The sequence below is a fragment of the Phoca vitulina genome, unplaced genomic scaffold (genome assembly GCF_004348235.1).
Source record: "Phoca vitulina isolate PV1807 unplaced genomic scaffold, GSC_HSeal_1.0 scaffold37, whole genome shotgun sequence".
NCBI classification, from domain to species: Eukaryota; Metazoa; Chordata; class Mammalia; order Carnivora; family Phocidae; genus Phoca; species Phoca vitulina.
In genome coordinates, this window is record NW_022589740.1 from 2,796,688 (window position 1) to 2,868,776 (window position 72,089).

The following is a 72,089-nucleotide window of genomic DNA, read 5'->3' on the forward strand; positions in this document are numbered from 1 at the left end:
AGCTCAGACATGAATGAGGGAGGCAGGTGCTCAGTCTCCAGGTCAGGTGTGTGGACACACACTTGCCTCTTTGTCTGCTTGTCTCAGGAAGGGGGGGTGGTGGCTCTTTCCGTGAAATCATTCAGGGAAAGAAATCTCACCAGCAGAATATCTGATTATTACTTAAAGTGAGCGGAAAAGTGAATAAGCGTGGCTGAAAAATTCTTCTGACAGGGCCTGTCCCTTGCTGTTCTACCTCCTTCATTCCCTGCCTGCCCAGGAGAAGCAAGCCTCCCTTGGGTCGAGTGCAATCACCTCAGACCTTCTGGCAGTTGCAGTAGGAGGCCCTAAGGGAATGGAGCACCTTTGCCATGGGGCTGGCCCTTCTGTAGATTCGATGAGAGTTGCTTAAAATACGGTGGGCTAGTGTGTTTCTCCTTTCTCCTTTCCTTTCTTGTATTTGGTGATCTCTCAGAACAGTCAAAATGGAGGATACTTGGACAAGGCTAAAGGAAACCCCCAAATAAGAATTTTCTCTCCTTTAGTGGCCAAAAAGGAGATCAGTTCATTGAGCCAGAAATGAATCAAATGGAGAATGATTCCAAGGTTACCCACAACTGCAGGGAAAAAGAAGTTTTAAGAATTCAGAGAAGCACCAGAACAAGACACACATCAAATGAAGAGTCTTTGAAGAATTCTTGGGTTTCTTGGCTACAACTTAAGCTGCAGTGTTAATTTTTATTATTTAAAAATTTTACAGACAAGGGGGGGTGCCTGGGTGGCTCAGTCAGTTAAGCATCCGACTCTTGATTTCGGCTCAGGTCATGATCTCAGGGTCATGGATCAAGCTCCAGGTCAGGCTCTGTGCTCAGTGTGGTGTCTGCTTAAAATCCTCTCTCTCCCTCTCCCTCTGCCCCCCACCCCACTCTCTCTCTCTCTCTCTAAGACAAATAGCTAAAATCTAAAAAGTGGAATCATATACTATGTAACATTTTGAGAATGCACTCAGTGTAATGTCCTCAAGCTTTATCAAATATGTGATTAATGATCACAATGTGATTACAATGATTTATCAAGAGAGCTGCTATAAACATTTGTGTACAGGTTTTGTGTCACGGCTTTCACTTGCCCAGACTGAATACACAGAATTGGGAATTGATGGGTCAAATAGTGTGTGTATGTACTTAACTTCTTGAACGTGCCAAGCTATTTTCCAGAGCGGCTGTGTCATTTTACATTCCCACCAACAATATGTGAGATTTTCAGTTACCCTGTATGCTTGCCAGACATTTGCAAAGATTTAAGCCACTCTAATAGATGGGAACTTGTATCTCATTGTAATTTAATTTGCATTTCCCAAATATCTCAGAGATTTGCCCATGAGTTGCAGGTAGTCACATTTTCTCTTTTTCTTCACTGTTGTTTCTCATGTGAATATATCATACTTATAAAAATGTTTCCTACTTTTGATGGATGTCTGGATTGTTTCTAGTGTTTGGCTATTATGAAAGAATTTGCTGTGAACATTTGCGTCCAGGTTTTGTCTCCATACCTGGATATTTATACTGTGTTCCAAGAGACGGCACTGCTGGATCACAAGCTGTGCGTATGCTCGGCCTCAGAAGATTCTGCTAAAGAGTGTGCCTAAGTAGTCTTATTTACACTCCCACTAGCGATCTGTGAAACTTCCCATTCTTCCATATCTTCGCCAACTCTTGGCACGTTTTGTCTTTCTAATTTTAGCCATTTTGGTGGTTTTGTAGTAGTATCCCACTGGTTTTGATTTGCCTTTCTCTGAGTATAAAGTTGGTATTGTGTTGCCTACATTTTTCCATTGACTCGAGACACACACACACGCACGCACACGAATGCACACATGCACACGCGCGCGCACACACGCACATATGCACGCGCGCGCACGCACACACGCACGTGCACACTCAGACACGCGCATGCACACACATGCACAAGCACGCACACATGCGCACGCGCACGCACACACGCACACATGCACACGCGCGCACATGCACGCACGCACACACGCACACACACACATAATTTGTATTACATATAAAATGCATATAACTCATACAGGTGCATATAGATCATAGATTGCATCACACATCAGATATGAGACCTTCAACAGTCACAGCAGTTACTAATCTCTCCCACTGTGAGGCTTCCCTCTTCGCTCTCTTGCTGGTGTCTTAGGATGAGTGGCCATTCTTAATTTTAACATGGCCATTTTTTCCTTTATAATTGGTACTTTTTGTGTCTTAATTCGGGAAACTCTGCCTACCTTGTTTGTCATAATAATTTCATGATTTTTCTTTTAAATATTTCGTTGTTTTACATTTCACATTTGGATTCATAATCTGTATGAATTTTAGAATTTACTAACAGTGTGAGGACCTTGACACACTAACTCCATTTAGCCCCCTTCTGCCTCTCCTGGACCATCATTTATTTTACTTACACATGTATTTTTTTTTTTTAAGATTTTATTTATTTATTTGAGAGAGAGAAAGCATGAGAGGGGGGAGGGTCAGAGGGAGAAGCAGACTCCCTGCCAAGCAGGGAGCCCGATGCGGGACTCGATCCTGGGACTCCAGGATCATGACCTGAGCTGAAGGCAGTCCCTTAACCAACTGAGCCACCCAGGTGCCCTTACACATGTATTTTAAAGCTATATTAGTTTTCCCATTTAAATAGTTGGTGTTTACGTAGATTTATCCACATATTAACCTTTCTGCTTTTCTTCTTTCCTGCATTAATTACCATATTCCCATCTGTAATTCTTTCCCTTATGACTCAAAACTTCCCTTTAGCATTTCTTTCAGTGTGGATCTGTGGAAATACATTCTTTGATTTTTTGTTTGTTTGTGTGAAACATCTTAACCACCTTCGATTCGTTCCCCGTTTTACTGAGAAACAACTGTCGAAGCCTCAGGTGTAGAGCACGAGGAGCTGACTTACAGGTGGGGTGAAATGATGAATGATGACCACAGTCAGTCTAGTTAACACCCGTCACCTCAGACGGACGGAAGGTGTTTCTTCCTTGTGATGACAAGTCTTGGGATCTGCTCTCTTCATAACTTTCACATTACCATCCAGCAGTGCTGGCCACAATCACCACGCTCTACGCTGACCCCCAGTAGAACCACCTCCATATTGGAAGGCTATCCCATACTGGGTATAGAATTATCAACTGGCAGTTATTTTCACTAAGCACTTCAAAGATGCTGTTCCATTATTTATTTTCTCAATTTCGTAATCTTTGTGAAAAATCTTACCATTACTCCTTTGAAAGTCAAATGTCATTTCCCCCCTCTTTGTCAGTAATTTAATCAATGGTGTGGAAATGCTGAATTCCTGGATTTTTATCCTGGTATTGTGGTTATGCAGGACGTGTCCTGACTTTTTTTTTTTTGTGAAGATTATGAATTTTAGAGACAGAGAGGGAGCACATGAGTGAGCAGAGGGGCCGAGGGAGATGGAGAGAGAATCTTGAAGCAGACTCCCCATGAGCACAAAGCCCAACATGGGGCTCGATCCCATGACCTGAGCCTAAACCAGGAGTTGGCCACTTAATTGACAGCCATCCAGGCGCCCCAGAGATGTCTTTATTCTTTAGTATTTAGTGTCTGCACCTTATTTTCAAATGGTTCAGAAAAAACATGTACATATTACATATACAGAGAGAGAGAGAGATAGAGCAAATGGGGCAAAATGTTTAAAACGGTAAATTTGATAAAGAATTTATAGGAGCTCTTTTTCTATTCTTATACTTTTCTGCAAGTTTGAAACTATGTCAAAATTAAAGGTTACTAAGAGAAAATCTCACAGTAAAACAAAACACTTATAAAGAAACTTACGATTCCTATTATCCTGTCTATACACACATATTCATATATGTACATCTTCATACATATGGACCTCTATCTGGATATACATCTTCATATACATATGTATCTGAACATTCGTAATTCAAAGGCTGTGTCGAACAGTCCGGTATCACTATGTCATCTCCTGAGTGCCCTCCTGCTTTCTCCCACCTACCACCCAGGGAAGGATGAGCTCCTTCCCCCGAGGCTGGACCGTAACACATGGCGCCCGTCCAGTCTGCACGGCCGAGCCGTCAGGGTAACTGCTGCTTGGGCAGGAGGTGGCCTCGGAACCCCCAGAGAGCATCAGTTGGCCTGCAGCCAGAGCCTCCTTTGGGCTGTTGGAGGGCCAGCAACTAGGCTTTCCTGGTCTGGCAAGATCTCCAGGAGGGAAACCCTGGGAGTGTTCACATCACTATGAGCAAAGAGAGAACTCCCTCCTCCCGCAAGATGAAAGGTTAGAGGCCCCTGCGGAATGCCTCAGGAAGGTACGTGGGCCCACGGCTGTAGTTCTTTCCCTGTTAATTCACCAACTATAACCTACGCACACTTTCTTTTATATCTAATTAATAGTGTCTGTACTCAGCTGAGAATCAGGGCTTCGGTTTTAAAATGTGTATTTCTCTTTTTAAGATACATTTCTATTTGCTTCTCTTACAAATTGCAACAGGAAATGGTGCTCGGAAATGCGGGTAACCCTAGGTTTAAAATACATCATGAAATTAACGAATTTGGAAATTAACCGAATTTATAATTCCTAAACATTCTTCAGTTCATCTTCCTGAGTCATCAAGTCTAAGGTTTTGAATGAGGATTAAAATTAATTACAATTTCTGTAAGCTAACTGTTTTTTGGGCTGTATTTAACAATACACAGTAGAAGGTGTGTGCCCAAGAGCTGCAACAATTCGAGCAAAAAAAGTGTGTTGCTTTATATAACAAAGTACAACATAAATATATGTGAGCACGATGGTTCTTGTGATGAGTGGATAAATGCAGGAAATAAATAAATATGCAGATGTCATGATTTACTGCCTCAGGATACAAAAAAAAAAAAAAAAAGAAGGTGCGTGCCCAAAATGTTCAGGCATCAGAAGATCAGAAGATATACATATATATGTCTATATCTTGGATGCTTCTAATAACAATGCCCATCATATGTGCATTAATACCCCATTTCATGGTTTCAGTTCAGAGATGTTTTGTACTACATCTAGGCTCTAACTCCTTGGAGCTAGACCCAACGGGTGCTCAGGACCACGTGGCCTAATGCCTTACAATTTTTGCTGCTATGTTTCTTCCCTGCACAGATCTTGGTTTGTGTCTGAATTGTCTAACCTCTTTTAATTGTGATTTGTTCATGGGCACTTATTTCCTTTTATTTCCCATAAGAATTTGGTCATATGTTGTGCCTGGTTTGCTTCTCTGATTATTAACGCACAGGAAAGAAGTATTTTTTTCTCCTAAAAGCCTTTCATATCATGTATCCCGTGTTAAGTATATTTGAGATGCAGCCTTGTTTTAACAAGTTCCAATATAGTTACATGTAATATAAAAGCATCGTCGTTGAGCCCAACGAAGTCTCTCTAGATCAGATTTGAAGAAATAAATTCTCCAAGCACATCAAGTTCAGTGATACTTGATCAGAATCTGTGACATTTCCTCTATGGTAAGGATACAAAATGCTCTTGTTCTCATTAGCAATAAAAATATTCAAAATTGCGTAGCTGGTTTCTATAGGGCACATCTTCTCCAAGGGCCTCGAGGAAGGCACCTGTTTTCCCGGTGGGCATTGGCTGGCGTCCAGAAGAAGCAGTGATCTGTGGGGATTGCCAGCTTCCTGGAAATCACGGGGCGTGGGAGATGCTGAGAGCAGGCTGCACTCTGCCTGTGTCTGCTCCACTCCAGCCCCAGCGCTGGAATGACCTGGGGCGTCAGAGGCAGATGATTACTCACTGACAGTATTTTAGACTTAACTGTAAGTGACTAGTTAGGCTGCCTCTCTTCTTTGGTCCTTTCTCTCCTTCTTTCCTGAAGTCAGATTTTGTTTTGCACCAGCGAGCGTCCTGGAGGAATTTCAGAAAAGTGTGTGTGTGGTAAACCTTCTCTCTCTGCATGCGCAAACGAGTCTTTCGTTTCTTTCACACCCGGGTTGTCATGTGCCAGCCTCACTACTTGCTGTGGGGTGACGGGGCGATCCTTCTGGGAAGAGAGGCCTAATGCCGTGACATTATTCAGTGGTGTGCACCGTACATACTGCTCGGCGGCCGCCTGGTCCACAGATGGGCGGACTGTAGAATTTCAATGCCTATGCCAATATTTAAGTTAATCTCTAAGAATAAAATGTCTGGGATCGTGCCCTTTCTTAATCAGGTCTGTAAAACTGTCTTTGCCTTGAAAGAAGGAATGGTTTCTCCAACCAGATGCACGATCTGAGTCCAGGAAGTAGGCTGCTCCGGCCCAGTGCGTCTTAAGTTGATGGGGCCACTGCACTTCCTGGGAGCCTTGTCAAAATCCAGGGCTCTACGTTTGCATTGGTAGCATCACCAGGTTTTTACTGTTTTTCGCTGGTAGTAAAAAAAATTCTTTAGGACTCCTTCAGTAGTCTTATGTTATGATTTACTGTCATGTGTCTTGGCTTCTACCCTTATTTATGCTGATTTTCTTTTTCCACGTTAGCATTTCATAACTTTTACTTCCTACATTCTAGCATCAGGGATGAAAAGGATAGTCAGGGCTTGACCTTAGAAATAACCAAAGAAGTGGAGTCTTGAAGAAATTCCCACTCGGTTACAGGAGCAAGGGTGGGTGTCATTCACAGACCACAAGTCTCACGGGGTGGAAAAGACAGAAGCTGGAAACCATGATGATGAAGTTGCTGAACTATGTCAATATATACAGGCCTCAACCCACAAAGAGCCTTTTCCTAAGAAATCTGCCCGGCTCTTTGCCAGCGGTGGTGGGGGGTGGAGGTGGGGGGACAGCTATCACGGTGTAAGTATAAAAATGAGACTGTTCATATGACTCTTTAATACTGTGTCCAAACTTAATAAAAAGTAATGGATTTTAACAAGCAATTTTCCTGTTCACTATTCAAGAAAAGTAAAAGTCCTGAGCACCTCCTAAATTTTTCTGGATGTGATTTAAAACAGCGTAAATAGAAGACAAATGAAAGCCTACTTAACTGGTTTTGTAGAAGATGCCAGGGCGATGGAGCGATTTGATCCACGGGGCGTGTCGGCCATGCTTCAGCTGGAGTCGGCTCTGGACAGAGAGCGAGCTTTCGGACAGGCGCTCCCACAGGCTGCTCCCCGCACTGCACACTGGTGAGCCCGACTGCGCCATTCTCAGAACGACACAGAGTCTGGTTGCGAAGTATTCATGGTGCGGTGACATGTTCAGTCTCTTCCTATGACATGGAGTTCAGTTTTCAAAAAAAAAAAAAAGATTTCTTCTATGAAATGAAAAGTTATGAAACGTTTGAAAACAATTAGGTACTTTTACCATATGTACTTTCAACAGGCATTCATTGAATCCGGCATGTCCATAAAATGCTATCAATGCTTCTGAAAACTGATACATTTGTGAATGAGGTTTCTGTTGTTTTTTCCTTCTTATTTGTCAAAGTTCCTGATTCCCAAGCACCCAAATCCTCTTGTAAGCAATACCCTGTGTATGTAGAAGAACACCTGTTAATGAAAATAGATTGAGGGAAACTAAAAATTGTTGCCTATTTCCCATAGATCTTTAATTTCTGAAGGGTCCACTGATGTTGGTTTCCACGTATTTTTAATTATAGCTTATAATTTATCTTGTGTACTGCAATATGTGTATGTTTTAAAAGGTGCCTCTCTCCATTCTGGTTAGTGGAGAATTTTGTTCCCTTCTGCTGGTTACTAGAGAATTTTGTTCTCTTCTTAACACAAACATAGGGCAAATAAAACCCCAACAAGATGAATGACAATACAATAATTATACAAATAGACAATAATCGTAGCTAATGATACATCAGTGTAGGTGAGATGGTGTTAACAGTGCAGGGTAAAAGGAAAAAAAAAATCCCAAATTCAACCCAGTGTAAAAATACAAATATGACATCTGTTTCCTACATAAACATGCTCTAAAAGCATCACTGAATGAGATGGGAAGAAAGACCAGCCTCTGAGGGCCACTTTTGTGCCTAAACCCTTCTGCACTTGACTGTAGTCCTCAACGTCTGGATCAACTTCAGTGCAAGAAGGTGAATTACTGAAAGCCACAAGCTTCATATGTTACAAATGATTCAGTTATAAGAAGACCAGTATCCTTTATTTAAAGGAGAAAAGGAAAATACATTTCTCAGTATGAGAATGAGACAGTGTACAGAACTATCAATAACATCTGTTATTGGTATTTATTTATTTATTTCAGAATAAATGTGGTATTTCAACTTATGCCCAAGGCATCTCAATTCATACCTTTGCTCAAAAGCAGGCATGTGAATCAGATGGAAAATAGTGTGTGTATATATATATATATATTCATTTTTTGTTCCATTATATATATACATTCATTATTCATTATTTACTCCATTATTTTGGTTCCCTATTAAACAACCCTGATGCAATTGTCAAATCTCTTTTATTTGTAATGTTTTTAAACACAAAATTGGACTGACTGAGGATCCTTACTGAATTATCCCCACACTCCAGTTATATAGGAGCCAATTATAGGTCAGTCTCTAGCACTTAGCGCTTAATGACATCTTCCCTTCTTTCTGCCTCTTTTAGTAAAATGAAAGCCAAAGAGAAGTACCAATCCGATGTGTGGTTAGAAATTGAACACCTGAATGAGGGTGAGGAGCTCAGATCTAAAAGGGTATGGGGCTAGTTGTTGCCTAGGTCAGGACCTATTGCCCTCCACTCCCATGGGTCCCTGTGGCCACGCGAGAGCCAGCTCACTGCTCAGGTGGGAGAACAGCAGCCTGAGATTCCAGGTTAGTGTGTGTGTGTGTGTGTGTGTGTGTGTGTGTGTGTCTACTCTTGATAAAATATTGAGAGAGCCATTTTGTTTGGTCCAATTTAATACAATTTAGAGATTTTTCTATCACGGTAAAAGCTTTAAGTGGAACTACATTTTTCCAGTACCATGAAATAGTTCATAAAAATGTTTTTGTCATCGATACAACATTTTTGTTTTGCACCAGTCACTTCCCACAACCTGAGGCGAGGCCGCTCTGGCCGTCTGCCGGTCCGCTATGGGTCAGGCTGGGTAGGGCTGGGGCAACACGTGTCTGCGTGTTCCAAGCTGTAAGAGGTCGTGTGGGGAGACAATGTGCAGCTGGGGAGACACCAGGGAGCCTCACTCGGACTTGCATCGGATGCTAGTGATCATCCTCCACTTTTTGGTTCTTGGAGTACCTGCTTTAGGGCATTTTCAGCAATTTATTAACCCCCCCTTTTTTTCCCCATTAAGATTTCCTGGACATTTTCCCATGAATCAGGAAGCTAAGAATTGTCACACTCTTTAATACATGAATTCGTTAAATTTTCTTCCACTATGACAGTATTACTGATATGAGAATTTAATAAAAATAAGCAGTGAATGTTACCTTTAAATGAAGGGCTATTCCGTGTTCTGAACAGAGGCCATTTCTTATACAAATCAGTTAGAGGACGTTCCACGTGTCCGAGCTCTCCTTTCTGTTCACTGCATGGTTCTGTGGCTCACTAGCCTGGACCACGGGGGGTTTGCACCAGCTGACGAATATTCTGGAGGGCAGGGAGCAGGCTAATAAGGAACCTGAGATAGGCAAACTCTGGAAAGCAGTGACTGTTCAATAAATATCTGTGGCTTGGCTTTTTTGTGGACAGTAGATGAAACAGTTAAAGAGAACTCGAGGGCCCTTGTGAGGATGAGAACCGGGATAGGTTCTAATTCAAGAGCGATGTAAGTAGGCACAGAACATGGGATAAGAGATGCGGAGCATTCGGGTGGTGGTGGCCCAGGGGCGGCTGCTCCAGCAAAGTCAAGGCCACGGTCTTGCCCTCTGCAGATCTCCACTGGATGGGGTATGTTGGGTGCCAAAACATCGATTGGTGGGAGTCCTGATGGGCTTGACATTTTTAAGAAGGAACCTAAAAAAGAAAGGCCGTATATTATCATCATGCTTTATGAAGTTAACATTTTAACCTCGAGTTTTATTTTTACCATTATTTTGTCTCTGAATGCTGCAGAGCAATAAAATCTTTGTTCAGTGTTCTGTGACATTTCTGAACACACTTCCTTATTTGACTATTAAGCGATCATGTTAAGGATTTATAGCTGAAAAACTTCTAGCAATGTCACTTGCTAAAGGTATGCTTCTTAGAGTCTCAATCTGTGCTTTTCCATCTCTGATATTTAAATGGAATTATAAGCATACTTCAAGATTTCATTTTGAATACAGTATATTTAAAATTAGTACAATTGGTAGATGATAAAGTATGGAATTTCTTTAAAATACCTTTGAGGAGGGGCGCCTGGCTGGCTCAGTCAGTAGACTATGTGACTCTTGATCTCAGGGTTGCGAGTTCAAGCCCCACGTTGGGTATGGAGCCTAATTAAAAAAAAAGAAGAAAAAAAACTTTGAGGAAAAAAACCTCATAGTTGGATAGTGTATTCTGTCTAAATAAATATCTTGATACTTTGATAGAAGTTTTAAGTATAACTAATATTTGTTCTAGACCTGCCTATGTTCTTACTACAGATAATGTAGGTTAAGAAGCGCACACTACGTACGGGGTGGGGGGGTGATGTGAAACGGATTCCTGGGGGGGGAGCTGGTACAGAAAAAGCAGCCATCATTCGCATGACCATGTTTCTGAAATCCCCTCGGGTCTTCCCAAAATGTGTTAAGTTTTATTTAAATGTAATACTTTTACATTTAAAAGAAAAAGAAAGCAAAGATGTGACACACAGGAATTATATTCGTGAAAACTTAATTTATTTCTGTACTTTCCTTATAATTTTACCATGAATTTGCTAAAAATTGTTTCATTTGAGATGCAGAGTTCTAAGATATAGTAAATTTGTTTAATTTATATGAATAAATAGAAACATTTTGATTTAAATATGTATACATGAGAAATCAGATCATCTCTGAAGAATATAGGCTGAGAACAATTTTAAATAGATTAAGACCAAAAAAGCATGAACATTAGTTTTAGTTTTTTAGCTTAAAACATGTTTGCCCTTGTCTCCCAGGGACAGTGCAAGAAGACCCGGGGTCACCCTCCGTGGCTCTCTGTGACTCGGCCCCTGGTGCTACGGCTCGGTGTGAGGTAAGAGCGAAGCTCCTGGACGATGTTTTGCAGGCTCCTCAGAAATTACTGATGTTCTCAAAATCGTACTTTCCTCTTGCACTAAAACCGTTGTGACACCCTTCCAGATGAGAGGCCCAAAGGCTTGACGCAAGCACACGGGAAAGACACGGGTGTGGTGGGAAATTAGGCTGCAAGTTTACATAAGATGTAAAGTCATTTTAGTCATTCGATTAAAATAATGGACAAAACATTTTACATGGTGAACTATGACACACACACAGAGAAGTGCATTAAACAGCTGTGTGACCCGCACTCAGGTGCACACGGAAGCTTGGCTGACACTCCAGGGACGCTCGCTGCTGGGTAGCAAGCTCTCCTTCTCTGCGGGGGCTGCTGCTCAGGGTACTGGCCTCCTCACCTTTTGTCATGTGTTCACACTCCACAGAGGATTCTACTTTAAAATGCATGTAGTGGAACCATGCTGTATACAAGTGTTGCGTTTGTGAGTGTCATTCACGTGGGGCAAAGTATATTCAGCTGTCTCTGTGTAGTGGTCCATTATATGAACATGGTGGGGTTTGCTTCCCCGTTCTTTTGTTGAGAAACTCTGGATATGTGTCTGGCTCCAGTCAGGAAAACAGGAGCTGTACCAGTTATTTTATTTTATTTTATTTTATTTTATTTTATTTTAAGATTTATTTATTTGAGAGAGAGAGAGAGAGAGAGCACATGTGCACAGGTAGTGGGGAGGGGCAGAGGCAGAGAGAGAGAGAATCTTAAGCAGACTCCACGCCCAGTGCAGAGCCCAACTCAGGGCTCAACCTCATGACCCTGAGATCATGACCTGAGCCAAAATCAAGAGTTGGATGTTTAACCCACTGAGCCAGCCAGGTGCCCCATGTATCAGTTATTTCAATAGAGACATTTTATTTTATTAATTTATTTTAAACAGCTTTATTTAGGTGCAATTGATATACAATCGATATACATAGTTAATGTATACAATTTGACACACACAACCGTGAAACCACAATCAAGTTAACAGACGTACCCATTACCTCCAGAAGCTTCCTTATGCCTCTTTTTCGTTGTTGTGGTAAGAACAGTGAACACGAGATAAACCCTCTTCACAATTTTTAGGTGCACAATACAATATTGTTAAGTATAGGCTCAGTGTTGTGCAGCCAATCTCTAGACCTTATTCATCTTGCACAACTGAAACTTTATGCCGTTGACCGACATCTCCCCATTCCCCCGGTGACCACATTCTACTCTCTGCTTCTGAGTGTGACTATTTTAGATGCCTCATGTAAGTGGAATCATTCTGTGATGGGCTTATTATATTTCGCATGTCCTCCGCGTTCGGCCATGTAGTAAAGACATTTTAAAACAGGCATCAGGGGCAACTGGGTGGCTCAGTTGGTTGAGTACCTACCTTCAGCTCAGGTCGTGATCCCAGGGTCCTGGGATCGAGCCCCACATTGGGTTCCCTGCTCAGTGGAGAGCCTGCTTCTCCCCCCTGCTCTCCCCCTGCTCATGCTCTCTCTCCCTCTTTCTCTCTATCTCAAATAAATAAAATCTTACAAACAAACAAAAAAAAATTAAAAAAATAAAACATGCATCAGAGGACTAACAAGGCAAAAAGCAAACACCGAGGCAGCAACCGCAAGAAGCAGCTACCACCTCTGGGGCTTGCGAGACAAACGGACGGGGCTGGGGTTTCAGAGCCCGGAAGCCTGGAAGACAGGCAGGTTCACAGGGTGTGGAAGGGAACTGCAGACTGGGCCAATGACCTCTGGCAGGCAGGGCTCTGCAGATGATTATAGAATTGTCGTGCCCTGGGCAAGAGGAGACACCCAAAATCAGAGATTGTCGACGCTAATTCCTGAGAACCACTCTGGTCCCCCCACCAGGGTCCACCAGTCAGCACGGAGCTGTGGCACACTGGGCGGCAAATGACATTTTGGCCTGGGACGGTCTCTCAGTGGGCCCAGTGGTCCATGCCTCTCCTGGGGTGAGTTCCATAGTCATTGAGTATATGATGGGAATAAACATACTCAAAAACTGGTATGACCCATGCATGAGCTCCATGGCCTGGGGCTGTTCCTTGTAGGATAGTCTCATAGGCAGGACTCTAAGTGATCCCTAAGTTCCATGCCACCTGCTGTACAAATGCTCTAAGATCCCCTCCCGAGTCTGGGCAGGATGAGTGAAAACAAGATAGACTATTGACTCCCATGGCTAAGGTACGAATCAGCTGAGCTTCAATGAGAAGGGAGATTACCCTTGTTGGACCTGACCTAATCATAATATAATTACTCTTTACAAGAAGTTTGTGTCTGAGGGACGTTCTCCCGTTGACCCTGAAGATGCAGCCCCTATGAGTTTGATAGCTGCAAGGAAAGGAATTCTGCTAACAACCATGAGAGCTACGAAGAGGACCCCAAGCCTCAGATGAGACCCCAGCCCTTTCCACCACCTTGATTTCGGCCTTAGGAGACCTTCAGGGGACTAGGAGCTACACCCAGACTCCTGATGCACACAACTGTGAGATGATGGACTGGTGGAGGGTGGCGACTTAGGGTAATTTGTGAGTCAGCAAGAGGAAGCTAAGACAAATAGTAACGCGAAAGCAATGCCATGTCCAGGGCCAGCTGCAGAGCGCAGTGCGAAGCCCTGAAAAACGCTGGGCTACTTGTCTTTATTGGTCCTCCTCCGCTGCCTGTTTGTTCTGTGCAGAAGCACATAGACCTTGGAGAATGCAATAGTTCATTGAAACTTAACCACATGGTGACCCCAACTGCAACTCCTATTCCTTATCTGCTATCTTTACTGGAGAAAAAGACCTCTCACACCTGCTTTATAGTTATCTATCTTACAAATGCTTTTTTTCCTCTTATACCAATTTCTAACTTCAATTTTGTATGCATATTAATGATCTCTATAACTGCTTTTTGGCTGATAGTAATTATAAGTCATTAGTTTCCATACATATATCTATTTCAGAGATGTTAAAATGTTAAAAACAAAAAAAGGTGTGTCTTATAGTTTGTAAAATATGGCCAATGACAAACCTCGAAAATAACTGCAGGGAAAAGGCAATAAAATGTGTCATGCCATATTCAGAAAATAATCAAACAGATCTTCTGGAAATGAAAATTATATGGACATAATTGGCAGGAAAAATGAACAGAACAGAAGGGAGAATTAGTGAATTGTAAGACAAATCAGAATGGGACAGAGAGAGAAAATTCTAGAAAATACAGCAGGGAGGATAAACATAGCCCGAGTGAAGTGAGAAGTCTAACCAGCATTTGGTCCAAGCTCTGAAGGGTGAGTGGAGAGAACAGAGCAATAGTTGAAAATGTAACAGTGAGACTTTTTCAGACTCAGGAGTAGATCCATAGACTCAAGAAGCTTAGCAAATCCCAGGTGTGATCAGTGAGAATAGATTCACATCTAGACACATAGCAAAGCTGCAGACCTACATCTTATGTCATCCAGAGTAAAAAAAGATAGATGGCCTAAACATGAGAGCAGATGGAATGATATGTGACTTCTTAACAGTATCACCAGAAGCTTGAAGAAGAAAGACATATTCATGTGCTGTAAGGACATCACTGTCGACCTAGAAATGCATGCACAGCAGAAGTATCTTTCAAGAATGAGGGTGAATTTCTTTCATTTACAGACGAATGAGAACTAAGAGAAGAGAATCTGTCAGCAAAACAATCTCACTGAAGGAAATTCTCAAGAAGGTACTCTAGGCAGAAGAAACGGGTCTCAAAGGATAGGTCTAACATAAGAGAATAGAGAACAAAGAAAGTGGTAAACATATAAGCTAATGTAAACTAACACTGACTGAATAAAACAGTGGACACAATGTCTAGAGGACTGAAAAACAAAACAAGATGGACTTAAACTGGAGACAATAACATTTAATTCAGGAGAGAGGTAAGCAAATCTACAATAGTCTAAGATCCGGGTATTGGCCAGGAAGGAGGGGAAAGATTTGATCACATTCAGGTTTGTGGAGTTAGCTGGGCACGCTTTAATTTCCAGGGAAACTACAAATAGAATAGAAACATTAGGAAGACGTTCAAAGGCAGAAACAGCAATCACAAACAGTCAGCTAATCTAACAAGACAAGAAAGGAGAGGCAAAGAAATAGTGAGCAGATGGGACAAATGGTGAGCACAAACCAAGATGGTGGAAAGAAAACTCAGTAACCACTAACCAAACTGATTACAAGAAACGAAAACACTCCAGGGACAAAATAAATACTGTCAGAATAGATAAAATAAAATCTAACAGACACTACATACTGTTCATGAGGGAAACCTCTAAACTTAGACTACAGAAAGCTTTAATGTCAGTTAGACATTAACTGAAGGGAGGCTGAGATCACTAAATAAATAATCAGATAAAACCTAACACACAAAATGTTATTGGCAGTAAAGAAAGTCATGTAATAATATAATGAAAGGCTACTTTTACGTAGAAGTCATAGTAGTTTTAAATATATATGGACCAAATAGTGCACCTTAAATATTTGTAGTATGGGACAGAAGTACAAGGAGAAATAGACAAATCCTCAATGATAGGGAATTATTCAGTAATTTATAGGAAATATTTGAATAAAATGATAACAAAATTGATCTAATGGACGAATACAGAACAGGACACACAACAAATGCTGAAAGCACTTTCTTCTTAAAATCACAGAAACTTTTTTTTAAAAAATGAGCAGACGGACCACAAACTAAGTCTCAACAAACATCAATAGGTTGGACTCATGGAGAGTATGTTGTCTGACCAGGAAAGAACAAAGTTAGAAGTATTTAAAATATATATGTTGAATTCCTATATGTAAATTAAGAAATACATTTTTAAGTAAACCATGAGTCAAAGGAGAAATTCTAATGGAAATTAGAGAATAGTTCAGACTGACTAATAACAAAAACACTACACATCAGTATTTGTGGAATGCAGCGAAAGCAGTAATTAAAACTTATGTACATAAAATATAAAAGAAGAAAGCCTGAAAGATTAATGAGCTAAGCATCCATTTTTAGAAGTTATAGTAAAATAGCAATTTAAACTTGAAGAGGGTGGAAGGCAAAAAAATAATAACCAAGAAGCAAAAATTCATGATATAGAAACAGTAATAAAATAGAAAGGAACAGTAAAGCCAGTAGTTTCAACTTTGATAAAAACCAATAAAAGTGACAAAAGTATGTGATGGTTCACTGAGAAACAAAAATGGGAAGAAAAGGCACATAAGGCCAATATAAAAAAAAATGGTAAAAGGGACATCATATCTGAGGCAGATAGTTAAAGATAACGTAATACATAATAACTTTGGACCATTGCAAAATATGAAAAAAATTTCATATCAGTATGCAAGGAAAATTTCAACAAATTATTAGAAAATATCAATTATTCAAATCAACTCAAGAAAAAAATGTGAAAAACCTGAATATTCCTATAATTATTAAAGAAATTGAGTCTGTTGTTAAATATCTTCCCCCAATAAAACTCTAGGCCCAGATAGCTTCTATCAAACATTCAAGAAGAAATAATTCCAATCTTACTGAAATCTTCCAGAGGATAGAAAAGGAAGAACTACTCCTGTGATGGTTAATTTTCTGTGGCAACTTTACAGGACCACAGGGTGCCCAGACATTTAGTCAAAACATTCTGTCTGTGAGGGTATTTTTGGATGAGATAACATTTGAATAGACTGAGTAGAGCAGATTGCCCTCCCCAATGTGGGTGGGCCTTATCCAATCAGTTGAAGGCCTGAAAAGATCACATACGCTGACCCTCTTATGAATAAGAGGGAACTCCTTCTGCTTGACCGAATGGGCTGGACATTGTCTTTTCTTGGATTTGAATAGAAACATTGTCTTTTCTTTAGTCTTAAGCCTGCTGGCTTTTGGACTGGGACTTATATGATTACAGCTCTCTTAGACTTCCAGCTTGCTGACTGCAGACCTTGGGACTTTGCAGCCTCCATAATCATGTGAGCTAATTCCTTTTAATAAACCTTTATATGTCTACGAAGTTAAAGTAACACATATAAAAATATAAAGATATATAAACAAATAAGTAAATATATATATTTATTTATTACAAGGAATTGGCTCACATGATTACGGTAAAGAACCAACAAGAGATAGATGGATCTAGATAGATGTACTTCTCCTGATGGATCTGTTCCTCTGGAAAGTTCTGACCAAGATGGATTTTGGTGCCCAGAAGTAAAGTGCTGCTCCAATAAATACCTAAAAATGCAGAAGTGGTTTTGGAACTGGGTGATGGGCGAGGCTGGGAACGGCTTGAAGCACAGCTAGAAAAAGCCCAGATTACCATGAAGGGGCTGTGGGTAGATTACAGGCGTTCTGGGTGATTCTGGTGGGAGCCGGGAGGGAAAAGTAGGGAGCTGGGGAGAAGGCCTCCATCTTCTTAGAGAACACACAAATAATCACGACAGAGCGCTGGTGGAATATAGATAGACAGTTCTCAGATGGAAATGAGGAAGAGCTTACTGGAAAGCCAAGGGCAGGCAAAGTTTATTGTAAAGGGGCAAAGAACTTGGCTGAACTGTGTTCTAGGGTTTTGTGGAGGGTAGAACTTGCCCTATTTAGTAGAGGAGATTTCTGGGCCACGTACTGAAGGTCTGGCTTGGGTCCTCGTTACTGCAAGAGGAGAGAAATGAGTTGAAAGAAGGAATCATCAGGCAGGGATGAGCCAGAGGGGAGAATACCGTGTGGAGGGGCAGAGACTCAAAGGGAGGAAGGAGCCCAGGAAGATGGAAACAGATGTCGGAGCTATGCTGCGGGGAGCTCAGGCTGCCTGGGGCCACGGTAGCTGGGGTGGCAAGGAAGGATCCTTCCCAGAAAGCCTCGGAGGGAGCCGGGCCCTGCCTGTGCACTTCTAGCCTCTAGAACCTCTATCGTCATCAGCAGGTGGCTTCCACTTTCCCTGTAGGCTTGTCCGAGCCTCTGCTACACACTACAGACATGCTGAGTCTTCAACAGTGAAGGACAGTGTCAGGGCCTCGTGGAAACAAAGACTGCATCAGCTGAGAGATAGATGACTCACGAGAGCAGCCTGCTCTCTGCCCAGGATCCAGCGAAATGAGAATTAATTAAGAAGAAGTGAATGAAGCACGGAAGGAAATCTAGTTATGGTCACTTCTTATGGAAAGTAGGGTGGTGTTGCTACATGTTCACTGTTCTGTGTGATGAGTAGATAAAAAAGCCTTTTCTTCTTGATCCATTTCTAACTCTGGATTTAATAGACTATGCTTTTGCAAACTGAAATAAAACATTTTTTAAATTAAAAAAAAAAGAATCAGAAATTAGAAGTTTAGAAAATTCTCAAGCCTGTCCATATCGCAAAAAAGGAGAAAGCTTTTCCTGAGAACACCAAGGGCACGGCTGAATCACCATTTGATAAAGACATCATGGCTGTGACTCACAAATTTAAGCAGCCCTGTCAGCAGAGGCCAGGAACAGAGATGGCATTGAACCAGCAGAGACACTGACAGTTTGAAGGGAAGGGGACAGACAAGGCTGATGGAATGAAGGACTGGATTTTACAGGGCTGGACCACAGAGCTGTGGGCTGTGAACGTGCACTATTCCCCGTATGGGCTGGGGCGCCTGGGTGGCTCAGTTGGTTAAGCGTCTACCTTCGCCTCAGGTCATGATCTCCAGGTCCTGGGATCGAGCCCCGCATCGGGCCCCCTGCTCAGTGGGGAGTCTGCTTCTCCCTCTTCTCCCTCTCCTCCCCAGCTCAAGCTCTCTGTTGCTATCTCTGTCTCTCAAATAAATTTAAAAAACCAACCAACCAACCAACCAGAGCCCATAAAGGCTCTCACCACAAGCTAAGGGGGCAAAACTATGTCTGTCCTTGGTTTCAGAGGGCAGAATAGCTGCAGAGCACCACGTGGGCCACGGGAGGGGATAGTCACCTCAGTGGGCCTGGATGGGAGGACATGGAGCCAAACGGGATTATTCTCCAGCCTTAAGATCTACTGGAATTTGCCTGTTTGGACTTGCCTGGGACCTGCCACTCCTCACTTCTTTCCTGTTTCTCCCCTTTTGGAGTTGCAAGGTCTCTCTCCCCTGGGCCTGTATTTTAGAAGCCCATAACTGGTGTAGTTTCACAGATTGACAGCTGGAGAGGAATTTGCCTTGGGACAAATCTACTTCTAGTCCCTCCCAGACCTGATTTCCGTGATACCGAGACAGGACCTTGGGCTTCTGACTTAGAGGTGGTGCTGGAATGAGTAAAGGCTTTTGGGGATGTTGGGGTGAAATGCAAGAATTCTGTATGTGAGAAGGACATGAATTTGCGGGGACAGGGACTGTAACTATAAAATGAATTGTGTCTCCCCGCCCATTCTTATGTTGAAACCCTGATCCTCAATGTGACTGCATTTGGAGATAGGGTTTTTTATAAGATTATTAAGGTTAAATGAGATAATAAGGTTGGGGGCTCTACTCTGATGGGATTGGAGGGCTTCTCTCCCTTCTTCCCTCCCCTCTGCCTACCCCTGTCCCCCAAGTGAGAATGCAGTCATCTGCAAACCAGGAAGAGGCTCTCACCAGAACCCCACTGTGTTGGCACCTGGTCTTGAGCAATAAATTCCTGCTGCAGAAGCCCCCCACTCTACGGTACTTTGTTTTGGCAGCCCTAGTTAACTAAAACACTCCCCGGATCATTTTGAGTGGCTAATGTAACTTGATAAGGACACTATTAGAAGGAAGGATTACAGTCTAATCTTACTATGGATAAAAAGAATGCTTTTTTAAAAAAATTAGTATTTTATTGGTTTTGTATCTGCTGTGAAAAATACAAGTTTTTTTGTCTTAACTGAGAACATAGCCTTAAGTTTTAGCCACAGATTTAAAAGATTGTTGAGGGTAAGCCTATAATAATGATGCTCCTATGGTTATTAAAGGAAACTGTATACAACCCAGAATTTTGGCTGAGTACACAGAAGCATCTTTGAGCTGTAGTTCTGAATTCTAACAAGGACATGCATGGTTTCACTCATGCTGATAGAAATGGTATTCCTTGAAGCAATTCAAAGATAATATACATTGTTTTCAATATATTTCATTGTTATTGCCCAAAGGTGGAACATCTTTGTGAAACACCAAATCTGACCTTTTGAATGATCTTAGCTGTACAATGGGAATTCCCATGAAATGCTGAACATGAAGAATTATTTTTAAAAAATTGCTGAACTTAATCCAGTTATATAAAAAAAATAACATAGCCTGACTGATCTGGTACTTTCCCAGTAAGGCAAAGTTTGATACTAGAAAATGCATCAGCATAACATATTATTAACAGATTAAAAAAATTAAACTGTATAATTTCAATAAAATCATAGAAAATCTGATAAAATTCAATATCTTTTTAACAAAACCCCTCAACACAAGCTGGAAACAGAAAAGAACCTTCTTTATCTCATAGAAGGTATCAGCAACAGCCACACAATTTTTTTTTTCAAAGATTTTATTTATTTATTTGACAGAGAGAGCACAAGCAGGGGGAGCAGGCAGTGGGAGAGGGAGAAGCAGGCTCCTTGCTGAGCAGGGAGCCAGACGTGGGATCCCAGGATCCTGGGATCATGACCTGAGCCGAAGGCAGACGCTTAATCGACTGAGCCACCCGGGTGCGCCCAGCCACACAGTTTTTAGCAGTATTTTTAATGGTGAAGTATTGAAACATTTCAATTTCTACATTTAGGAACAAGATAAAGATGCCCGCTATGACTATTTCTATTCGATATAATATGGAGGGCCTTTTCAACATATTATTAGAATTAATAAAAAAAAGTGTAGCAAGATGGTTGATTTGCTAATATATATACATATGCAGAAATATTTACAGAAATCAATATACAAAAATCAATATGTGAAATAAATTGTATGTATAGAATATATTGTATATACAGAATATATTGAGACTACCATGTTGATATACAGAAATCAAATGGATTTCTATACGCAGCTGAGAAATATTATGTAATTACCTTTTTTTAAAACAGACATCATTAACAATAGCATAAGAAATCAAGTTTTTAGAAATAAATATAATAGTAGCTAAAAGACCTCCGGGAAGAAATATTATAAAATTGTAAAGAGGGACATTTGAAAAGGCCTAAATAAAATAGAGAGTAACACTATATTCCTAGACTGGAAGACTTGATATTATAAAGATCTCAATTCCCCCTTAACTGATCATATTCAACCAACATTCTATCAAGATTGAAGATTCAATAGACTATATCAAGATTCAATATAATCATGATAAAAATCCCAATTTTTTCTCCATGGAACTTGAAATGTATATGGAAATGCAAAAGAGCAAGAAAGTAAGAATGTTTTTGAAGATGAAATTGGATAAGCTGGCTCTACAAAATGTCAAGACATTAAAGAACTACAGTAATTAGGGGCACCTGGGTGGCTCAGTGGGTTAAGCGTCTGCCTTTGGCTCAGGTCATGATCTTGGGGTCCTGGGATCGAGTCCTGCATCGGGCTCTCTGCTCAGCGGGGAGTCTGCTTCTCCTCTCCCTCTGCCCCTTCCCACAGCTCCTTCTCTCTCTCTCTCTCTCAAATAAGATCTTAAAAAAAGAACCACATTAATTAAAACAGTATGGTATTGGCAAACATATAGACACATAGACCAATGGAACAGAACAATATCCAGAAAAAAAGATATCTGTGGATACTTATTATAAAGCTAGGACTGCAGAGCAGTGGGGCAAAGACTGAAACCACAAGCCTCAGAGTGGAGAAGGATACTTGCACCATAACAACTAGCAAAGGCTTACATTCAGAGTATATGAAGAACCCTCTATCAGTAAGAGAAAGTCAGCTCAGCAGGAAAGGGGCAAGAAGCTTCACAGGCAATTCATAAAAGAGGAAATCCAAATAGACAATAAAAATACTAAAAGTTCTAGACCTCCTGAGACAGCACGACACAGTGACCGCAGAGGCGCGGCAAGCACTGGGAGTATTTGGCGTAATGAGGACGGCATGTACCGTACTATACACTGGAGCAATCTTGCAAATCTATGCCAGGAAATACATCTACGAATGTTCTTAACAGCTGAAATGGGAACAAACCCAAATGTTCATCAACTGGGGAGTGAACAAAGGGATTGTAGTGTATTCATATAATGAAATACCACATAGCAATAAAGATGAATAAGCCACAGCGATACACAACCCCATGGATGAATCTCATCAACACAATGTTGAGGGACGGGGTCCCTGGGGGATGGGCATTAAGGAGGGCACATGATGGAAAGAGCACTGGGTGTTATATACAACTGATGAATCACTGGACTCTACCTCGGAAACTAATAATACACTATATGTTAATTAATTGAATTTAAATTAAATTAAATTAAATTAAAAAGAAAAACCCACAGCGTTGAGTGAAAAAAGCCAGGCACGCAGGAGAACACACAGGGAACAAAATGGAACTCTAGCTGTGTCTGGGTCAGCCTATGAGCAGGGATGCTCTCTGCTAGGCTGGCTGGGGGCACTCAGCTGGGCCTCTATCACTAGCAGAGCGCCCCGCAGACATTTCCCACAGCCAGTGTTGTGGTTGGACTGGCCTTGTGGTTCTTATTATGATTGCAAGACTCATTTCAACAACAACCTTCAAGGAACTCTGAGGAACTGAGATTTATCACGGACAGTCCTGGAGAATACACAGCATGCCCAGGGCCACGTTTTATTGGCAAATTTAAAGCATAAGCCTAGGAATTAGGATGTGCGAAGGGGGAAGCGGGGCCCCTCAAGTGGTCAGGTGTCTAGGTTACCCAGGGCTTTCTGAGCGAGAAACCCTGACCCTAACCAGTGGGGACAGCCTAATTCTTTCTCTGGCTGTTTGGCGGGCAGCTGTGTGATGCATCTGGAAGAATGTTTATTCAGGATGGATGTCTTTTGAAATGGATGCCTCCGCAATCAAAAGCTGAATGTCAAGCATTTAAATTACCATCAGACGTTTCATGGCAGTTGCTTACACCGTAGTAGTGTTTAGGGATGCATACTTAATGTGGTAAAGTCCTAAACAAATGCAAAGAGGTGACTATTGTACCCAAGATGGTTTCCTTTAGGAGGAAGGAGGCTGTGACGGGGACACAGGAGGGGCTCCTGGGTGCCACCAGTGTCCCAGTTTTGGATGTAGGTGGTACATTCCAGGTTGTGCGCATTACAGCATTACAATAATTAACGTTATATGGCGTAGGCCCTTTTCCCTGTATTTGCTACATCTCACACTGAAAAACAGTTTACTGAACAAAGAGGGAGAGGACCAATGTCAACGGAATAGCTGGTGAGGTAGAGGAGTGTGAACCCCTGCGGCTGTGATCGGAGGTCGGGAGGGTGGAGTGAAGGGACCACAGCGAGTGAGGTGGGAGGACCTGAGTTTCCGGTGAGTGACGGGCACTGTGATGACCGCTGAAGGAGCGCAAGGCACCGGGCCCTACCAGGGAACACGTCTATCAGCAGTAAGTGACAGGCAGGCTTGCCGGGTTTTGAGTTCCAACCTTTAGCATTAGGCTTAAGGACTTTGTTGGGAACCTTGCTGATTTCTTAAATATTAGCCACAGAGAACATGGAATTAATGAACAGGAATCAATCCAAAAGCGGACTTTTAAACTCTCCACACCAGAAAAGCACCAATCAAATATTACGTGAACAGTGTGTCCTATTTCACAAAAAGGGTCACATGAATTAACGATCAAAGGTGCTGTCTCCAACTTGAGAGAAAAAAAAACAAAAACAGGGCATTCGGGGATTTAAGCCATGTTTTGGATGCTGCCTTGAACTGATAACAAGTCCAGGAAGTAATTTACTAAGCAGAGATTTTTGCTTTGCACATCATCAATTATTTCTGCTTCTAATTATCTGGCCTGACTCTCTGAAGAGTTTGTTCTGTTGGCCCAAGAACGTGCTCAGACAAAGCCTTAGGTTTTGTTTTGTTTTTTTTTCCATCAGTGAAGGCTCCGAGACTAAGGGCTGCTCAGGCCGTGTAAGCCTTTCTATAATGTCTCCCAGCTCCCCCAGAACCCCTAAATCCCCAGTTACAGATGCCATCACCACCACAACCACCACGAGCATAATTTTATATGTATTATTAAACAACAGAAATTCAACTGAGTAAATTTAAAGATCTAATGGGCTTCATTCAACAACTTACGAATCGGGCTGCATCTCATCTAACAAACAGAAGGGAGCTCTGATGAGTAATACAAACGGAAGGCTTTCACAGGCAGAAACAGGTGGGAAAAGGATGTTATTAGCAAAGGAAAGAAAGGATGGTCTCAGGGAGGTCACCTTCCCTGAGGAGGAAGGGCATCAACAGTGTGGTGAGGAAATTCCAGACTGATTGGCTCACAGTTCCAGTGCTGGGAGAGGCTGAAACAGCACTTAGATTAGGTGTGAAGTCTTGGTGGGGCTTAACGTAAGTGACTCCATTTTGAGTATATTGTTTCTTTTTTCTTTTTTTTTTTTTTTATTTGACAGAGACACAGCGAGAATGGGAACACAAGCAGGGGGAGTGGGAGAGGGAGAGAAGCAGGCTTCCTGCCAAGCAGTGAGCCGGACGCGGGGCTCGATCCCAGGACTCCGGGATCATGACCTGAGCCGAAGGCAGACGCTTAACGACTGAGCCACCCAGGCGCCCCATATTGTTTCTTTTTAACAACATTAAATATTAAGTGTATGAAAATAGCAAAACACACTGTTTTTCTTCTCTAGTATCATACAAAACACTGTGTGCATGCAACCCCAAGAAGGCTCCCCCTTGTCTTTGCACCGATCCCCTCCTATACAGAAATCCTGGAGCTGCCTCTGCATTTTAAGATATTTTATAACTTTGGAAATCACTATGTATTATGTATTATATGTATTATGTATGTATTACATGTATGTATTATGTATTATATGATCTTCCAAACTCAATTTTAAAAATTTCTTAACATGAGGGTGTTGGCGTTGAGTGCCCGTGTTTCTGTGTTGCTAAATAAGCAGGGGTTTGTATTTCACTTAATGCCTGACGCAGTGTAGGGGAGGAACAATTCTCCCCTCCTCTCTCTGGGTCTCTGGCTGGGCCTGAGAATTAAACTGACATAAGAAATTAACAAAACAAAAACATACCAGTTTTAACTGAATGTTCACTTGTATGCGAGAGTCTCCACAAGACAAGAAGTGACCAGAGCAGGAAGCTCTTACGCCTTTTAGACAAAGAAACAAATCGTATGTGGAGACTTGACACGATAAAGGGGTTGGGGCTGCGGGCAGTGAGTGCTGAAGAAGTAACTAGGAAGCTGTGGGCTAGTTAAGACGAGGTTTGTTTACACAGCCTTCCTGGCCCCAAATATCCCACCTCTGGTGATAAGAATGTCTTCCCTCCTCCTGGTACAGGGAGGGCACCTTTCCCAGGGGAGATTTATCACCTGTTTTCAGGAAGACAAAGGAGGGTCAGAGTGTCCTTCTTGCACTGGACTGTTTCTCAAGTAACTTTAATTCAAAATAATCAATATACCAAATTGGCATACCTTCGTTAAGTACTCCCACAGACAGATTTCTCTTTAGTTTCTAGTTCATTTCTCTACTACCCACTCTGGATGGAATCCACTCTTCTTTTGACATCTTAGCACTTTCCTTCCTCCCTCCCTCCCTCCCTCCCTTTCTCCCTCCCTCCCTCCCTCCCTTCCTTCCTAGGTTTTACTTATTTATTTGAGAGAGAGCGAGAATAAGTAAGCATGAGCAGGGGAGGGGCTGAGGCAGAGGGAGAGGCAAACTCGCGGCGGAGCAGGGAGCCCGACGCGGGGCTCGATCCCAGGAGCCCGGGATCACGACCCGAGCGCCCCCGGCCCGTGCCAGCACGTGGCAGCAGAACAGAAGGACGCGGTGGAGCAGGCTGCTCACTACGGCAGCCTCGTGCGTTGAAATACTTCTAACAAAAATACTAAAATTATAGTTTGTTACTGAGAAATACTGTAATGTTCATGACTGACATTAAGAACTGTGAATTCTAAACAATGAGCTCCGGATTTTTTTTTTTTTCTAGACAGATCCAGTTGAGAACATATTTGAACAGAACCTCAAGATCAAGTTTTACATCAGTTCTGGGTCCACATCTCCGTCCTCTCACAGTGGAGACGAAGCTGACCCAGTTAAGGTGCCTCCCTGGGGTAGCTTTGCTCCCAAACTCTGCACGTGCAACAAAACAAAGGGGGAACAAACCCCAATCAGAAAGAGAGCGGCATTTCTCTCCTAGTCAAATACACTGTGTAGCTGGCACAGCCCCTTAGAGGGTATTAAGGTTAACTGGTACACTGGGAGACTTGAAACTCGGATGAGAACACTATTCCCGAAAGTCAGCAACAAATGACAAAGCTTCTACTGGGTCTTGAAGAACAGGCTTCATCACTGTGTCCACTCTGAACGTTTCAGGAGTCAGGATAGGGCAGGGACATAGTATATTGTAACGCCAAGTCTGGGGTTATGTATAATTAGTAAGCTATAAAATACATTTGTGACGATGCTTATTAAGGTCTGAGATAGTTTCTTCTCTTCTGTACAATGGTACGTAAAGCAATGCTTCATTGGCCCTTCCTTCATGTTACTCAGAGACTGTGAGTCGCTGCCAAAGAAAATCTTTCCTCCAGAAGTCGAGGGGTTTGGTGTCTCTCAGCTCACATGCTCCCTGTTCAGAAATGCCGCTCCCCTCCTGCTCTGCATCTCCTTCACCCCGATTAATCCATTAATCTGGGCAGGGATTGCTTCCTGCCTGCTTTGGAATCTGGGGGCTGGGCTACAAGTTGTGAGGGGGGGTGTATAGTTTAGTGGGGAAAGCTTCGGTGTGCCTTGTAGCCAGGCCAGACGTTATCTGCAAATTCTGCTCAGATTCTCTGAAATTTTGATAACAATTTTATCTTACTGTTTTAAAAGTTTAATGATAAAGTATTTCCGTCATAGAGGAATAATCTATCATGAATCCATACACCTATTGATATACCTACTGCTCACAAATTTAGCAAAACAGGGCTAAATTTTTGTTGTACACAATTTTTGTGTTAGATAAGAGAAATTAGATGAACTGGAAAGCACTGGACGCGTGAACTGCACTCTCCTCCCTCCTGGGAGGCTACGGGACATCACTAGCAGATGTGTGCATTCTTCCTGCCACCTTCTTGTACATGTGCACATGTCCTTCAAGTGGGGGGACTGCTTCGCTGGCTTAAAACACTCACACAAAGAGTCTCCCTATTATTGCACAACTAGCCATGCTGAGACACTTCATTCATTCCGACTGCTGGGTGGTATTCCAGTGTATCAATACACTTAGACTTACAGGACAGGGCTCCTTTTGATGCACATTTGGGTTGATTCCATTTCTCACTACCGCAATTTCTCCATTATAACGAGCCTGTTGGTGCCTGCTGCTTCTACGGTAGTCCCCTCCCCCCAGTCCGTGATTTCAGTCATCTGCAGTCAACCAGGGTCCAGAAGCAGATGACCCTCCACCTGACACCTGCTCAGAAGGTCAACAGTCCCCTAACACCAGGTCCCAGTGTCCACAGCATTCACCTCGCTTCATCTCATCACAGGGACATTTTATCATCTCGCATCATCACAAGAAGAAGGGTGAGGACAGGACAAGATGTTTTGGGGCGGGGAGAGAGAGAGAGATCAACCACATTCACGTAACTTTTATTACAGTATATTGTTAAAATTGTTCAATTTTGTTATTAGTTATTGTTGTAATCTCTTACTGTTCCTAATTTATAAAGTAAACTTTTTCAAAGGTATGTATGAATAGGAAAAATATAGTTTATATATATAGGATTTGTTACTATCTGTGGTTTCAGGCATTCACTGGGGGTCTGTATACATATGGGAGAGTTTGTTATTTTCACATATATGCATATTTTCAATGTAAAATTTTGGCAACAGTGCTTTAATTTTTGGGGAATAGTTATAGATTTTATGGGAACTTTGCAGGTACATATGAATTTATTTTCCTAGACTACTGAAGGCTGCCATCTGATTTTCTATCACCTCAAATATGTCAGCGTGTATTTCTTACAATTAAGAATATTCTCCTACACATACCATAGAGACTCTTAATCATAGGAAACAAACTGCGGGTTGCTGGAAGGGAAGGGGTGAGGGGATGGGGTGACTGGGGGATGGGCATTAAGGCGGGCACGGGATGGAATGAGCACTGGGTGTTATATAAGATTGACGAATCACTGAACTCTACCTCTGAAAATAATAATACACTATATGTTGATTAACTGAATTCAAATAAAAAAATAAAGAAGTTAAAAAAAAAAAGCATATTCTCCTGCATATATATATACACCCCCACAGTACAAGCATTGTGCCTGATGGTGGCGCATTCCTACCATCTGACCCTAAGGCCACATTCAGGTTTCACGGGTTGTCCCGTGGCGCCCCTCACAACAAAAGGATCCTGGTCAAAATCCTGCTTTGCATGTGCTTGTCATCTCTCTTCAGTCTCTTCCCATCTGCAACAATTTCTTAGTCTTTGTTTGATTTTGTGACCTTGAGACTCTCAAAAGCCACAGGCCAATGTCGAGTAGAATGCTCCTCATTTAAAAAAAAAAAAAAAAGTTTCGTCGTGGCTTTATGCAGCTTACGCCTTATTGGCCGGAATACCCCAGAAGGGATGTTGTGGTTTTCTCACTCTATCCCACCAGGAGGGATGTTTGCTTTGACCACTGCACTAAGGTGGGATTTTCCAGGCCTCTCTTTTCCTTGGTAATTGATAAGTATTTTGTAGAGAGGTACTTTGAAACCATTTAAGTACCCTATTGCTCACCAAACTTTCCATTTATTTATATCTCTATGGACTCATGGTTTCTTATTTTATTCAATGGCTTACAATCCATTCGTGTCATTACTTATTCTGATGTCCATACGGTCGCAGATGTGGTCTGTGTGAGCCCTTTGGTACTGTGTCCATCTGACGTTCACTGAGGACCTTCTTTCTATCTGGCAGAACAAGACGCATCAACTCATCCATACGGTATTGCCCCAGCCCTGCATTCAGCCATTTCTCCAAGGAACACTGATTGCTTTTGGTGGAGAATGGTATTCAGAAGTCTCGCTTTGAGTGTTAGGTGTGCCCACTGCTACTAGAATATCACTATTCCAGGCCCTTTTACTACAGAAAATTTGTACATCAGCCTAAATGTAGAAATCTTTTTTTTAAGATTTATTTTAAAGAGAGAGAGAGTGTGCGCGTGCCTGAGTGAGCACGAGCGCGGGGAGGGGCAGAGGGAGACAAAGAATCCCAAGCAGACTCCCCGCAGAGCACAGAGCCCTAAGAGGGGCTCAATCTCATTACCCCGAGATCATGGCCAGAGCTGAAATCAAGAGTTGGCCATTTAACTGGCTGGACCTGGACACCCAGGTGCCCCAAAATCTATCTATCTATCTATCTATCTATCTATCTATCTATCTATCTATCTATCTATCAAAACTGAGTTCGTGCATACATAAATAACTAATTCCAGTCCAACATTATAGGGTTCATCTCTGCAGGTAGCCCATCCTCACCCCACGTGGGCTCTGCATCCACACTCCAGGGTACCCTGCATGTGCACACTCTTCTGCCTGGAGCAGAGAGTTTTTGAGAATCGACTTCTACTCTTACTTAGCAGCATGTAAAAATTCTCATTTCCTTATATCCATGTCAACACTGACACTAGACATTTGAAATTTTGTAATTCTGATGGGTATAAAGTGGTATCTAATTATTGCTTTCATTTTGTCACACAGAGGTTTTTAAGTTATGGTGTTAACACTGTAAAATTCATCAGTCCTTTCTTTTATTGCTTGCACTTTTTTAGTGTTTTCTGAGAAATCCATTTCTATCCTATCCTTCTATCCCAAAAGTTCCAAAAAGATTTTAAGGTTTTGCTTTTCACATTTGGGAAATTAGATCTTTGCTTGCTAGAAAATACAAATCAACTATTGCCAGCATGATAGCTGTCCAATCCCATGGACTGACTTGTCTATTATTTCCCTGATAATTTGTACAGGTAAATTCCATTTCACTGTGCTTTGCTGTATTGTACTTCACAGATACTGCGTTTTTTACAAATTGAAGGTTTTTGTGGCAAGCCCGTGTCAAACAGGCTCTTGGTGCCATTTTTCCAATAGCATCTGCTCACTTCTTATCTCTGTGTCACATGCTGATAATTCTTGCAATATTTCAACTTTTTCATTATTATTGTATTTGTTACGTGATCTGTGATCAGTGACTATGACTCGCTGAAAGCTCAGATGATGGCACTTTTTAGAGATAAAATATTTTTAAATTAAGATATGTACATTGTTTTTTCTTTTTTTATTATTGTAGTATAGTTGGCATATAATGTTTTATTAGTTTCAGGTGTACAACATAGTGATTCAACAATTCTATACATTACTCAACGCTCACCGCCCTAAATGTAATGCTTTCTAAGTGTGAGACCCCCAACTCTGTTCTTCTTTTCAATACTGTTTGGGCTATTTGGATCCCTTGAGAGTCTACATGCATCTTGGGATAAATTTTCCTATTTCTGCAAAAAAAAGTCTCTGAGATTTTGATAAGAATTGCACTGAATTAACCCTAACTTATATGATCAACATACATTATTACATAATTACTGACTATATTCCCTATGCCATACTTTTTCCTCTCCATGAGTTATTTATAAGTGGAAGTTTTTATTTTTTATTATTTTTTTAATTTAAATTCAATTAGCCAACATATAGTACATCATTAGTTTTTGATGTAGTGTTCAATGATTCATTAGTTGCATATAACTGGAAGTTTGTATTTCTTGATCCCCTCTGGCAACCACCAGTTTGGTCTCTGTATTTATTAGTCCATTTCTGTTTTTTTGTTTGTTCATTTTGTTTTTTAGATTCCATATATGAGTGAAGTCATATGGTATTTATCCTTCTCTGTCTTATTTCATTTAACATAAAACTCTCTAGGTCTATCCATGTTGCTGGAAGTGACAAGATCTCATTTTTTATGGCTGAATAATAATTTGTTATATATATGTATACATATATATACACATATTCACATCTTCTTTATCCATTCATTTATTGTTGGATACTTGTGTTGCTTCCATATCTTGGCTGTCATAAATAATGCTGCAATAAACATAGGAGTGCGTATACCTTTTCAAATCAGTGTTTTCATTTTCTTTGGGTAAATACCCAGCAGTGGAATTACTGGATCATATGGTATTTCTATTTTTAAATTTTGGAGAAAACTCCGTATTGTTTTCCGCAGTGGCTGCACCGGTTTGCATTCCCACCAACAGTGGATCAGAGTTCACTTCTCTCCACATCCTTGTCCACACTTATTTCTTGTGTTTTTGATAATAGCCATTCTGACAGGTGTGAGGTGGTATCTCATTGTGTTTTTGACTTGCATTTCCCTGACAATGAGTGATGTTGAGCATCTTTTCATGTGTCTGTTGGCCATTTGTGTGTCTTCTTTGGAAAAAAAATGTCTATTCAGGTCCTCTGCCCATTTTAAAATCAGATTATTTGGCTTTTTGGTGTTGAGTTGCATGAGTTCTTTATATATTTTGGATACTAACCCTTACTGGATATAGCATTTGCAAAAATCTTCTCCCATTCAGGAGGCTGCCTTTTCATTTTGTTGATAGTTACCTCTGTTGTGCAAGTTTTCTAAAATTTTGGTGTAGTCCCAATAGTTTATGCTTGCTTTGTTTCTCTTCCCTGAGGAGACATGTCCATAAATATGTTGCAAAGGGTGATGTCCAAGAGATTACTGCCTATATTTTCTTTTAGGATTTTTATGGTTTCAGGTCTCCCATTTAGGTCTTTAATCCATCTTGAATTTATTTTTGTGTATGGTGTAAGAAAGTGGTCCTCATTCTTTTGCATGCAGCTGTCCTGTTTTCCCAACCCCATCTGTACCATCCTTTTCTTACTGAATGGTCTTGGCACCCTTGTTGAAAATCAGTTGATCATATAAGTGAGTTAATTTCTGGGCATTCCATTGGTGTATATGAGTGTCTGATGTCAGTATCACACTTAGCTTTCTAAGTGTGAGACCCCCAACTCTGTTCTTCTTTTCAATACTGTTTGGGCTATTTGGATCCCTTGAGAGTCTATATGCATCTTGGGATACATTTTCCTATTTCTGCAAAAAAATGTCTCTGAGATTTTGATAAGAATTGCACTGAATCTGTGGATCATTTTGGGTTATATGGACATCTTAACAATATTAATTCTTCTAATACATGAATATGGGATGTTATTCCATTTATTGGTGTCCTCTGGATTTCCTTCACCAATGTTTTGCAGTTTACAGTAAACAAGTTGTTTGCCTCCATGGTTAAGTTTATTCCTAAGCATTTTTTTTTCTTTTCCATGCTATTACAAATGGAGTTTTTCTTTCTTCAGATATGATCATGTCATCTGTGAATCAATATCCATATATCCTCTTCCCATATAAATTTTAGAATAATATTGTTTATATCTATAACAAAGCCTTACAGTACTAGTATTCTGAGAGAAGCGGCATTAAACCTGTATTTAATCTAGAGAGAATTGGCATCTTTCCTATGCTGAGTCTTCCAATTCATGAACTCAGTATGCCTCTCCACTTATTCAGATATTCTTGGACTCTTCTCAACAGCATTTTGTGATTTTGAGCACACAAGTCTTGGATGTGTTTTGTGAGATTTACACCTAAGTATTTTTTTTTTTTAGCAATTGTAGATGGTACTATACTTTTAACTTCAATTTACATGTATTTGTTGCTAGTATTGTTGAAGTACAATTGATTTTTGTATGCTGATCTTGTAACTTGAGAACTTGCTAAGCTCATTAATTTCTAGGACGTTTGTGTGTGTGTGTGTGTGTGTGTGTGTGTGTGCAGATTCCTTGGAATATTCTATGATCATGTCATCTGAAAATAGCTTCCTTCCTAATCTGTATGACTTTTCTTTCCTTTTCTTGCCCTACTGCCCTGGCAAGAACTTCTACTACTATCTGATAAGAATGGACATCTCTTGTACTCATATTAAGGGAAAACAATTCAATCTTTCACCATTAATTATGATGGTAGCTGTAGGATTTTTGTAGATGCTCTTTATCAATTTGAGGAAGTGTCTCACTAGGTTGTGGAGAGTTTTTATCACAAATCGATGTTAAGTTCTGTCAAATGCTTCTTCTGCATTAATGTATTATCTCATGGGCTTTCTGTTAGCCTGTTAATATGATAGATAACATTGATTGATTTTCAAATATTGGATCACCTTTACTTTCCTGAAGCAAACACAACACTCATAATGTATATGCTTTGTATATACTGTGGAATTCTATTTGCTAATATACCCTTAGACTTTTGTATCCACATTAACCCAGCATGTTGGTCAGTAGTATTTTCATGTGTGTACTGTGCTTGTCTGATTTTGCCATCAGAGTAATACTGGCTTTATAGAATGTGCTGGGAAGTATTCTCTTTTATTTTGTAAAAAAAATTATAGAGAATTATTGATAATTATTTTTTAAACATTTGTTATAAGTTTTCAATAAAGCTATTCTGGAGATTTCTTTCTGGGAGTTTTTAAATTATAAATTTGATTTCTTTAATAGTTATTAGGCTATTCAAATTACTTATGTCATATTGGGTGAGTTGTGGTAGTTTGTACTTTTGGAGAAATTGGTCCATTTCATTTAAGTGATTTCATTATGGATACATAATTTACTACTATATTGTGTCAACAACGTTTTATCTGATCAAATGAAGTGTGTCAACTTCACCTTCCTTTACATCATTTTACTCTTCCCCATTTGTAATATAATTGTGCTACATATTTCTCTCTATGCACTGAGGGATATTAGTGTTATGATGTTTGCTTCAACCATCTAACATAATTTAGAAAATCTATCAAGACTATACTTTCAGGGATCATTTCTATAGTTTGTTACTAGAGAAGTTTCTCTGAATGTGTAGAGTACTCGAAACCACAAGAAGGAGACAGTGTCCCTTTCTGAGCGTGAAGCTTCTCCAGCTGCCCTTTGCCATTGATGATCGTTTTTCTCCTTTTTTGGAGGGGGAAAAGGGAGGGACACCCTTTGAAAGGTTTCTAAAAAAAAAAACCACAGTATCCTATTTACCCATATTTTCACTCTTCCCATTTGCTTCCTTCATTTTGCTTCCTTCATTTCCTTTCTTGTAGAGAACTTACTGTAGCTATCCTAAGTATACTGCAGACAAGTTCTCTTAGAGATTTTGCAATTGTTTTGATGTAAAAATCACTTAAAAAATTAGTGGGCTTTAGGGATACCTGGCTGGCTCAGTCAGTAGAGCACGCAACTCTTGATCTCAGGGTTGTAGGTTCGAGCTGCACATTGGGTGTAGAGATTATTTAAAAATAAAATTTTTTTTTAAAAGATTTTATTTATTTATTTGACACAGAGAGAGAGAGAGATAGCGAGAGAGAGAGCACAAGCAGGGGGAGGGGCAGAGGGAGAGAGAGAGAAGCAGGCTCCCTGCTGAGCAAGGAGCCCAATGTGGCCAGGACCCTGGGATCATGACCTGAGCCAAAGGCAGATGCTTAACTGACTGAGCCACCCAGGTGCCTCTTAAAAATAAAATCTTTAGAAAAAATTAATGGACTTTATTTGGGGGTAGTTTTACATTCACAGAAAAATTTAGTGGCAAATACAAAGTTCTTACTTACCTGTCTCACCACCACCCACCCCACCCCTGCCCCATCCCAGTTTCTTCCACTATTAACAACTTCCATTATTAACAATTTATGTACCAGCACCAAAAGTGTGGTACATTTTGTTACAGTTATGAGCCATTATTATTAACTAAAGTCTATCGTTAAGGTTCACATTTTGGATTATACATTTTACAGATGTACAACTGGATAAATGACAAATGGACAATGACATGTATCTATCACGACAGTATCATATAAGTGCACTTTCACTGTCTTAACAATTCCTGTGCTCCACTGATTCTTCCCTTCCTCCCTCCTTCCCTCCACCTGAAATCCTGGAAACCACCGATCTTTCTACTATCTTCATAGTTTTGCTTTTTCCACTGTCAGATAGTTGGAATCATACAGCTTTTTTCAGATTGGCTTCTTTCATTTAGCACTGTGCATTTAATATGTTGTTTCTCTCTGGCTGCTTTCATTATTTTTTTTTTTAATTTCATTTTTTGCCTTTAGTTTCCAGAAGTTTTACTACATTGTGTCTTGCATGTATTTCTCTGGGTTTATCCTATTTGGAATTCAGTCAGCTTCTGGAATCTACTATGTCTTTAGCCAAACTCAGGAAATTTTCAGACATTATTTCTCTGAGTACTTTCTCAGCCTCACCCTTTATACTCTCCTTCTGGGATTCTGATGTTAGATCTTTGGTAGTAGTCCTATTTTCCTGTCTATTTTCTCTCTGATGTTCTTATAGGATAACTGATATTGTTCTATCAAGTTCACGAATTCTTCCCTCTGTCCTCTTCATTTTTTTATTGGGCCATCCATTGATGTTTTAATAATGATTATTGTATTTTTTTAATTTCTCAAATTCCACTGGTTCTTCTTTATATCTTCTATTTCTTTTATGTTTTATATATATATTAAATATTTTTAAAATATCTTTATATATATTTTTTAATATATTTTACAAGTTTTTTAAAAATGCTTCTGTTATTCTAGTTTCTTTGAGTCCATATAAAAATTAGAATCTACTCGTCTGTATCTACAAACACTCTTTCTGGGATTTTGATTGGTATTGCATTAAATGAACAGATTAATGAGAATTAATATACTAACTACACGGCATCTTCCAATTCATGAACATGATATGTCATTCCATGTATTTAGGGCTTCTTTAATTTCTTTCATCAGTGCTTGGTAGTTGTCAGTCAACAGATCCTGTGCATGTTTTGTTAGGCTTATTTACATATATATGTAAATATATATTTACTTATTTAGTTTTATATATATATATATTTAAATTTTAGAGGTACTGTAAATAGTATTTAAATAGTACTTAAAAATCAATTTCCTATAGATTCAATGCAATCCCAGTCAAAATTCTGGCAAGTTATTTTGTGGATGTTGACAAATTGATTTTATAGTTTATACAGAGAGACAAAAGACCAAGAATAACCAACATAATATTGAAGGGGAAGAACAAAGTTGGAGGACTGATGCTACCCAATGTCAATACTTACTATAAAGCTACAGTAATCAAGACAGTGTGGTATTGGTAAAAGAATAGACAAATAGATCAATGAGACAGAACAGAAAGCCCAGAAATAGACCCACATAAATATAATCAACTGATCCTTGACAAAAGAGCAAAAGCAAAACAATGGAGCAGAGATAGTCTTTCAACAAATGGTGCTGGAACAACAGGACATCCACATGCAAAAGAATGAATCTAGACACAGACCTTACACTCTTCACAAAAATTAACTCAAAATGGATCACAGATCTAAATGTAAAATGCAAAACTATAAAACTCACTGAAGATATCATAGGAGAAAATCTAGATGACCTTGAGTTTGTCATTGACTTTTTAGATACAATATCAAAAGATAAGCTGGACTCCATTAAAATTAAAAACTCCTCTGTAAAAGACAATGTCAAGAGAAGGCAAAGATAATCGACAGGTTGGGAGAAAATATTTGCAAAAGACCAAAAAAAAAAAAAAAAAAAAAGAAAATATTTGCAAAAGACAAATTTAAACTATTATCCAAAATATACAAAGAACTCTTAAAACTCAACAATAAAAAACCAACTCAATTAAAAATGAGCCAAAGACCTAAATAGGTACTTCAACAAAGAAGATAGGTGGATTACAAATATGCATATGAAAATATGCTTCCAATCATACATCATCAGAGAAGTACAAATTAAAACAACGAGATACCACTACACACCTATCAGAATGGCCAAAATTTGGAACGCTGACAACACCAAATGCCAGTGCAGCAATAGCAACTCTCATCGCTGCTGCTGAGAGTGCAAAATGGTACAGCCACTTTGGAAGACACTCTGGCAGTTTCTTACAAATCTAAACATACTCTTACCATATACTACCCTGCACCTATACTCCTTGATATTTACCTAAAAAAAAGGAAAACTGATCTCCATATCAAATTATATACGTGGATGTTTACAGCAGCTTTATTCATAAATGCCACAACTTGGAAGCAACCAAGACATCCTTCAGCAGGTGAATGGATAAATGGTACATCCAGACAAGGGAACATTATTCACTACTAAAAAGAAATGAATTATTAAGCCATGAAAAGACATGAGGAGACCTTAAATTATTAATAAGTAAAAGAGCTAATCTGAAAAGGCTCCATACTGTACGATTCCAACCATATGACATTTGAAAAAGGCAAAACCATTGGTATAGTGAAAAGATCAGTGGTTGCCATAGTTTGGGAGAAGGGATGAATAGGTGAAGCACAGAGGATTTTCAAGGCTGTGAAAATACTCTGTACGATACCATAATGGTGGATACATGCCTATACATTTGTCCAAAACCACAGAATGTACGACACCAAGAGTGAACCCTAATGCAAACTATGGACTTTGAGTGATTATGATGTGTCAGTATTTCATTGATTCTAATTCTGGTGGGGGTTGTTGATAACTGGGGAGGCTATGCATGTGTGGAGACAGGGAACATTTGGGAAATCTCTGTACTTTCCCCTCGATTTCTCTGTGAACCTTAAACGGTTCTGAAAAATTGTCTTAGTAAAAAAAAAAAAAAAATCAGTTTCCAATTATTTATTGGTGTTACAGAGAAATACACCTTGGGTCATAGGATCTTACCAAACTTAGTAGTTCAAGATTTTTTTCCTTTGACATTCCCTGGAATTTTTTGTGCATACAATCATGTCCTCTGCAAATAGGACAGTTTGCTTTCTTCCTAACATGTATACCTATCTTTTCTAATTCTGCCTGGCACACTGGCTAGGGTTTTCAGCTCGATGTTGAATAAAAGTGGTGGTAGGGCGCCTGGGTGGCTCAGTTGGTTAAACGACTGCCTTTGGCTCAGGTCATGATCCTGGAGTCCCGGGATCGAGTCCCGCATCGGGCTCCCTGCTCGGCAGGGAGTCTGCTTCTCCCTCTCCCACTCCCCCCTCTTGTGCTCTCTCTCTCTCTCTCACTCTCTCTCTCAAATAAAAAAAAAAAAAAAAAAAAAAAAGTGGTGGTAGTGGTCATTCTTGCCTTGTTTTCATTCTTAGGTGAAAGCATTTGATTTTTAATCCTGAGTGGTAATGCCCGCCTTTGTTTTTTTGTTGATTTTTCATCCTGAGTGGTAATGCTTGCCTTTGTTTTTTGGTAGAGGCCTTTTATCAGACTAAGGAAGTGCTTCCTACTCCTAGTCTGTTGAGAGTTTTATCATGAATAGATGTTGAATTTGTCAAATGCTTTTGTATCAACTGATATGATGTGGTGTCTCTTCTTTAGACTGAAGATGGTCTCTTTTTAAACAAAAGAAAGCTAAAACAAGGGTAATTCATCAGTACATGTATCTAAGATTTTTAAGAGGGAATCTTTATCATATTCGTTTTTATAAATTCATATGAAAAAGTCTATTTAATGGGATATATAGTAAAAGGAGTGAAACACCATCTTTTTAAAGTATTTTTGTAAATATGGCAAATGTCCTGGGTCTCCTGCATTTACTACCAAACTTGTATGTTTTCTCCATGGTATCTGCCATCCTGGAAGGAGGGACATTCATCAAATATGTATACTTACGTCTTCTGCTCGACCACTTAACATCTTCCTTACAACTGGGCTGTACTTCCCAGTAACACCCACAAGCATCCAGTTCTTCCCATTTCAAGAATTATTTTCTATGAGTTCGCAGGAAAGAAATGTTTTATATCATATAAACAGCAAAATTTTATATAGTTGTTGAAGTCTAACTACATAAAGGTGATCTAGATTACCTAAGAATATTTTTAGATAGTTAGTACTCACAAAATCTTGCTGAACCCTCTGTAATTGATTTTGATATATTTCTATATATGTACAGCCATAAAACCCCCATTTACACTTATAAAACAGGTATTTCAAAGAGTCTTTTGAGGATTCTGATCATATATCTACTTATTAAAAGTCCCTTTCAAATATACGTATGATTAGCATTCTTTTAATGTAGTATACATGCTACGACATAATATTTTAAAATAGCCAACCTGCAATAAATTGTATAAAATATACATATATTTTGTTTGTAAAAAGTGAAGCATATATCTAAATTACTTAAAATATCTTTTCACCACTGTAAGAATTTTAATTTTACTATGTTTTTGTCTATTAACAAGTATAATTCTTTTGCCTCACTTGAGGAATTATTTAATTCTTATAATTTTGGAGATATATGTCACTTGCCCTTGTTTATTTTCATTTCCTTGATTCAGATTGTAGATTCTGCTCATCTACCGGTTCACACACCAACAATAAAGAGAAAGGAATATCATAGTAGTATCCTCTTTCCAACCAAGGTACGTGATTTAATTATAAGCTTAGCGGGTTCCTTTCAAAATGAGAATAAATTGGTTTTGCTGTTACTGTCTTGGCATTGACCAAAATTTTTTTGCAGTTACATTCATCAAACATCTGATCAGATTTAAAAATTTACACAACAGAAAATTCCACTGTAAAAATCTTCTTAAGGTTTGAATATAGCCAACACAGGGGTAAAACATTTAGTGACAATTTCAGGGGAATGTCTTTTCTATTAAATGGGCTTTGTTGTGTCTGTCAAGTCTCATTTAGAAATTATAGATGATGGTAAACTAATTAACCGAGTTTTGCCTTGAAATCTGCTCAAGGGATTCATATGCTGTATCTCATAACTTACTCCCAGATAAATTCTAAATTCAGCCGTAATTCAAATGTAAAACTGAAACCACGTAAGTACTAGAAATGTACTAGAAAGTCTTATAATTTTGGAGGAGAGAAAGCCTTTGTTTTTTGGATCAATATACTGCCTATTTATTTATTTTATTTTTTTTCAATATACTGCCTATTTAACAAATAATTTAAAATGACCAAAATATTCAAAGCATTCCTCTTTATTAGCAATAAGTAACCAGAGGCTGTAACAAATAGCAATAAAAAGAAAATTCATAAATACAATAAACCTGTTTTCCCAAACCTGACAGCAAATATTATCATAAATGATGAAACACTAAATCTTTTCAATTAAAACCAGGAACGGTATAGAATTACCCCATATCACCATTAGTATTCAGTAGTTTCTAAGCAATGCAATAAAAATGAAAATAAAATGACTGGAATAAACATTGGAACATAAAAGTCTTTCGTAAGATTGATATGATTGTTTGCCCACAACACCTAAGAGACTCTGGTTTAAAAAAAAAAACCAAAAACCTACTAAAATGAATAAGGTAATCTGAACATAAGGTAAATATATAAAATAACACGGGTTATCTCTGTTATATAATGAATACCTAGAAAAGAAATAGAAGATATTTGTATGCCAAGATCAACAAAAATATATATTAAAACCAAGAAAAAAATAAACATGGTGAGGATTTTGTCGAAATTAATGTATTATAAGGCAGTATCAATTAGAATATCAAAAGTATTTTATTTTCTTTCCTGTTTTCCTTCCCTTCTTCCCCTGGGGACTTGTGGTTAATCACAGTATATTAAAAAAGGCATACATCTTTGCTTTCTAATGAAAGCCAATAAAGGGAGAAAAAAGAACAGGCAAATAAGTCGGCATAAGGTTGGAAGATGAAAGCCTGGGTGAGGTTAGCAGAGCTGAGAAATCTGCATGCCAAGTGATGGGGAGGGCCTACTGAAGAGTCACAAGACAGTCGGTCGTTTGGAAGCCCAGAAAGACTCAGGGATTGGAGGCACCAGGTGCCCCAGGAGGGGAGGGTGATGTGCAGCTCCGCAAATGGGGGCAAACTGAAGACCTGAATGCGGTGCAGGGAGCCCGGTCCACACAGAGTGCCCATGGCAGGGCTTGCAGACTCTGCCCTTTTGTCCACTTTACAAGGAGGGAAAAGATATACAAAGGAGGGCAAACTTGCCAACTAGTGTTTGGAGAAGCCAGAGCTTGTTAGGATGTACTTATTGCTAATTTATGATAACAAAGAGGCCCGATCAAGAAATGGATAGTCCTCGGTGGGTGACTGATTTGTTGCTAATTCTGTGACAGCATTTGCAGGTTTCCTTGTCGGGGTTTCAGTTAGAAATTTCTGGATGCCCTCTGTCTCAGAGAGTGACATAGCCTGCTTCACTGGACCTTCCAATTCATGATTATTTTTTTATTGACAGTAGAAAATGAAACACATGATTTGCTAGAGAGAGAAAATTTTGAAATTATTCTTTCCCTCCAGAGAAGGTATAAAAACCATGTTATTTTTTGCTTACCCTTCCTCATTCAAGTATATACACAAAGGCAATTTTCACTCCACCGACTGAGAAGGAAACAATCGAAGAATCTGTCAGTCGAGAAAGCATCTTTGCAAGGTTCAGGATATATCGGCCCACATAAAAGCCAGGCTTGATTTATTTGGTTCCAAACAGTATTAATGAATATGTGATCACCAATGAAATCATTCTCCTCCTCTTCTTCCTCTTCTCGGTAATTTTTTTTTGGATCTCTTGCTCAACATTTCCTAATTATGAAGTAATGAGGGGACAAGCATCTTCCATTCTGGTGAGAAAGTGGGGGAGCTGCTTTTCTTTGTACATGAAATGATATCTGGGGCAAGGATTTGTGACCAGAATCACCTCTTCCACGTTACTTCACCCTCAGTGCTTGGCTGGTCTGTCTTGTAGAGTCAGAGCCACCGGTTTTTCCTCACGTCCTTCACGGCCCCCACCAAGTGTCACCAGTGCACGTCTCTGATGGTGGGTTTGATAAGACAAGGCTGTGCCTGTGACGGTAAGAGCTGGGGAAGAGAGGTGTGGGGGGCCAGGGCCGGCAGCTTTACGCTCACGTGCCCCCATCCGCAGGGCCTGCCGGCAAAGCACACTCCCTGGGTGGCCTATAAACACAGGAAGGAATGGCTCACAGGCCAGAAGTCTGAGATGAGGGGGCCAGCGTGGGCCGGCTCTGGCGAGAGCTCCCTTCAGGGAGGCAGACTGCTGACTTCTGCTTGTACCCTCCCGGGGCGAAGGGGCCAGGGAACTTTCTGGGGCCTCTTTCATAAGAGCATTCATCCCATTCATGAGGGTTCCACCCTCAGGTCCTCAGCGCCTCCCACAGGTCCCACCTCCGAATACCACCACACTGGGGGATATGATGTCAACATATGAATTTTGCAATACGTTATTAAGCAAAAATTTTGTTCTCTGAATTGCAGAAGCATGGCAGTAAAGCGATCCCTTTGCTAAAAATCTCTCTGAATCTGTTTCATATTGGAAAGATTGGACCCATGGCCATTGGGAATGCTTGGGGGGACCTTGGCACTGTGTGACTCTGGCCTTTTCAGCCTGTGAACAGTGTCCCCGGAGGTCCTGTTGGGCAGCCTGCAGGCAGGGCCATATCTATTAAGAACATGCATTCAGATATATTTCGTTCTCTGTAGCACTGGTAGAGCACGAGGACCCAATTCACTAGTTTATGTGGCAGGGAAATGGAACACTATCGGTGAGTTGTAATTGCTTTATCTGACTCATTTAATTTATTGCGGTAAACATTATTGTAAGGGAGCAATGTGCTTTTGGAGATACCGAACAGTGGATCACTGTGCCCTTGGACAAGGCATGAGGAAAACTTCTAGGGAACAGACTCTGTGCCGTGGGTTCCCTTAGCCAATCCTGTCCAGTGCTCCCTCCAGGACACAGCACTAAGCGGGACCACTTTCCTGCCCTCAGCACTGCCATGGCTGGAGCCACCTTAACCATAATCGCAACCTAGTGCATGAAACAAAACAGGATTTAAAATGGGGAATTAGGTGCGTGTAATATCCTTCCAGGGCTAAGGGGGCAGGCTCTGAGCTGAGTGCTCAGAAGCGTCTCCTGCCTCCAGCGTGGCTCGGTCTCTGCTGAGCCTGGGACAGCTGCTACCAACCAGGGTCAGAAAAAGATGACAAAATCAGGCCGCGGCCACCACGGGGGCAGCTCCCAGAGCCTGCTACTTCTGCCGGGATCAGGAAAGGCCCTGCGACTTGCAGTCTGCACAATCAGAATATCACCCACGGAATAAGGCCACCACCGCAGCTGGGACCTCACACCCCTGCGGGCTGCATCCATGCAGTAAAGTGGGTGGTCTGCATCCTGCACCTCTCCCAGCCTGGCTCAACGCAGTCTCACAGGAAGTCCTCTTACTAGTGGAACTTCAATCAGGGCCAAAACTCAGCTGCAAGGAGTCTGGAAAATGTAGTTTTTAGCATTTTGATCTCTCTAAGAGCAGACAGAACTGCAGTGGGGGGTGAGAGAGTAAAACCATTGTGTTTCCCGCTATCATGTCTCTTTATTCCCTTCAAAAAGCATGTGGGTTCTCATGTCACACAACCTGTGTAGAAAAGGCTCCGAGAGCTTGTCCAGCGCCTTCTCAACAGAAGAAAGGTGCCCTCTGTCTGGATGCACAGAAAGGCACAGGAACAGCCTATGAAGGCCACGTCTGGGTAAGTGTCACTATTTGGGGTTTAGATGAACTCTAGATAAGTTTATCAATCACCTCGCACTCTGTGAGCACATTTGTAAAAAAAGGTTATATAATATTTATAACAGATTACACAATACAAATCATATGCAAATCAACATATTTGTTCCATTCTAAGAAGCTAGTTTGAGAACAAAATTTAGCTGTCCCCAATAGGATATTTTTAAATGTCTCTTAAGTTTTCTGTGCAAACCTCACCCTGTGATGAACAAATGTTGAAAACTAATGATGGAACTTTGAATTCCAGTCAGCAATGACAAATTTTGAGACTAAAAGTAAAATAACCTTTCTGAGAAATATTTAAACTCTGAGTTGAATTTGAGGCATGGTGTTACCAAATTTGAATTTAATGTTACCAGAGACAAAGAGACAAGTGTCAATCTTATTTTCACAAGAGATATTCAGTCTTCAAAGGAATTCCCTTGTTTTTTAAAATTTTAATTATGTTATACACAGTTCTGTTCCACAGCTTTAACAAGAAAAGTGACAGATTTATAACACATTTATTATTTTAATTTTATATGTAATAATTGGATAGTATTTGATGTTTCAGCTCAGATTGTTTTTATTTGTTGTTGTTGTTTTTTTAAAATCAAAACTAAAGATCCCAAAGAAAGCAGGGGTGAAGAAAGGATGGCAGAGAGCACTAGCTATAGTTTGTGACTTCAAGCTCTTCCTGTATAATATGGATGAAGAAAAAGACTCAAAACCCAATGTTGTCGTGAGTCAAGTGATTGACATGAGGTAAGCTTTGAAAGAGAGAATTTTTTTAATTAAAAAAATGGGAATAAAAATGGCTTCTGATATTTTCTTTAAATACTCTTGTCATTAAAATTTAACTTTATGTTAAAGTTCCTAATTTTCTCCATTGCCATGTAAATTTCAAAATAGAAGATTTTTGTCTAAAGTTTGCATCACCACCCTTAAGGTATGCATTATAATTCAGGGCGATATTTCTGAGAGTTTTTTACACAAAAGTTATCTTCTTAGTCTGTGTGTGTGTGTGTGTGTGGGTGTGGGTGTACGGCAAGAGAAGAAATAGCATCTCAAAACCAGACACTTTATAGTGAGATGTAATTCACACACCATAAATGTCACCATTTTAAAGTGTGCAATTCACCAGTTTTTAGTATGTTCACAAGGTTATACAACCATCACCACAATCTAATTTTAGAACATTTTCATCATGCCAAAAAGAAACCATATAGGCATTAGCAGTCATTCTACATTTTCCCTTGCCCCAAAGCCCCTGGTAACCACGAATCTATTTCTGTCTCTATGGATTTGCCCACTCTGGTTATTTCACATAAATGGAATCATATGTGAAGCTTGCCTTTGGCTTCCTTCACTGAGCATACTGTTTTCAAGTTTCCTCCATGTCGCCTGTATCCATATTTCATTACTTTTTACGGCTTATGCCCTTTTTTAGGTTGAGGAAATTCCCTTCTATTCCTAGTTTGTTAAGTGTTTTTATCGGGAAAGGGTGTTGGATTTTGACAAATGCTTTTGCTGTGTCTATTGAGGGAGTCATATGGTTTTTTTCCCTTTTATTATGGTGTATTACACTGATTGAATTTTAAATATAAAACCTACCTTACATTCCTGGGATAAATCCCACTTGGTTACGTTGTGAGAAAAATAGGAATATCCTTTTTACATGCTGCTGGACTGGATTAGCTGCAAATTTATTGAGGATTTTTCCATCTGTATTAATACAGAATATTGGTCTATAGTTTTCTTTTATTAGATATTTTTGCCTGGTTTTGGTGTTAGAGTAATAATGGCCTCAGAATGAGTTGGAAAGTACTCTTTCCCCTCTTATTTTTTTGGAAGAATTTGTGAAGGATTGGTATTAAATATGTTTGGCAGAATTCACTAATGAAACCATCTGGTCTTGAACTTTTATTTATGGGAAGTTTTCTGATGACTATCTCAATCTCTACTTGTTATAAATCCATTCAGATTTCTATATCCTCCTGAGTTAGCTTTAATACTTTGTGTTTCCTAGGAATTTTTCTATTCTTTTATATTTTCTAATTTTTTTGGCATGTGATTGTTCATAGTATTCCTGTATACTTCTTTTAATTTCTGAAAGGTCAGTTAGTTATGTTCCCTCTCTCATTTCTGATTTTAGTAATTTGAATCTTCTCTCATTTTTTTCTTGGTTTAGCTAAAAGCTTGCCAATTTTGTTAATCTTTTTAAAGAACCAAATTTTGCTTTTATTGATTTTCTCTTATTTTTCTATATTCTGTTTTATTAATTTCCGCTCTTTCTTTGTTATTTCCTTCCTTCTGCTTATTCTGGGTTTAGTTTGCTCTTTTTTCTAGTTTACTAAGGTGGAAAGTTAGGTTATTGAATTGAGGTCTTCATCTAATTACTCCTTTTGTCCCCCTTCGTCTCTTCTCTTACTTTGGGATTCCCATGATGTGTATCTTAGTATTATTTATGATGTCCTGCAGGTCTCTGAGGCTCTGTTCATTTTTCTTCATTCTTTTTTCTTTCTTTTTCTTAGATTGGATAATATTTACTGACCTATCTTCAAGTTCAGTGATTTTGTCTTCTGCTTACTCAAATCTGTTTTTGAGCCCCACTAGTGAATTTTTCACTTCAGTTATTTTACTCTTCAACTTCAGAATTTCTATTTGGTTCTTTTTTTACAATTTTGGATTCCTTATTGATATTTTCTATTTGGCAAGACATCACTCATAATTTTCTTTAGTTCTTTAGCCGTGGCTTCCTTTAGGTCTTCAAACATATTTAAAATAGCTGATTTAAATCTTTGTCTAATAAATTCAACATATGGGTTTCCTGGGGAATAGTTTCTACTGGCTGCATTTTTCCTGTGTATTGGTCATACTTTTGTGTTTCTTTGCATGTCTTATAAATTTTTCTTAAAAATTGGATATTTCAATTAATGAAATTGGCAACTCTGGTAATTCAATTCCACCTCCTCTCCAGAATTTGTTGTTGTTGTTACTTGTAATTGTTTTTTGTTTCTTTGGTGATTTTTCTGAACTAATCTGTAAAGTCTTTATTCTTTGTCATGTGTGGTCACTGAAGTCGCTACTTTGTTAGCTTAATGGTCAGCTAATGACTGTGCAGAGATTTTTTTAAGCATCTGGATCCATTATATCTCCCAGTCTTTGCTGAAGGGCTTTGTGTGCAAATTGGGGCACTCCTTCAGTACTCAGCCAGGCAGTTGATAACATTGTCCTAGCCTTTACTTTCTACTTGTGCAAGTCCTTAAGAATAATGAAAGAAATAATGGCTGAAAACTTCCCAAATTTGATGTAAAACATTAATCTACACATCCAAGTCAGCAAGAAGTGAGAACTTATGGCCTTCTCAGGTCTTTCCCTGAGTATAGCACAGCTCCAGGAATGTTCATAGCCCTATACATGCGCATCGACATCTAGATTCCTAGCAATATGCCCGAGCTTTTCAAAGACCCTATGGACATCTCACTTCCTATCTTATCTTTTTAAGATTTTTGATTAATCTCTTTTTTTGCCCCAGTTGTTAAACACTGCCTAGGCAGCTGTGTAGTTAAGATGCTTCCTGGTAGTTGTTTTCTATAAGAGCCCCTTGGGGATAGATTTTTCAAACTTGGAGAGCTCTGAGTTAAATCAAATATACCAGTTTCTTTCTAATACCTGCTCCTCTTTTCTGCTCCCCCCAGTATCCACTGGCTTCTAGGATGCACTGTAAATAGGCTGCCATTTTTCAAGGCTACTGAGGAGCTGGAAAATGGAGCATGCAACTACGGCAAGTTAAATCACCACAAAGCTCAGGATTCCCATCAAGATTTAGCTGTTTTTCTTGAATAAATCCTCCTCAGATTGCCACAAACTTTGGTTATAGAGTTCTGAAAAAGTTGATTTTGATTCATTTTACCAGTTTTTTCCCTCTTTTTTTTTTTTTATGAAGGGGAGAATCTTCAGAGATCTTTACTCTGCCATTTTTGCTGATGTCTCTTTGTTTATTATTAAGTAATTATTGAATCAGTGAACTTGTAGCAAGTGTATCTTATTGAAAGAAATGCAATAATATGTTGTCTCCCCTGCCCTTCTGAATCTCTGAAGTCCCTTTGCACATTCCTCTTAGTGTATCTGGGTATCTCTCCTTGGCCTTTTACTCTTCCCCCTCTGCACACACCCAAGGTGATCCCATCATTTCCTGTGGCTCCAGGCATCATCTGCACCATGATGACATGCTCTGCCTGAATGTTCTATCACAGATTATTTGGGTCTTCATATTCATCCTGTCTTATTTTGATTCCTTACTCAAAAACTCTACTCTATATTCTTCATACAAGTTAATGTCACCCTTGTCAGAAATTTGATAGTACCTTGAATAACTGGCACAGGAAACCAGATTATCTTGAAGGTGACTTTGAAAGATTAGTCTGGCAGTAGATTTATTTTTTATGCGAGAGAGTGTTTGGTGTTGGGGATGGGAAATGAAAGCAATGCTGGAGTCAAGTCTAGCTTGCAATCGTCCATTCTTCAGACTGAATGAGTGTCTGCGCTAATGTGATGGCTCCAGGAATTACAAAAGAAGAGATGGGTACAAGAAATACTACTAAGGTGATCTCACAGAGAAAGGAAAATGAAGAAAAGAGTAACAATAATAGATGGTACTGAGGTTTTAAGTCATGAAGAATAAGAAAGGGTAACAGCAGTAAAGTTACAATGGAGAATGATCATATTGGGGGAAAGATATAAGTTAGTTTTAGATGTTGAAGCAGCAGAAAATCATCAAGTGAGCCAGATCAAACAGACTTCTACTTTCAACCAAAATGGAGTAACAGGGACTCAGGGTGCGGGACTGGCCCAGTCAGAAGAGCATGTGACTCGATCTCAGGGCTGTGAGTTTGAGCCCCATATTGGGTGTAGAGATTACTAAAAAGAATTAAAAAAAAAATGGAGTCCCCTGTTACAGGGACCATATTTAACCTTCCCTCTGAAACAACCAAGAAACTGATTTAAAGTGCTGCATATCAGATAATAAAAGGCAGTGACTCCTAAAAAGTGGAAACAAATGAGGTGATCTCTATATTTGCCTCAAGTTACTGCCTTGTGAGAGTTTCTAGGACATAACACAGGAAGAGGAATTCCAGGCAGAGCCAGGTAGACTCCTAGAGTTGAAGACATGTAGCTGAGAGGCAGAGACAGAGAAATCTCCAGGGATCTACAGAAGATTTCATTCAAGGAGTCAGCAAATTACTGATCAGCACATGCATGTGAGGAAACTACCAGACGCTAGTGAAAGAACCACCTGAAGGATTAGAGAGAAGAGTGCCTGTTCCAACCAGCCAGACTGGAAACCTCAAGATAACTGAGTAACTCTGTATCTTTAAGTAATTCAATTTTAATGAAACATTATAGAAAATTCCAAGTCCAAATAGTTTCACTGAGGTTTTTTTTTTTTTTTTTTTTAATTGAATGTCTAAGGAACACACAATACCAATTCTACATAAAATTTTCCAGGAAATTGAGGAGCAGGTTCCTAACTCATTTATGGAACCTGCATTACCTTGATACCAAAGCCAGACAAAGACATTACAAGAAAACTACAAACCTTTCTTCTCAAACTATTCCAAAAAATACAAGAGGAAGGAAAACTTCCAAATTCCTTCTATGAGGCCAGTATCACTGTGATAACAAAACCAGATAAAGACACCAAAAAAAAAAAGGAGAATTACAGGCCAATATCTCTCATGAATATAGATGCAAAATTCTTCAACAAAATATTAGCAAATCCAACCCAATAATACATTAAAAAAGTCATACAGCACACGTCAAGTAGGATTTATTTTTGGGACACAATGGTGGTTCAATATTCACAAAACAATCAACATATGTCACATCACTAACAGAAAGGGTAAAAACCATGTGATAATTTCAATAGATACGGAAAAAGCATTTGACAAAGTACAATTTCCATTCATGATAAAAAACGTTCTGCAAAATAGGTCTAGAGGGAATATAGCTCAACATAATAAAGGCCTTATTTGGAAAAAACCACAACCAACATCAGACTCAATGGTGAAAAACTGAGAGCTTCTGCCCTAAGGTCAGGAAGCAATCAGACAACATAGAGAAATAAAAGGCATCCAGATTGGAAAAGAAGAAGTGAAACTCTTGCTATTTGCACAAGACATGATGTTATGTATAGAAAGCCCTAAAGACTCCACCAAAAAACTGGTAGAGTTGATAAATGAATTTGGTAAAGTCACAGGATACAAAATCAATGTACAGAAATCTGTTGCATTCCTATACACTAATAATGAAGCAGTAGAAAGTGAAATTTAAAAAAATAATCCCATTAACAACTGCACCAAAGACAAGAAAATATCTGGGAATGAACTTATCCAAAGAAGTAAAAGACCTGTACCCTTAGAAAACACTGATGAAAGAAATTCAAGACAATGCAAAGAAATGGAAGGATATTCCATGCTTTTGGATTGAAGAACAAATATTGTTAAAATGCCTATACTACCCAAAGCAATCTACAGGCTGAATGCAATCCCTATCAAAATGTCAATAGCATTTTTCACAGAACTAGAACAAACAGTCCTACAATTTGTATTGAACCACAAAAGACCTCGAATAGCCAAAGCAATCTTGAAAAAGAAAAAATTGGAAATATCACAATTCCAGATTTCAAGTTCTATTAGAAAACAGTAGTAATTAAAACAGTATGGTACTGGCATAAAAATAGGCACATAGATCAACAGAATAGAACAGAAAACCCAGAAATAAACCCATAATTATATGGCCAATTAAACTTTGACAAGGGAGGAAGGAATATACAACAGGAAAAAGACTCTCTTCAACAAATGGTGTTGGGAAAACTGGATAGCCACGTGCAAAAGAATGAAACTGGGCCACTATCATTCACTATCTGCAAAAATAGACTCAAAATGGATTAAAGACCTCAATGTGAGACCTGAAGCCATAAAAATCCTTGAAGAGAGCATAGGCAATAATTTCTCTGACATTAGCTGAAGTAACTCTTTTTTAAATATGTCTCCTGAGGCAAGGTAAATAAAAGCAAAAATAAACTGTTGGGATTACATAAAAAAAAAAAAAGTTTCTGCACGGCAAAAGCGACTATCAACAAAACTAAAAGGCAATCTACTGAATAGAAGATATTTGCAAATGGCACATCTGATAAAGGGTTAGTATCCAAAATATATAAAGAACTGATACAATTCAATACCCCAAAATCAAATAATCCAATTTAGAAATGGGCAGAAGACATGAATAGACATTTCTCCAAAGAGGACATCCAGATGGCAAACAGACACATGAAAAGATGCTCAACATCACTCATCATCAGGGAAATGCAAATCAAAACTACAATGAGATACCACCTCACACCTGTCAGAATGGCTAAAATAAAAAACACAAGAAACCACAAGTGTTGGCAAGGATGTGGAGAAAAAGGAACCATCTTACATTGGTGGTAGGAATGCAAACTGGTACAGTCACTGTGGAAAAGAGTATGAAGGTTTCTCAAAAAGTTAAAAATAGAACTACCCTACAATCCAGTAACTGCACTACTGGGTATTTACCCAAAAACACTTATTCAAAGGGATACATGCACCCTATGTTTATTGCCACATTATTTACAGTAGCCCAACTATGAAAGCGGCCCAAGTATCTATCAACAGATGAATGGATAAAGAAGATGTGGTACACACACACACACACACACACACATACACACACACACATACACACACACGCACACAGGAATATTATTCAGCTATAAAAAAGAACGAAATCTTGCCATTTGCAACAGCATGGATAGAGCTAGGGAGTATAATGTGAAGCAAAATAAGTCAGTCAGAGAAAGACAAATCCATATGATCTCACTTATAAGTGGAATTTAAGAAACAAAACAAATGAGCAAAGGAAAAGAGAGAGGGAGGGAAATCAAGAAAAAGACCCTAACTATAGAGAACAAACTGATGGTTACCAGAGGGGAGGTGGGTGGGAGGATGGGGGAAATAGGGGATAGGGATTCAAGAGTATACTTATCATGATGAAATAAAATAAGATAAAATATTTTAAAAAGCGCAAACCTATATTCTTTGTGAACTTAGTTGCAAAAAGTCTTTACAAAATGTTAGTAACTTGAATCCAATATTATGTAAAAATTATATTGCATCATGAACAAGTATGGTATATCTGAGGAAGGTTGGATTAACATTCCAAAATCAATTTACTACGTTAACATATGAAAAAAGATCATGTCAAAAGATACAGTAAATGCATTTGACAAAATCACATTTATTCTCGATGAACTCTTAGAAGGGAGCTCCCTCATCCTGATAAGGGCATCTATGAAAATCTTGTTAACATCATAAATTAGTGGCAAAAGACTCAATGTTTTCTGTCTAAGATCAGAAGCAAGAAAAAGATGTTTACTCTTACGACCCTGATTTATTTAACATTGTACTGGAATCCTAGCCAGGGAAGAAAAAGAAATAAAATACATCCAGGTTGGAAAAAAGGAAGCAAAGTTATTCATAGACAAAATGAACATCTATGAAGAAAATCCAAAGCCATCTATAAAAAAGCTATTAGAACTAATATATGAATTTAGCCAGTTTGCAGGATACATGATCAATATATAAAAATGGACTGCACTTCTTTACACTAACAACAAGTAATCAGAAATTGAAATTAAATAAGCAATACCATTTGCAATAGCATCAAAACATATTAGAAGTTAGGAATCAGTCTGACAAAAGATGTGCAAGACTTGTACACTGAAACTATAAAATACTGATTAAAAAATTAAGACCTAAATAAATGGAGAGTGACTGTGTTCATGCATTGGAAAAGTCGATATTTTAAAAATATGAGTGTTCCCAAAATTGATCTATACTTTCAACACAATCTTAATCAAAATCCCAGCAGGCTTTTTCACTTTTTGTAGAAATTGACAAATTGATTTTAAAATTCATAGGGAAATGCAAAGAGGTGGAAGAGACAAAACAACTTTGAAAAAAAGAACAAATCCAGAAATACATACACAAATACATACATATATAAAACATTTATAACATACATACAAAATATATTTGCAAATATACAAAATATATTTACGTATATACATAACAGATTTGTGTATATCTTTCTGGATTTTCTATTCTATTAGTTAGACAGTTGACCCTGGAACCACACTGGTTTGAACTGCACAGGTCCAGTTACATGCAAATTTTTTTTGATAAACACAGTACATCATACTGCACTGTAAATGTATTTGCTTTTCCTTATGATTTTAAGAACATTTTCTTTTCTCTAGCTTATTTTAAGAATATAGTATATAACATATATAAAATACAGAATATGTGTTAATCTACTTGTTTATGTCATCAGTAAGACTTCCAATCAACAGTAGATGACTAGCAATGAAGTTTTTGGGGAGTTAAAAGTTATACATGGATTTCTGACTGCACGGGGATGGTCAATGCCCCTAACCCCCACATTGTTCAAGGGTCAACTGTATACAATATTTTCTACAAGTTGTAAAGGCAACCAACAAATGGTACTGGAATTTTAGATATTTGTATGCAAAAAAAAAAAAAAAAAACCTCTGATCCATACTTTTTACCATATACAAAAATTAACTCAAAATAGATCATAGAACCAAATGTAAAACCTAAAACTATAAAGTACCCAGAAGTAGACACAGGAGAAAACCTTTCTGACCATGGATAAGACAAAGAATTTTTAGATATAACACCAAAGCACAATACGTACAAGAAAAAAAAATTGATAAATTGGACTATATCAAAATTTAAAACTTCAGCTCCTTGAAGTCCACTGTTAAGAGAAGTAACAAGCTGCAGAGTGGGGGAAATCGAACTCCTGACAAGGACTTATATCCAAAATGTAGAAAGAATTCTTAAAACTCAATAATAAGAGAATAAATAGCTCAATTTTCAAAAAATGGGCAAAAATTTGAAAAGATACTTCAACAAAGAAGATACACATATGGCCAGTAAGCACATGAACAGATGCTCAACATCATTAATTATTAGGTAAATTCAAATAGAACAACCATGTGATGGCACTACACATCCATAAGAAAGGCTAAAATTGAAAAGACTGACCGTTTCCAGTGTTGGGAGGATGTGAGGACCTAGAACATTCTTACACTGCTTTGTAAATCGAGGAATCACTTTGGAAAAGAGTTTGGAAGTTCCTTGAAAAGTTAAATGCACATCTACTGTATCATCCCGTCTCGCTGGAGAGACTGGAATACCTGGAAATACTCCTAGGTATTTCCCCAAGAGAAATCATATGTCCATGAAAGATACACATGAATAGTCGTAGCAGCTTTATTTAAAATAGCTCCAAACTTGAAATAACCCAAATATCCATTATTGGGTGAAGGGATACGTTGTGGCATATCCATACAATGGAATATTGCAAACCAATAAGAAGAAATTAAATATTCATCTGTGCGACAACATGGATGAATCTCAAGATAATTATGCTGCGAAAAAGCAGCCAGACAGAAAAAATACATATTGTATGTCTTCATTTATATAAGATGCTAGAAAATTCAAACTAAAGTGGCAGGAAGCAGATCAGTGGTTGATTGGGGAAGGGGAGGGATTACAAAGCAGTCCCAGGAAACTTTTTCGGGTGATGGACATGTTCATCATGTACATTTTGTGGTGATGGCTTCACGGGTGTATACATAAATCAGAACTTTTCTAATCGTCCACTTTATAAATATGCGCAGTTGTAGGTCAGTTATACCTTAGTATAAAAAAATCTATCAAAGCAGCTGATCTGAGGGCACAAGTCCCCTATTCTAGGCAGTGGCTTTGGAGTCAGGCAGGTGCTCCTATTCCAGTCCATGAGGACTGTCTGAATTGGGGTCAGCCTAGAGTTTACTGGCATTTCTTTCTTTCTTTTTTTTTAAGATCTATTTATTTGAGAGAGAGAGAGAATGAGAGTGTGTGAGTGGGATAAAGAGGGAGAGGAGAGCGGGAGCCTGCTGTGGGGCTTGATCCCACAACCCTGAGATCACCAGCTAAACCAAACCAAAAGTCGGCACTCAACCATCTGAGCCACCCAGGTGCCCCTACTTGGGTTTTCTAATATGCTGCTGGGCAAGCACTGCTGATACAATATTTTGATTACTATCAGTTACTATAGAAAAGAATGTAAAAAATCTATGAAATTAAAATTGATGATTATGGTTATATATTGTTTTACTCACGTTCAGGTGATTCTACTCACTTTCAGTGTCTTGCTTTTCCTCCAGGGATGGAGCATTTTCTGTCAGTTCTGTCTGGCCCTCCGATTTTATTCCTGCAAGGAGAAAGGAAATGCCCCGTATGTTTAAAGTAAGCATGCATGCTGCCACTGGATCTCTGGATGGTACATTTTGTTTCATCCCTTTCTTGACTGTCTATAGAAGGTCAAAGCACTTTGTGCTGCTGAAGGTCATTGAAGGTTGAGATTTCAGAAGTGCTGGGGGATCATGTCCCCCCTTCCTACCTCCCAATTGCGACAATAAATCTATTCCCCTATTTCTAGTTGGGGATAATGTAAAGAGCTTTTTACACGAGCCACAGTCTTTTCATCCTTCAGTTAAATCTAAGCCTTAAAATGCAGATGTTCCTGAGGAGGTCCATTCATTCTACACTATAAGTTAACAGGTAGCATGAGTGTGCGGCTTCTGAAACTAGAAGCACTTTGTAAAACTGTTTCCTTTGAGGCAACCTTTTGAAGTCAATTCAAATTCAAACCAAGATTACAAAATAAAAAATCAAGGAAGAATGTACTTTTGCAATCTCTCTTTTTTTTAAAAGATTTATTTGTTTTAGAGGGAGAGAGAGAAAGTGCACGCACGGAGGGGGGTGGGGCAGAGGGAGAGGGAGAGAGAAACACAAACAGACTCTGCTGAGCATGGAGCCTGACTCAGGGCTTGATCTCACAACCCTGAGATCATGACCTGAGCCGAAACCAAGAGTCAGACGCTCAACCTGTTGTGCCACCCAGGCACCCCTGCATTCTCTTAAAAAATAAACACTCCGCTCTCTAAAATTCATTTAAAAAATTAAAGTGATTTTGGAAGTGATTCTTTATCTATAAAGTGACAGAAAAAGCAAAGGACTACAGTCCCCTTGTGACCCAGGTGGTTACAGTCAACCCATGACTCTTGTATTTAACACACGCTGCACAAAGGTGCTTCTAGTTCCTTAGTCCAGGGATAGAAATCTATGTAGACCCTACCCAACCACCAAAAAACCCTACAAAGACCCGGCCATTGGCACTGACTTAGGAAGCAGGAATTTATTATGCTGCTGCTGCTTAATTGATGTTTACAAAAAAAGTTTTACATAAAATTTAGAGTGCTGCTAGGCTAAGAATCTATTTTTAAATTTAAATTTTATTTGCCTTCACTAGTAATGATGTAAGTTATAGGCACGTAGCAGCCAGGAAAGCATAATTACTTCTAAGTATTTGTGACTTAATAACAAAGGACCCCTGAATGTTGCATAATATCAAAATTGATTATGATGACTGCAATTAAGACACATTGCCTGATTGCAATTAAGACACTTATCAAAAGGTATAAAGCTGTGTCTAGAATTGAAGAAACAGAGAGGCTCAGAGTGGGGGTTCTGGCATCATACTGCTAGCAATTTTTCCCACTGTGCTTGTCTTCTCACCTGTAAAATGGACAGAATAGTGGTATCTACCTGCTGAGTTTTCCATGGGGATTAAATCAATTAACATATGTACATTTCTTAGAGCAGTTCCTGGTACAGAGTCCTCAATAAATGGTAACTATTTTCATCAATGAAGTTCAATATTATTTAGGCAGAGTACCCAGTATTTTTATGAGGATCAAAATAGAAGTGATTCTGACATTTTTCTTTTGGCCTGGGTTCTGATGCTCTCACATCATTTATTCTACTAACCAAGGAGAGGGTAATAGTATTAGAAGTGTCATCTACCAATGGTGATTTTGATGAAAAATGCTAAACGGGTTGGCATAAAGAGTTCTGCTTTCTTATAACTGAGATATTCCTTAAATCATTGCAGGTCACGGCTTCTCAGCTCTCGGCGCCTAGCAATCAGTACTCAGTACCAATCCTAGCAGACAGTGAGAATGACAAGTGTGAGTGGGTGGGAGTGCTGAGTGACTTGCACAAGATGCTGAGAAAAAGTCACTCCGGAGACCGCTCAGTCTACGTGCTGAAAGAGGCTTATGATAGCAGTCTGCCCCTGATCAAAACCACCCAGACAGCTGCAATCATAGGTATGGATTTACAACATTTATGCCCTAGGTTCGTATGCCTCACCCCAATCTCCAGATCAAGATCTGAAAAGCATAGCTTTATTCACAACTCATGTGTCAGCCAAACCTGACTGAGGGGTCTTCCCCACAGCCCACCTGCCCATTACTACTCAGCAAAAATATTAATATATTTGATTCTATGATGGTTCCCCAGGCCCTGTGCAAAATGATGTCTCTTTAATATACAGTAATACCTTTCTTGAGTCTGAGTAATTCTGAGTTCCCAAACCCATCTGGCTCCAACGCATCAGAGGTGTGACCCTGTGTAGTAATTGTGAACTACCTACATTGGTGGCAGAGACTATCTTTCGTATCTGTATTCCCAATGCCCAGAGCTCAATAAATAAATGAAAAATAATGAGCAAATGAATGATTGCCAAGATCAATATTCAATAAACAAGAATATTTTTATTTCCCAAACATCCTTTCTTTTGCCTTAGAGCCACTTTGCTATTTACTGCTGTGTAACATGGAACCTGTTACGTGCTTATGCATTGAGTGCAGATAATTCCTGCTTTCCAGTTATGAAGAGGGTTAAGTGAGCTAATATAGGGAAGGTTCTGTGCTTTGTATTCAAGGCATTCACTCAATAAATGCTCTCCTTGCACTCTGAGTTTTAGTTCTCAGTGTGTTCTTACACACACCCAATGCTGTTACAGTTCAGGCCAGGAGCACTGACAAATTAAATGATACAATTTTTTGCATTCACGAGACAGTTACTTACTGATAGCAAATTAAAAAATATATCATTACTTAAATGTTATCTTCTTTTCAAGTATTCATAAAGATAATGATCTTTCTGTTGAGAAAAGTCATGTTTTATTTTTACTTCTATAATCTGAAAGAAAAATAGTGCGAATTGTTTCATTTTTACATATGCTAAATATGTATCTAATTTGACTTTAAACTTTTTCCATATTGATAAATTTGTCCAGTTTATTTTAATAGCTTTACTTAATGTTCACCCCCCCAAAAAAATCCTTGACGTTTATATTTATGTGTCAAATATAGATCACAAAAGAATTGCTCTGGGAAATGAAGAAGGGTTATTTGTTGTGCACGTTACCATAGATGGTAAGGAGAGTCTACTGTTCTGCTATAACGCTAAAAATAACAATAACAGATTTGTTCTCTTTTATTCTGTAAATCTTCCAGATCTGGTTTGATATGTTTTCAAGTCAAATGATGACTTTTCTAATATCTGGAGATCCATAATTCCCCAGAGTCTAAATATCTTCACAGGTGATTTTATATAATAAGTCTACTGTAAGAACTCAGTTTACTGTCTTCAAATTGGCACCTGAAAAAAAACACACAGTTCTGCTTGTTACCCCCTCCCCCCACCATTACATCGGTACCACAGGGAGTAATAACATACAATTGGGTATGTCCTGGAGAAGATAGTAGAGTTCTTTGTTTTTGTCTGGGTGCTCACGGTTGTTTGAAGGAGAAAGGGAGGACTAGATGAAGTCAAACAGAGCTATTCTATACCGCTGCCCTCTTGAATGTCTGGCACCTGTACGATGGCTTAGCTAAAGGAGAACCCACATTTGAAGACATTAACTGTGTTCTGCATCGAAGGCCTCCTGTGCTGTGTGGGTGACTCAGTCCTGCTGAGGAGGCCCATGAAAGGTCCAGCAGGTGTCCAGCAAGAGAACAGGAACTGGTCTCTTTTTGTTTGCACTGCACTCCATGCACTTAAACAGTGCCTGGCACATAGGGACCACTCAACACATACCTGTGTAATAAAGGATTCAATGTAGTGCCAGGAAAAAAGGACACTTTTTTTTTCCCCCTAAAAAAGTAGTATGTGGGCACCTGGGTGGCTCAGTCCATTAAGCATCTGCCTTCAGCTCAGGTCATGATCTCAGGGTCCTGGGATCGAGTCCTGCATCAGGCTCCCTGCTCCGCGGGGAGTCTGCTTCTCCCTCTCCTGCTCCCCCCTCTCGTGCTCACTCTCTCTCTCTCTCAAATAAATAAAATCTTAAAAAAAAAAAAAAGAAAAAGAAAGAAAAAAAAAAAGAAATGATACAACTCACTAGCAAAAAAATCTCCAATCTGCTTTAAAAATGGTCAGAGGATTTGAATAGACATTTTTTTTTCCCCCAAAAAAGACACACAGATGGCCAACAGGGGCATGAAAATGTGCTTAATATCCTGAATCTTGAGGAAAATGCAAATCAAAACTACAATCAGAAAGATAAGGAATAACAAGTGTTGGCAAGGATGTGGAAAAAAGAGAACTCTTATATACTATTGCTGGGGATGTAATTTGGTTCAGCTGCTATGGAAAACAGTATGGAAGTTCCTCAAATAATTAAAAATAGAATTACTATATGACTTAGCAATTCTAGTTATGGTGATTTAGCCAAAGAAAACAAAAACACTCACTAGAAAAGATATCTGCAACCCCATGTTCACTGCAGAATTATTTGTAATAATCAAGATGTGAAACCTATGTGTCCATCAATGGATGGATGGATAAAAAATATGGTATTCTATACAATGGAATATTATTCAGCCATAAAAAGAACATCTTTCCATCTGTGACAACATGAATGGAACTTAGGGCATTATGCTAAGTGAATAAATCTGACAAAGACAAATATTGTATGATGGCTCTTTTATGTGGAATCTAAACAAACAAGCAAAAAAACCACACACACACACACACACAACAGGCTCATAGATAACAACACATTGGTGGTTGCTAGAGGTGGGGAAGGGAGGGTGCAAAATGGATGAATGGAGTCAAAAGGTACAAGTTGCCAGTTATAAAATAAATAAGTTGTGGAGGTATGATGTATAACATGGTGACTATAGTTAATAATACTGTATTGTATATTTGAAAGTTGCTCAGAGAGTAGATCTTAGAAATTATCATCATAAGAACAAAAATTTTGTTAACTCTGTATGGTGCTGGATGTTAATTAGCTTATTGTGGTGATCATTTTGCAGTATATACAAATATTGAATCATTCTGTTGTATACCTGAAATTAATATAGTGGTATACCTCAATTATACCTCGTTAAAATTTTTTTTTATGGGCCCAGCACGCTTCCGCTGCGCTACTCTGCTCTGCTAAAATTTTTTTTTAAAAAATAAGAAGACATTGCTAATTTGAATGTGACTTGCCATTTGTAAAGAATTTATTCACATTAATAACATTAAGAACATTTATGAGATCATTTTTATTGACCCCTTTCAATTGCTTTTGCATAAAATTGAAGAGAACATTCAAAATAAATAGAGATTTTAAATTTGAAAATGACTTATAACTATGTTTATTTGTGTAGAAATTATTCGGGTTGGTGACATGAAGAAGATTCATCAGATTGAGCTCATTCCCCATGGCCAGATGGTTGCAGTGATCTCTGGGAGAAGTCACCACGTGCAGCTGTTCCCCATGTCAGCTTTGGATGGACGGAAGACTGATATTCACAAGCTGGCAGAAACAAAAGGGTGTCAGACATTGACTTCTGGAACAGTGTGCCAAGGGGCCCATACATGCCTCTGTGTAGCTAGGAAAAGCCAAGTCTTTTGTTATGAGCTGTTTCAGAGCAAGAAAATTTCTCACAGAAAATTTAAAGAGCTCCAAATCCCAACCAATGTCCAGTGGATGGCCATCTTCAGTGAACAGCTTTGTGTAGGATTCCAGTCAGGATTCCTGAGATACCCTTTGAGAAGAGAAGGAATTCCATACAGGATGCTCCACTCACATGATCCTACACTATCGTTTATTGCTCATCAACCAGTGGATGCTCTCTGTGCAATTGAGATCTCCAGTATTGAGTATCTGTTATGTTTTAAGAGCATTGGAATTTACACTGACAGCAGGGGCCTCCGATCTAGGCCAATTGAACTCATGTGGCCTGCAACTCCAACTTATTGCTGTAAGGCTATCTTAAAATTTGTTCCCTTGTCTTTCTGTATCTTTCTTGCCTTTTTTATTATATTTCTATTTCTGCTATTGTTAGTGATAGGTTTTATTTCTGGAAACAACATCACTGAAGATATTTCCAAGTCTTTCTAAGTAGAACAGCTCTAATGAAGTTGTATCTAAGTCATACATGTGATAACTTAGCCTTTATCTTTTACTATATTCACAGGAAAATTTACCTTGAATATATCCTTAATCCAAATTGTTGCTTTTTGTAAGCTCCTAAATAGGTTATCTTCATGGTCACTGAAAATCACATACACATTAATAAACCATAAGAAATAGTTACTATTTTTTACCTTTTAGGTTTAGTTTATGTGAAGTATACATGTAATGTTCCTAAATAATTTTAGCTTATTTCATATTTTATTGGTGCAGGCCAATTTTATAAATTAATTTTATAAATTAAATATGGCCTTTTTTATTCACTTAGAGAATAGTATTGAGCACTTAATATGAGCAACTTACTCTGCCAAGGGTTAAGGGCACAATATTAAACATAAGATAAACTAGTCTGTGTCCATATGGAGATTATAATCATGAGATGAGACCAATAATTAAGAAAGTGCTGTGATAGGGGAGCAGAGTTTTCTACAAGAGCACACAGGAGGGATGCTTAATCTAAACCAGTGGGTCAGGGAAGGCCAGCTAAAGAAATGTGAAGGGTTTTTGTCTTTCAACACTTCAAAAACACATTCCACTGTTTTCTAGCTTCCATTGTTTCTGATGAGAAATCAACCATTTTCATCATTGTTCCCTCCATGTCTTTTCTATTCAGCTGCTTTTAAGATTTTCTCACTATCTTTGGTTTTCAGCAATTTGACTATGATGGGCTTACATGCAGTTTTTTTTTTTTTGTATATATTCTGCTTGGGGTTTTCAGAACTTTTTGGATCTGAAGATTGATATCTTTCATTAGTTTTGGAAAATTTTTAGGCATTATATTTCCACAAATTTTTCTAACCTATTTTCTCTTTTCTGGGGATCAAATTACATGTTTAGCAGACCTCTTCATTTTTTAAATAAGATTTGTTTATTTGAGGTAGCGAGCATGCACGTGCACACACCAGCAGGGTGGGGTGGGGGAGGCTGAGGGAGAAGCAGACTCCCTGCTGAGCAGGGAGCCTGAATTGGGGCTGGATCCCAGAACCCCAAGATCATGACCTGAGCCGAAAACAGATGCTTAACTGACTGAGCCACCCAGGCGCCCCCAGATCTCTTGATTTTGTTTCATAGGTCACTGAGGCTTTTTTTTTTTTTTTATCCTTTTTTCTCTCCTTCAGTTTGGATGATTTCTATTGACCCCATCTTCAACTTCACTGATGTTTTTTCCCTGGTTTATCCAGGAATTAAGCATTTGAGATATTCTTCTGTTTATAATTTCAATTTTTTTGAAATTTCCAGTTAGTGAAATTGTCCTATCTTCTAATATGTTTATATTTTTCACAAAGTCCTGAGCTACTTACAATAATTATTTATAATTATTCCAACATATGGCTCATTTGTGGGTCTGTTTCTATTGACTTTTTTTTCTTCTTGCTCCAGGACGTTTTCCTGCTTTTTTACATCTTATTATTTTTTTTACCCTTCACTGGATGTTATCATGCTAGGACATAGGGGCTCGACTACATTATGCATTTCTCTAGAGAGTGCTGTGTTTTGTTCTGATAGGCAATCTACTGATGGACTAGTCACCTTGGTTTTGCTGAGGCTTGGCCTTATACTTTGTTAGGATGGGCCTATTTTGGCTTTTCTTTTAGTCCTTTCTCCTAAAGAATGGCCTTTTTGGGGTCTCAACTGAATGACCAGGGTTTTTGCCAATGTCTCTCCACTCTATCTAGGTCAGAAATCTAATGTCTTTCCAACACTGTACTACCTATAAAATTTCTGTTCATCCCTCAATGCTCTGAGCAGGTCTCACGGAGTTTTGCTCTGTCCACGAGCAGCTTTGGATTTGGCTAGGGACTTTGAGGGATCGGTGTGCAGATGTCTGGGACTTTTTTGTGGCTCTTTCCTCTGTGTACTCTACCTTGCAAATTCCAGACACATTAGAATCTGTTTCCTCTGCCCAGCAAAACTTCCACTCTATGCTTGGGCTCCATTTTTTTCTGCACAGCAGTTTGGAAATTTTCCCTAGCAGAAAGCTGGGGGAATGTAGGATCTATCTCACATCTTTCTCCTTTTTTAGGGATGGCAGTCCTGTGCTGTATACTAATACCTAAAAAGTTACTTCATATACATATTTTTCCAGCTTTATAATTACTGATTGTGGCAGGGTATGTCCAACATCAGCTGCTTCGTCACAACTGGAATAGGCCATCCAAACTGCACTTTGTGAGGAACTATAAGTTCAGTGTTTCAGGCATCGAGTTCAAGATGACAGTTCAAGAGATGGGGCTGGAGGGGTTGTCATGAGCCAGACCACAGAAGGTGTTTCGTAGGCACATGATTAGATTTGCATTTCAGAAAAATCCCTAGGTTCCAATGGTTAGATTAAAGATGATGCAAGGTGACACTGGAGGCCAAGAGACCAACTTGGAGGTCATTATAGAAATTGTGGATTAAAATTGTGTAAAGTAGAGGCAGTTAGGGTGGAGAGGAGAGAATTTGAGGGATATTGAAGAGATATAACTGACAAAACTTTACACTTGATTGGCAGTGGAAGCTGAGGTACAAGACAATCAGTAATGATTCTCAGATGTTGAACTTGAGCAAATGGGTGGATGTCACTGATATTTACTAATAAAACACAAGGAAGGGTAGACTCAGACAGGGGATGAAGGCTGTGATAATTCAACTTCTTTCTTTTTTGTCGTACTGAAATATTTTAAATCAAATCCCAGAAGTCCTTATCATTCCACCTCTATACATTTTATATTACATCTCTAAAAATATGGACATTTTCTCATAAAACCACATTGCTTTTATCACCCCTTAAGAAGTTACAAATGGTTCTTATTTTCATCAAATACATAGTCCATATTCAAATATTCCTGATTATCACAAAGATGTCTCTTTTGACAATGTATTTCTTGGAATCAAAATTTGAAGAAGGTCCACATATTCCTTGTTATTATTATAACTTAAATATTGTCTAATCTTGAGTGGTCTTCCATGCTGCTGATTTTTTTTACCCTGCAGGATGTTCCACAATCTGGGTCTGTTTCCTCATGGTGCTTTCTTTCTTCCTCTATATTCTAAATTTCCTGTAACTGAAAATAAGCTCTAAAGACTATTATTAAGAATACGTCATTAATAGTGTTGTGTATGTCACACTGAAGCACATTGGGGCACATGATATCTGCTCATCTACTCGTGGCAATGCTAAAATGAATTACTAGTTTCTGATGTCGTCAGCCTGATTCCTTGGACATGCTGAGTTTGTACTGCCAGTGGGAGAGTAAACAGAGAAAAGGGCACAGGTTAGAGAACCGAGAAACACAAATGTTAGAGGGATGGTCAGGGGGCAAGAAGCCCACAAAGGATAATTCTGGAAGGCGAGTATCACTGAGTAGTCAAGTAAGACAGACTAAAAAGTTTCTGTTGGTTTCAGCAACAATTGGTGGTTGAAGATTTGCTGTGACAGCAGTTTTAATGGAGGAGTTAGGGCACAAGTCAGACTGCTTAGACTGAGGTGTGGAAGTGGGGCAAGAAAGGTAGATGGCACTCTTAAGAGCTTGGCTATAAGAAAAGGGAGAAGGATGGCACAACCGGAACATAGAAGAGTTGTTATATTGCTGTTGCTTTAATGGGGAGACATTCATGTGAGACTTACATAATCATAAATTATTATTAGTAATGTAGAAAGTTCCAAAAATGTTAGTGGCTGCAAGTTTTCACTGCTTTGTTCATTAACTTCACTCTCCACATATACTTTTCTAATCTTACACTATATTCTTGCCATGAGCTGAATTAGTTTAGAAGCCGCAGATTTTGAAATGTTACAGTTACTTAATAAAGCTGCCATTAGATGAAAATGTTAGAAAGCTTTTTGCCAGACTTTCACTGTGTCGTATTTTAAAATGTAAACCATGTGCATCATCGTTTTTATTTCTTTTAACCATATTAAAAATATTTGAGGCAGCAACTATATGATAATTAGAATATTATAATGGGATTCTCTTAGGTTCCCAATCTGAAGGTTTTTTTTTTGTTTTAATGTATTATGGCTTAGCAGATATAATTTATCATGAATGCTGTGTGATTCCACTCATTCATTTTTGAAATGACAAAATTTTAGAAATGGGGGACAGATTATTGATTCCCAGGAGTTAGGGAAGGAGGGGATGTGGGTGGCGTTATAAAAGGGAACCCTGAGGGATCCTCGTGGTGGTGTAAATATTCTGTATCTTGACTGTGGTGTTGGATACGTGAACCTACACAGGTGATAACACTGTAGAGACCTACACACACACACATAAACTGGGGAAATCTGCCTAGGATGGGTAGGTTGACTCTGTCAATGTCAGTATCCTAGTTTTACAAAATGTTACCTTGGGTTCAGCTAGGCAGAGTGTGCAAGAGATCTTTCTGTATTCTTAAAACTGCATGTGAATTTATAATTATTTTAATAAAAAATCCAGTTAAAAAATGAATCCTGAAGCCCACACTTGCTGTCACCTCCTCCCCATCTCCCAGGTTACAATGCCCCATATCTCTCCGTGTACAGTGAAAATGCAGTGGACATCTTTAACGTGAACTCCATGGAATGGATCCAGACTGTCCCTCTCAAGAAGGTGATTTGACATTGAGATCATGTGACTAATGAATTATTGGCTGAAAATGGAAACAGGAATATTCATTTGTGCATTTACTAATTTGAAGGCTGAACTGAGAACAGAAAATCCACATCAAAACCCCAATTGGTTAATTTTATTACTAGTACAAAAGCTATTTTGTGATTCATACTTATATTAAAGTAGGACTGTTATGATCAAATAGTACATTTATACGTATTTATTTATGTCATACACTATAGATGCTACATACCACATTCAGTTTAGTTTCTTTTACTTGTTACTAATTTTCACTTCGTATACTTTTGCATCCTGAAAAGGAAAATTTTACAAGCTAAGGAAAAAAAAAAAAAAAAAAGAAAAATATATAACCAAACCTGTGTTTAAGATTCTCAATTAGGATTTTATAAATTCATAATAAAAAATGTATATCTCTACTACAAATAATCTGAAACATAAATAAAAATTTAAACAATAAAGACTGCCATTCTGTAAGAAAAGATCACTGAAGATTTAAGAATAATTAAATTTTGGGATATTTATACATAAGATGAGCTATGTATCAAAAAAAGTTTATACAGGAATAGGATGAAGAATGCAGTCACAATTATGTGAGATTTTGTCCTACTTTAAACAATATCAGCTTGGGAAAAGCTTTTGCAAGGACTGCCCAACTACATAAAACATGGAAGTTTTCCAGCATTCTAAATGTGAATCAGTCACATTAACTGTTTGATAAAATGAATTTACGAGGCAGATGAATCTTCTGAAGATAACCTTTTATTGCTAGTAACTTTTAAAAAGTTAACTTGAAAATGGAATGTATTTCTATTTGTTACCAATTTTCGGATTTCTTTAACCTAGGATATTCACGTTTCTGAAATTTTATCCATGATTTTGTAACACCATCCATTCTCTTTGACTGGTATTTTTCTGTTTTTTTTTTGTTTATTTGTTTTGTTTTGAGAATAAAGTATTGTGAGGCGGGCGCTTAGAATATTTTATTAACTAATGCTTTATATATAAGCAAATAGACTTATAACTTAATTTAAAAAAATTATTTGAGATGGTAATCTTGCTTTTTATTATTTTAGGTTCGACCCCTGAATAGTGAAGGATCCCTAAATATTTTACTTTCGGAGACAATTAGATTAATCTATTTCAAAAATAAGATGACATGTAAGAAACAACTTCTCTTCTTAGTAGAACTACTTCTAAGGGACCATGTCTCTAGCTGACTTCCCAAGGTCACAGAGCAAGCAAGTGGAGAAGATGTGACATTGATTCAATGTGCTGGTGGCAAAGAGTGATTCTCCTTCATCGTTGCTTATCTGTATACATACGTTTCCTTTGGGCACACTTGTTACTTTCCAGTGGGACTGATCTAGGCATGGCTGGACGTAAGCACCTGTAAACAATGTACTCGCCATTTACAATGCTCACTGTGCAGACTCATTCCCTTTCTAACAAGCTGAGGGCCAGAAGTGCACCAAGCTGCAGTTCATGTACTGAAAGCAGATGTAGCATCTCCCTCTCCAAGCCCTACTTCAGCCTCCCCCACCTATATTTTTAGACTCTAGATTTGTGGTATGAAAAAAACACATGGATTCATTTCTTTTTTTCCTTATTTTACTGAAAGAATGGAATGCAGAGTGTAGCTAAGTATTAGTTTGCTAGGACTGCCATGACAAAGTACCACAGACTAGGTGGCTTAAACCACAGAAATTTATTGCTTATCAGTCCTGGAGGCTACAAGTTTAAGATCAGGGTGTCTGCAGGGTTTGTCCCTTTTGAAGGCTGTGAGAGACAACCTGCTCCAGGTTGGTCACTGCAATGACCTCATCTTAACTTGATCATCTGCAAATACCCTATTTCCAAACAAGGTCACATTCACAGGTATTGGAGGTTAGGACATTAATATCTTTTGGGAGGAGACTCAATTTAACCTGTAACAAGCTTTCTCATTTTCTTTTTGAAGTCTAAGACAGTTTTGATGGTTTCTGGGTGACAGTTCTATTTACTTCTAGATATTAAGAACTGAAATAGAGTGGGCCCTGGACTCCTAGGGGTCTAAAGAAGAGTTGCATCCTCCCCAAAGTTTAGAAGAGGCAGAGAGTAGAGGCTGATTCTCACCTCCAGTAGGTAGGTATTGACACTATCTACCTGGAGATAGGGTAGCACCGCTGAAGAGCTCAGTCCCAAGACTGCCCCCTCCCCTCCACTTCAGACGTAAGTCTCAAACCCAGGTTGTCACCTGTGGTTCTGACAAACAGGGTATAGGTCAGAGGCTCCAACAACTCCTTCCTAGGGTTTCCTTTCACACCTTACCTCCAGTAGGTAGGTATACCTCCCCTTTACCCGACCTCTGCACCTCTTCCTCCTGTTGTGGGCCTCAGAAACGCTTTGCTTTGTTACAGTAATTGTTTTAATTTATAGAATGATTCACCCTTTACATTTTACCCTGCAGCACAACAGAATATTCTAATGCCCTTACACCACAAAAATCTGGTAGGAGGAAAACAGCACAGACACGTGAAGGCCAAAGTGGAAAGACACCAGTGCAACTGCTCTCTCCTTCTACAGAAATGATGTTGCTTTATAGATATATTAAGTCTATATATCAGCAGTTTTATTTTTCAAGTATTGTTTAAACTGAACATTAAATTCTGTTCATTAATGCTCCCCTCATATTCTTGATAATGGATAATGGATGCCATAAGCATCCAGTTTTAACTTTTAAAAATTAGAGTAGTAGATTTGTACAGTTCCTTAATTGTGAGATTAATGTGCAATTAATGGATGGGGAGGCATTTTAACAATTTAAACGATGCTGTTTTATTTGTTTAAAAATATGTATAGATGGAGATGAGCTGGTATTTCCTGAAACATCAGATAATCATCAGAAGCAAATGGTCCGACACCTCCACAGCAAGCGGCGGTATTCCTTCAGAGTTCCCAGAGGGACGGGGAGGCCGCCCACGGGGCTGTGATCACCACTCTTCACACGGGGGCCAGAAGGACCACTCCACAACCACATGTTATTTGATGTTATTTGGAAGAAAAAGAAATCTCTGAAACTTGGGCAGAAATCTCTGTTCACATCAGTTTAATGTTTATTTCTCTGTGAAACTTCAAAGAAAATCTTTATATAGTGAGTATAAATGGAAGTGCAGTGTCGATTCATTTCTCTGTGAATGTGGAATAACCGAAATACAGTATGTAAGCCTCCATATAACATAAATACAGAGCAAATGCGTATACACATCGTAATGTATGTCCCATAATCATTTTGTGAACAAATAAATAGTACTGTGTATGCATGTACATTGATTACTCTCTGACTCTGGATGTGTTTTGCTTTGATTTTAGGATAACTTTTGGTAATGAGCCATTACTTGGCAATAATCTCTGTAACTGAACAGGCAGAAAAAATAGGCTGATCTTCTTTGGATTACAAATAAAAACATTTCTAAAGTGATGCAAATTCTTTTAAAAGAACCATAATCATATGAAAAATACATAACATGGCAGAGCTTCTTTGATGTCTGTGGCTGTTTGAGGCAGTATTTTTTTTTTTTTTTTTTGAGGCAGTATTTCTACCAAAAACTTTGAAGTTTTTCAAGTTTCAAATTTTCAAGTCTTTTTTTTTTTTTTTTTAAAGATTTTATTTATTTATTTGACACAGAGAGAGAGAGAGAGCGAGAGAGGGAACACAAGCAGGGGGAGTGGGAGAGGGAGAAGCAGGCTTCCCGCGGAGCAGGGAGCCCGATGCGGGGCTCGATCTCAAGACCCTGGGATCATGACCTGAGCCGAAGGCAGACGCTTAACGACTGAGCCACCCAGGCGCCCCGATTTTCAAGTCTTTTTGAAAGAAGAGAGAACTGTTAAAATCTTCAATCTTAACTGTGGATTTCTCTATTTTTTTCCTTTCACATCAACAATTTTGGCTTCATATATTTTTGAAGTTTTTTTTTTTTTTAAAGATTTTATTTATTTGACAGAGAGAGACACAGTGAGAGAGGGAACACAAGCAGGGGGAGTGGGAGAGGGAGAAGCAGACTCCCCGCGGAGCAGGGAGCCCGATGCGGGGCTCGATCCCAGAACTCTGGGATCATGACCTGAGCCGAAGGCAAACGCTTAACGGACTGGGCCACCCAGGCGCCCCTTGAAGTTTTTTTTTTATTGGATTCACATGCATTTAGGTTATGTTAGATAATTATCATTATGAAAATTTCATCTTTCTCTTTAGTAGTATTCCTTATCAAGGAGTCTCCTTGGTCCAATATTCATTTAGCCACTCTAGGTTGTCTTACTTTAGAATCTGCACAGTATATCTTTTTTTCCATCCTTCACTCTTAACCAACATGTGTCAAATGATTAATGCGTTTCTTATATACAGCTTATGGTTAGGCCTTGATTTTCTTTTTTTTTAAAGATTTTATTTTATTTATTTGACAGAGAGAGAGAGCGAGACAGCTAGAGAGGGAACACAAGCAGGCGGAGTGGGAGAGGGAGAAGCAGGCTCCTGGCCGAGCAGGGAGCCCGATGCGGGGCTCGATCCCAGGACCCTGGGATCATGATCTGAGCCGAAGGCAGACGCTTAACGACTGAGCCACCCAGGCGCCCCTAGGGCTTAATTTTCATTAAGTTTTATAATGTCCATGTTTTAACTGGGAGTATTCAGAACCCTTACATTTAATATAAATACACTGCCATGTTTGGTTTTAAATATAACATCTTTCTTGTCTTAGCCTTTTTCTTTCTTCTTTGTTTCTGTATTCTTTTGAATTATGTATTTTACTATCCAATTTTTGTTATAATTATTGCTTGTACCACTTTTATTTGGGGGGGGGTGGTTGCTCTCCAATTTAGATTATTACAATTCTTTTTTTTATTTATTTTTTTATTTTTTATTTTTTTAAAGATTTTATTTATTTATTTGAGAGAGAGAGAGGGAGAGAGAGCACATGAGAGGGGGGAGGGTCAGAGGGAGAAGCAGACTCCCTGCTGAGCAGGGAGCCCGATGCGGGACTCGATCCGGGGACTCCAGGATCATGACCCGAGCCGAAGGCAGTCGCTTAACCAACTGAGCCACCCAGGCGCCCGATTATTACAATTCTGATACCAATTAAGATGTGTGAGTTTTCCAACACCACCAAGAAATTCTGACAGCAGCTGGGTGTCCTACAATTCCACTCAATTTTGACACTATCTACCTGGAGATAGCGTAGCACCTGTTAAGAGCTCAGTCCCAAAAGACTGCCCCCTCCCCTCCACTTCAGACATAAGTCTTACTTATTAACATCTTACTTATTACTGGTTCATTATAAAAGGAACTCAGGAGCAGTCAAATGGGAGAAACTGGACAAGTTATATGGGAAATGCACAGAGTTTTCATGCTCTCTCCAAGCCCAGCATCTCTGAACCTCCATGTATTCACCAGTTCAGCTCTCTGAACCTTGTCCTGTGTTTCCATGGAGGCTTCATGACATAGACATGACTGATTATATCGACTGGCCATTGGTAATGGATTTAACCTCCAGCCCTTCTCCCTTCCCCAGAGGCCGAGGAGAGTGGAACTGTAAATTCCAACCTCCTACTCACATTCTAATCACATGGATGAGTTCCTTGGAAACCAGCCCCCATTCTTAGGTGCTTTCTAAAGTCACCTGATTTAACATAACAAAAGACACCTTTATCACTCTCATCACTTAGGAAATTCCAAGGGTTTTAGAAGCTCTGTGGCAGAAATGGGACAAAGACCAAATATACATTTCTTATTATAAAGCACAGTACCACAAGTATGCATCTTTAACTTATCACTATCTACCCTGAAATAATACCAATTCACCTATATTGTAAAAACCTGTAACCTATTTACATCTCCCTCTCCAACCTTTTGTGCTATTGTAATACATTTTGTTTCTATAGGTGTCGTATTTTTTTTATTATACCATCATACTTGGGTATTGTTTTTGCTTAAACAGTAAACTATCAAGAACTTATTTTAAAAAGGTAAAACAATTTATATTTACCCACATATTTATCATTTTTGGCAGTCTTCATTTTTAATGATTTTTAATGATTTGTTTTGTCTGGTAACTAACATTATTTTTGAAGAGATAAGATCTGTTGTTTGCAAAATGACCCACTTTGTG

The 72,089-nt window shown here is 39.0% G+C and overlaps 1 protein-coding gene and 1 pseudogene across 1 annotated transcript; both read left to right on the plus strand.

Annotated features, from left to right (window-relative positions):
• Positions 1-7,072: 7,072 nt before the first annotated feature.
• LOC116646638 (serine/threonine-protein kinase MRCK alpha-like) lies at positions 7,073-55,289 on the plus strand. Its single transcript, XM_032427477.1, has 10 exons — positions 7,073-7,188; positions 8,632-8,719; positions 11,087-11,163; positions 14,837-14,903; positions 26,259-26,369; positions 39,678-39,761; positions 42,079-42,184; positions 43,735-43,871; positions 44,514-44,653; positions 55,190-55,289. Exons 1-10 carry the CDS (start codon positions 7,073-7,075, stop codon positions 55,287-55,289), a joined length of 1,026 nt encoding a protein of 341 aa, XP_032283368.1.
• On the plus strand, positions 34,154-34,348 carry LOC116646760 (annotated as a pseudogene).
• Positions 55,290-72,089: the final 16,800 nt, after the last annotated feature.

Excerpts from the sequence above, each read along its gene's own strand:
- LOC116646638 (XM_032427477.1), top strand. The coding sequence starts at position 7,073 with ATGGAGCGATTTGATCCACGGGGCGTGTCGGCCATGCTTCAGCTGGAG. Across the intron at positions 7,189-8,631 it reads GCTCCCCGCACTGCACACTG|TAAAATGAAAGCCAAAGAGA; the intron begins GTGAGCCCGACT and ends TGCCTCTTTTAG. Across the intron at positions 44,654-55,189 it reads AGTCAAGTGATTGACATGAG|TGTCTTGCTTTTCCTCCAGG; the intron begins GTAAGCTTTGAA and ends ACTCACTTTCAG.